General features: G+C 36.8%; 4 protein-coding genes and 1 long non-coding RNA gene across 5 annotated transcripts; all 5 read right to left on the bottom strand.

Moving 5' to 3' along the window:
- Positions 1-15,550: 15,550 nt before the first annotated feature.
- Positions 15,551-17,323, bottom strand: LOC113326645. Its single transcript, XR_003348440.1, has 2 exons — positions 17,056-17,323; positions 15,551-16,257 (listed from the first exon to the last, which is right to left on the bottom strand). It is a non-coding gene; the product is annotated as an uncharacterized LOC113326645 (long non-coding RNA).
- A 1,863-nt stretch (positions 17,324-19,186) lies between these two features.
- LOC113326958 (auxin-binding protein ABP19a-like) lies at positions 19,187-20,045 on the bottom strand. Its single transcript, XM_026574612.1, has one exon. It carries the CDS (start codon positions 19,985-19,987, stop codon positions 19,358-19,360), a length of 630 nt encoding a protein of 209 aa, XP_026430397.1. The 5' UTR covers positions 19,988-20,045; the 3' UTR covers positions 19,187-19,357.
- Positions 20,046-21,205: 1,160 nt separating this feature from the next.
- LOC113326898 (auxin-binding protein ABP19a-like) lies at positions 21,206-22,197 on the bottom strand. Its single transcript, XM_026574564.1, has one exon. The coding sequence runs from the start codon at positions 22,131-22,133 to the stop codon at positions 21,504-21,506; it is 630 nt and encodes a 209-aa protein (XP_026430349.1). The 5' UTR covers positions 22,134-22,197; the 3' UTR covers positions 21,206-21,503.
- Positions 22,198-24,635: 2,438 nt separating this feature from the next.
- On the bottom strand, positions 24,636-30,151 carry LOC113326546 (F-box/LRR-repeat protein 15-like). Its single transcript, XM_026574254.1, has 16 exons — positions 29,436-30,151; positions 29,057-29,279; positions 28,838-28,970; positions 28,433-28,532; positions 28,146-28,343; positions 27,777-28,047; positions 27,478-27,665; positions 27,297-27,396; positions 27,028-27,198; positions 26,788-26,940; positions 26,491-26,651; positions 26,205-26,403; positions 25,635-26,092; positions 25,454-25,517; positions 25,198-25,284; positions 24,636-25,078 (listed from the first exon to the last, which is right to left on the bottom strand). Exons 1-16 carry the CDS (start codon positions 29,882-29,884, stop codon positions 24,995-24,997), a joined length of 3,039 nt encoding a protein of 1,012 aa, XP_026430039.1. The 5' UTR covers positions 29,885-30,151; the 3' UTR covers positions 24,636-24,994.
- Positions 30,152-39,217: 9,066 nt separating this feature from the next.
- Positions 39,218-40,818, bottom strand: LOC113326615 (salutaridinol 7-O-acetyltransferase-like). The gene has a single exon (XM_026574311.1). It carries the CDS (start codon positions 40,756-40,758, stop codon positions 39,598-39,600), a length of 1,161 nt encoding a protein of 386 aa, XP_026430096.1. The 5' UTR covers positions 40,759-40,818; the 3' UTR covers positions 39,218-39,597.
- Positions 40,819-72,089: the final 31,271 nt, after the last annotated feature.

Below are 72,089 nucleotides of genomic sequence, written 5' to 3'. Positions count from 1 at the left end.
TTAAACTGGTATCTCTATAACAGCGTTTTATAGTGGACTTGATACCTATTCTTGTAAACTGGTACCTCATACCAACAACGTTAGTTTTATACGACATGTATGTACCTAAGTTAATAGTGGACACCAGAAATTTATGTGCCTATTAGATGTTTCCTAGATGATGGAGCACGTAGGTTAGCCAACTAAATGGGCACGCTCGATGTGGATACACAAATACTCCCTCCATACCACATATATAGGCGGAGGGATCAATTCTCTTATATTAAGAATTTTTTTTTTAATTTTATACGTTTATATGTTTTTTCCCGCTTTACCTTTAATTATATTCCCAATATTAGAGATATATACTCAATTGTGATGATTCCCAAGCAAATAAATAGAAGTAATATAAGTAAAAAATCGTTTTGAAATTTGGACTCCACCTATATACTATATAGTGGTACAAGGAAAAATGAAAAACCGGTCTATATAATAGATACGGTAGGAGTAGTATGCATTCATGTTTAATGGATATATACATATATAATAATATGTACGCATTTCCTAATGTATGAAAACCATGTATAATTTTTTTAACATACACACATAAACACTGCATCTGTTGTTGCTAGTTGTTTTTTTTAAATACCTGGTCAAAATCATTGCATTGATAGTTTTGTGGTGGTTAGTATGATCCGAGAAGCATTTGAGTTATCAATCTGTCCGCAAGAAAACTAAAAATTAAACTAGAAAAATAACCATCAAAACTATGTTGCTTTGAAGTTTGAGACCAATGCAAAAGCTGTCTGATTTGCAGATTTGAAAATCTTATCGTCTCCCTTGATGGCACGATGACTCTACTGCCAGGTTCCTTTTTATGTGAGTGGCGTTGTTGGCAAGCTGATTTGACCATTTAATTCCTTCTTTGATGCTCATCACCTCCACGTCAGTGAGAGTCTGAGCTTTGCACACCTCCTTACCCTTGTGTCCCTGCGACATCAAATAGAGCATATGTGAATAAGAAGAGCAGTTATATATATCAGCCTTAGTGCTTGGGCCCCAAATAACTGCAAAGGTAATTTTACCGTCTCCAATGGCAAGAAAGGTCCAAACTTACTTACTTAATTAGATTACATAAGTAAGTATGTGGTATGAATAAATCGATTGTTGTGTTTTAACAAAAGAAAAACTCTACAAACTTACTTAATTAGATTAGATAAGTATGTGGTGAATCCACATTATAACTTTATTTGAATGCATGTCTAGTATTTTTAGACATAAAAACAAGCACGCAGGTTTAATTTAGTCTAGAAATAGCATCCCATTTAGTTTTAATTTAGTTATTCAATATGTTGTAAAGCTAGTCATCTTGATCAATTTCTTTTGAAGCTTCCTCTAGCAACTTAACCTCCAATTCTTTAAGAAATGCTTCCAAAAACTCCACTGCGTAAGTTGGCGTAGGAACATGTTCACTCTGTTTCTCATACTCGAAACACCATTTCACCGTGCTTTCATTACTCACTTCCCCTAGGACTGGAGTAATCTGAACAGTGGTAGCAAAACTTGGGTAACCTATTGTGAGATCTCCTTCAAGGGCTGTGTAAGTTACTGACCTATTTTTGTGGTCCACCGCTGTTATCTTCTCTTTCGTCGTGACAGTAGAGCTTTCCCCTCTATGACCATGAATAAAGATTGACCAAGAATTAGTGAAAATATTGAAAAATCAGTGTAACTACGACTGAGTTATATGTATTTGGAGTATATGCATGTATACTAGCTCAATCGGCCAAGACCATGCAACTTCTATTTCCCTGAGAGGGAATACTTATAATACTCCATGTTTTAAATGTCATTTCATACATACGATTCTTCGTTCAGTGAAGATTGAAAATCAACGAGCATAATGACTTAAAATTTGTATGTGCCCAACAATGGAGTTGGTCAACATTTGGTTTGGTAGCAGACCTCTTATTATATATGAAATATGTTTCTAGAACTAACAAATAAAAACCAAACTTCAAATTGATGATTTTCATTACGTACCTATCACATAGTCCCAGATAAAAATACTACCCACACGGATTTCACCATCTTCGGATAACACTTGGCACTTGTGGATGATTTGAGGAAGATATTTTGGGAGATTAGATGCACCACGAGTTATCGTGGTGTATAACTTATCAGCATGACACTTGACTTCAAGTTCACCTTGAAGCTTATGAATTTGAGCCATTAATTACTATCTATTGCAGAGATGGACTGATGATTTATATATATATATATAGCTAGATTTGGTGAAGAATGAAGATGCTACGTTAGTTTATATAGCCTAAGATGAACCCCTTTTTTGATGTTTCATTTTTTATTTTCGTAAAAAGGAACCTCAGGATATAAGTGGTCGAAGAATTTTCCACTTTAGTAAATGGACAATAGAATGGTGCTTGCACTAGCTCAGATTAGATGCTAAATTCGGATTTCCTTTCTCCTTTTTCTTTCTGAATTCGCAACCTATCACAATAAGCCCAAGGTGCCAAGATAGATAGCATTGAGGAAAGAATATTAATAAATCTTGCCTTAAAAAAATCTACATGCAATTACATGTACAGAAATGGAAGTGTTGAATGAAAGAAAATTTCAATAGTTGAAGGAAAGATGGAGGAACATTGGCACATTCAAGTGGGGTTATACCCGACAAATTTAGAATCCACATTTGGGAACCACCGTGTTTTAGTTTGCCAAAAATAGTAACTTGCCACTTGGTACATTGCTCATAGTGGACGTGGTTACGTGGAAGCACAGGGTCAACCTGTTAAAATCGGGAGTGATTGCTGTCTCACCCGTCACAATGACTATTGATTGTTGCTCTCATAGGACAAAAGAAAACATGGGTATAGAAAACACATGTTAATTGAATCCATGGGCCTAACTAACCTCGAAAACTGGCTTTCAAAGTTAAGTTGTCCATAGCTCATAAACCACAGGGTTTTAGACAACACATACAATGTAGGATTAATAATCTCAATAACGTTGTCATTGGTTTGTTTTGAGTTTTTATTTTTTGGCGACCACACCCGGAAACTCGTTCCTAGCTCGTTATGACGCACCCAGGAAATACTAGCACAAGCGCGCTAAGAAACCAATCGACTGATCAGCCCGCCAATCCCGACCGGGTAATGATAGAGGAGGAAAATGAAGATAGCGAAGAAGAAGCGTTAGCACAACGCACAGGTGGACAACGGGCAGCACATAAACCTCAGAATAAAGAAGTGGGAGTGATATAAGGAAAGTGCACATAACAAATAACTCAACCAATGCATCTCTCGCCTCTGAATCTACAAGACATACGAAAGGAGTTGAAAATACGCGCACAAAGGAAACAGGAGATGAAAAAGTGGATGGAACAGGCTACAATAACAAACCAGGATATCCCCGAAGGAATGACAGCGAGTGAAGGACACAAGGATGGCGAGACAATGTCACAAGAAGCCGTGGAGAAATACCTGGAGTCAAATTATCGCGTGGTAAGACAAGACAACTACAACGCTATGAGCAGTCCCTACCCTGCAATATCAGCGAGTAACAATACCCGAAAAATTATACATCACCAAAATTCAGAGCATATGATAGGCAAGGAAATGTACGAGAACACCTTAGTTGATTTCTGTCAGCAATGAATAATAGGGCCTCCAATGAAAGCTATGCTTAAGAGAATTCCCTAAATCACTCACAGGGACAGTGTTTACTTGTTACGACAACTTAAAAGCAGAAAGCATGGACTCATGGCAAACCGTGTCTTCCCTCTTCCTCAGGAAATTTTATTTAACCAAAAGAAAGATAACATTAATACGTTTAAGAAGGTCTAGCCAACGAGTAGGATAGGAAATATGGAAATACATCTTTCGATTTCGGCATCTCGCGCTGGACTGCCATGAGGACATCAGTGAATGAGCACTAGTCGAGATTTGCATACGCGTTATGTCGTCTTTATCTAAGAGGAGCATGATCAACTTCATATTCCAAACGTTCGTCGAGTTGGAAGAAGCAGCAGAGAGTATTGCCGACTGTGTCGAAGAAACACATACAGACCACCAATGGAAACACACAATCAACATCGTCTCTGAAGCACCATGTAATGTAAGGCTCAACATTGGCAAAGGATGGAAGGATTCGTTCCAGACCACCGAGGGAAACCCAGGGGGATACATAGGAACGAGGCGAGACAACCCTCCACCTCCTCTACCATGCATCCGGGAACAGATAATCGAACTCTTGGAACAATGGGTAAGGAACAAGGAAATTAATATACCTCCGACGATGCTAGATATCAACAAAATAGACAAAACTGCAGCTAGGTACTTCCATTATCATCAAAGGTTAGGTCACCCGACAATATATTGCTTCGCCATTAAGAGCATTTTCGATCTCAAACGCGCAGCTGGAGAAATTGAAATAGCACACGATCTTCTCCCTCGCCACTAAACCAAAACTGGGCATGGAATACACAAAGAAAGCGTACTAGTGAAGAACCGCGGCCCTTGAAAACCCAGCAACGAACAGCGGCATTCAGTAACTAAGGCAAGCTGTATTCCATTTTTATCCCTATGAATGAAAATTTATAATAATAAGTAGAGGCGTTAGCAAAAACAGAAATAAAAAGAAAAAGGCTACGGGATGCATAGCACCCGGATAGCTGATGAATTTACAAAAGTCCACGGGATGCGTAGACACCCGGTCGGCTGAAGAATTTACGAAAGGCTATGGGATGCATAGACACTCGGTCGGCAAATGAATTTGTTAAAGGCTATGGGATCCATAGACACCGGATAGCTTACGAGTTTACAAAAGGTCACGGGATGAATAGACACCCGGTCAGCTAACGAATCTACGAAAGACTACGGGATTCATAGATACACGGTCGGCCTATGAATCTACAAAGGCTACGGGATGCATCGACAACCGGATAGCTGAAGAATTTACAAAAGGACACGGGATGCATAGACACCCGGTCGTCTAACGAATTTACGAAAGGCTACAGGATGCACAGACACACGGTCGGCTGTCTAATTTACAAAGACTACCAGACACATAGACCTCCAACTGGACAACAAGATTATAGAATTTATGGGACTCCTAAGGGTACCAAACGAGCCATGAATTTATGAAAAAATAAGAGACATTGGAAATACCTGACCAACCGAAACAAACCGCGTCACTATCTAAAAGAAAGAATGAGAATATGCACGTCTTACGTCCCATCCAAACCCACCAAGGCAAAGCATAATGGCGGCTCCTTCCTAAGGATTGGCGTGTTTAAGTATACACCGTGCACTAATCACACTCCGTTCATAAGAAAAGGGGATAGGTGCCTTCAAACATACGTTCTACCCGAACCCGCTAAGACGAAAAAACGACGACATTTAAAGAAGGGGGATTAGGCACATCTTTCATACGCCCTTCCCACCCAAACGCCGCTCTCCATTTAAAGGGAGAGTAGGCGCGTTTCACGCGCCATGCTCCGTATAAAGAAAAAATAAAGGAGAGTACACGCGTTTGTCATACGCCCTGCCAACCAAACACCGCTCTCCATTTAGAGAAAAAATGAGGGAATTGGCGCGTTTCATGTGACATGATCCGTTTAAAAGCAAAAAGAAGGGGGAGAGTAGGCGCGCTTCTCAAACGCCATGCCCACCCAAACGCCGGTCTCCATTTAAAGAAAAACAATTTGGCAGGCGTGTTTCACACGACATACTCCCTTCACAGAAAAAGAAAATTTGGGTGAGGGGAGGGGAGTGGGCGCGTTTAAACCCAACTCACCCTATACTAGCCGCGTTTCACGCGACATGCTCCGTTTAAATCAAAAAGAACGGGGAGTAATCGCGAAAAACACAATGCCATGGTCCAAATATAAACACAGCCTAAATTTCTACGGACGCTAAATTAGCAAATTCTACACGGAGGGCTCCATATATAACGTAAAAAAACATAGGATTAATCAAGAAAGCATGAAATGCAAATTCCAAACTTAGAATAAAAACTTAAAATAACATAACATCCCACATAGTTAAATCATCTGCAAACAACCAAACATAAAAATTGTTCAAAGGGAAATGGTGCACAAAGTAAATAAAAGGGAGGATGCAGAAATGGAAACAGAGGTGTATTAGGAGGACTGGAACAGGGACAACTCATGTCTTTTCTTTTCGAGATCCGCGCCAACTTTCTCCTCCGCAACCTCCGCCTGATAAGCCGTAACGGACGCTGCCCCCACATTAGAGGTGAGCTGGTTCAGCGTTACTTTCTTATCAGAAGTAACCTTGGAAAGACGGACTAGATCCTCCTCTAGTTAAGCAATATGACCAGGAAGATGCATGCACGGGTCATAGAGATCTTTCACCTTCGCCAACAACTCGTCCAGCCATTTTACTTGGAAGCCGAGATTGACTGCGGCACGAATAGCGGTCTCCCAACCATGCAACACATTAGTATCAATAGGGTCATCCGCCCAAGCTGGTCGGCTACCTCGAGGAGATTTTTGTTCATATAACATAGCATCCTCATATCGAGGAGACCCTCCTTGACCATATGACCATTACCGCGCCCTACAATATCTGTGTAGGTGGCAAGAAGCGCAGACGGCACCCAAAAACCATGAACTAGCTTATAAACGGTAGGATCGACGTCAACCTCAGCGGAATCTACCACTCTCGAAAATCGAAACAGCGTATCCTCAAGAACTGATAACGGATCAGAAGCGTTGGGACGCCTCTCCGGACAATCAATCAATGCAGAATAATTATCTATTCGAGCGCGTTTTCCAGACCCATCACCAGGGATCACGCGCCTCCCACCTTCGATGCTAGAGCCCTCATAATTGCCAGTTTCTTTACGCTTGTGACCCATATCCTAAAATGCGGCATACGAACAAACGAACGAAATAACAATAATGGTAAGTAAGCACTAATAAACGTACATGAGTACAATGGATAAAGAAAACACTAATAATAAAGAGGTTGTGCAAAGAAGAGACCAACCTCAAGAGTGAGCGGGGGATTATTTGGCTTCTGGTGAGACGTGGAGGAGGCTGAAGAAGACTTGGAGTCACTCATAGAACCTACAAACAAAGAATAAATAACATCACGGAGAGGAACTCATATATATATATATAATAGAGAGAGGGAAAACAAATTATGCCATTAAATAGAGGTACACATGTCAACGAGTAGTCACCTTTAGAACGATCTGATTGGGGTTCCACGTGAGCGGAGGACCCACCTGGAACCGACCGATTCGACCCGAAAGAACTCATCGAATATAGCACGTCAATAAGGGACTCCAAAGCTTGGCCCCTAACACGATGGATCTCCTTCCGCAAAGGATTGACAGATGATATGTGACGGCGTGGAGATACCTGACCAGCCCCTTTAGACAGTTTAACGCCAAGATTTTGCACAAGATCCTCGAACGAAGGGGTTGGGACACCACAAGTACCGCGCTGAGATCGTGATGGGTTGTTCGGACGAGCTTGTAGGGGGCGCATAGATAAGACATCAGCAGAAGGCATGGGCGGGGAATAGCCAACTTAGACGCTTCCCGTTTGGCCTTTTTAGCAAGACTCTTCTCTGATCAATCACTCATAGGCATGTTGAGGTGCTAATCCATTAAATAAGAAGGCACCTTCCATCCCATAGGATTGGACAAAGAAGGGCGCTAGTGAACTAGCAACGGGCTTAAGGATATGGAGTCTGGGAGCCTTCCGATTAGAAGACGGCTTCGCCACTTTTTTCTTCCTTATGGGATCGTGACCCTCAGGAGGGTCCCAGGAGGTCACCAACGGATCCATAGGACGACCCTTGGTACCCAAAGTGAGGCCGTTTTTCTCGACTATCCCCTCATCTAGCTTAATCCGACCAGACACATGCAAAATAAAGAGATCCGCAGAAGAAAAATCAGGAGGAGGATATGCGTCGCGCAAAAGAAAGTTCAAGGCTCGGTGAGTGAGAAGCTAAGAGCTTGTTTGGTATAGTTTTTGAAAACAGTTTTCTGTTTCTAAAAACAGAGAAAACAGAAAACAGGAGAAAACATGTTTGGTAGGGACATTTTCAGAAAATGTTTTCTACTTGTTTTCTATTTTTGAAAACAAAAAAAAATGAAAACAACAAATTATTGTTTTCTGTGTTTTCTCTTTTTTATTTTTATTCCTTCTTCTTCTTTTCAGAACAAAGTAAGAGATCAGGGGAATGCATGTCAGTGAATCATGGCCAATATCACTATCTCTTAGACGAGTCTTTACATTTGATCTGATTTAGTCGATTTTCCTTAATTTTCAAAAACTGTTTTTATCTTACCAAAAAAAATTTAGAAAATGAAAACAAAGAAAAAAGGGTATGTTTTCAAAATAGTAGAAAACTATTTTTGAAAACTGTTTTTAAAAATTGTACCAAACAGGCTCTAATATTCGTGAGCCAACTTGGTTAACGCCAGAGGACGCTCGGGAAAAGGTTGCCGGAAAGAGAAATTAATTCCTCGATCGCATGATTGTAACACTAAAACCAGCTAGTATGGATGAGGTACGTTCTAGTTGAGTCTATATTTTTCCAAAAAATAAAGAGATGGATAAGGTATGGCTTGAACGTGAGTTTACAGGGGAGGAGGTTTGGGAAGTAATTAAGAATATGGGAAGCAATAAGGTACTGGGTTCAGATGGCTTTACGGCTGAATTTTTTAAGAGTTGTTGGAGTGTTATAAAAGACGATTTTACGAAGCTTTTTAGGGACTTTCACATGTATGGTTCCATTGATTGGCATTTCAATGATTCTTTTATTACTCTAATTTTGAAGAAGAAGGACTGACAATGCGGGGGTCAAACAACCTCAAACAATATTTCGATTAGCAATCTGTATGGACTAACTCTAATATATTTTTAAGAGAATCAACTAGACAGTCATACTCAATGTTAATAAAAAGTATATCAAGGAGTTAATATCTCGATCTCTTGATTTAATCTATACTCAAGTAAATAGAAATCTGCGAGTCTTTATTAAATACAAGAGATATAAACTTCAATGGTACCAAAGACCAATATCCAAGGATCAACCAATTTCCAATAAACAACCAAAGGTTGGATTTCACAATTGATCGATACAACGCACAACCTGTGATATTTCAATTATATAACAAAATATAATGCGGAATAGAAATAACACGGACACCAGAAGTTTTGTTAACGAGGAAACCGCAAATGCAGAAAAACCCCAGGACCTAGTCCAGATTGAACACCACACTATATTAAGACGCTACAGTCACTAGCCTACTACAAACTAACTTCGGTCTTGACTGTAGTTGAACCCCAATCAATATCACACTGATTCAAGGTACAGTTGCGCTCCTTACGTCTCTGATCCCAGCAGGATGCTACGCACTTTATTCCCTTAACTGATCTCACCCACAACCAAGAGTTGCTACGACCTAAAGTCGAAGACTTGAATAAACAAATATGTACCCCACATAAAAGTCTATGGTAATAGATAAATCTGTCTCCCACAGATAAACCTACGAGTTTTGTTGCGTCTTTTGATAAAATCAAGGTGAACAGGAACCAATCGATAACCCGGACTTATATTCCCGAAGAACAACCTAGAATTATCAATCACCTCATAATAATATTAATCGTATGGTAGCGAAACAAGATATTGCGGAATCACAAACGATGAGACGAACATGTTTGTGATTTCTTTTTATCTTGCCCTATCGGAAATATAAACTCAAGCCAATCTTTCAATTGAAATTGTACGATTGAAATAGCAAGATCAGATCGCTCAACTACAATAGAAGTAGTTTCGTATGGCTTCACAATCCCAACGAAGTCTTTAAGTCGTTAACCCACAGGGTCTCGGGAAGAAACCTAAGGTTAAAAGAGAATCGACTCTAGAAAAACCAACTAGTATCACACAGGAGGTGTCGGATTAGTTTTTCCTGTTGCTAGAGTTCCCCTTTATGTAGTTTTCAAATCAGGGTTTGCAATCAATGTTAGCTTGGTAACAAAGCATTCAATATTCACCGTTAGATGAAAACCTGATTAGATACAAGCTAATATCTTTCAACCGTTAGATCGAAACTTAGCTTGTCATACACAAATGAAATGTATTTCATTTAGTTTTGAGTAACCGTACCTAAATGTGTACACTTAGTTGGTTCACAAATAGTTAACCAATGGTTAGCCATATGAGCATTTTCATATTAACCGTATTCATCTTCTTCGCAACTAGTTCAGATGACTTCAAAAGAACTAGTTGAAGAGTTTTTCAATTGCTTAGGTCTTTATACATAGACACAATTGAAACAAAATCGGTTTGATTCATTTGAATCAATTCATGAACAATATAACCACGGTTTACAAAGATTGCATTCCTTATAATTTATTGTTTAAGTTCATGAACTACCAGTTTGAGAAAGTAACCATCTTGGGTACGCGTACGGGTATGCGTACCTTAGAAACCGGATTGAGTAAGTTTTGGTTTCCAATCTCCGCAGAATTTTTCGGGTAGAAAAGTTCCGCCAGTACGCGTACCTAAGGTGACTGGTTTACTAGTTTGCAAACTTCAAACTTAGCAGAAATTTCTGGGAAGAAAAGTTCGGCCAGTACGCGTACGGGTACGTGTACCCAACCTGTCTCCTTTACCAATTTCGTATGCACACATATGCATACACTTGGTTTCCGCTACATGGATTTATACACTAATGTTCGAACACACTATATATGCTTATATCCATATATGGTTACATAATCTCAACTCTACATTCCAATCATTGAAACATTCTTCTATAATGTTATAATAGTCGTTATTCACAACTATCGTCATCAAAGTATTTTTCACGAGATTGAAACGTCATCATGACTTTCGTCACGGGTAAAGATGAAAATGGTTAAAGAGAAAGATTACAAACACATATTTCGAGAAATAGATAGGCGAGATAAACTCGGCTCGAAATAGCAAATGTGTATGTATGAAAACTATCATACTTATACGACTTTTTTCTCAAGAGTAGAAGATAGAGTAAATAGACTTTTGATTGATAGATCAGTTCAAGTCTCCACATACCTTTTAGTCAGATGAAGTTGCACTGGTTCCTTGAGTAGTTCTTCGTCTTCGTAAGATGATCGCCGTGGAGTCTGGAGCTCAACTACACTTAACTATCCTAGTCCGAGACTTAGCTATAAGTAGACTAGAAATCAAGACATATAGTTTTGATAACTAAATTTGACAAACAAGATTGAGATAGCAACGCTTGCGAGTTCGACCGAGCAATGCTCTAACAAGGACTCTTGCACACCGAAAGAATTTAGGCCTTTAAGTCTTATTGGTACTATATATATAAGATGTTTTCTAAATTTCTTGCGGAAAGTTTTAGGAAAGTGATGTCGGATCCCATTTCTGACTTTCAAGTTGCGTTTATTCACGACAAGCAAATTTTAAATGGAGTTCTTATTGATAATGAATGCGTCGACAACATGTTAAAGGATAGGAAGCCCGGTAACTCTGTAAGATTGATACGAAGAAAACCTTTGACAATGTCAACTGGCAATCTCTATTTACAATTTTGCAAAAGCATGATTTTGATTCTAAATGGATTCAATGGATCAGATAGTGTCTTACTACTTCTCATTTGTATGTTTTGGTTAATGGTAGTTCGACGGGGAAGTTTAGACCAAGAAAAGGATTACGACAAGGTGACCTTTTATCTTTTTCTTATGGTGGTAGAGGTTCTTTCTAAGTTGATAAATCATGCAGTGGAGAGGGGTCAACTTTCTGGGTTTCAAGTCATCAAAAAATGGTACTATTATTTCTCATCTTCAATTTTGTTGATGATACGCTTATATTTATTGACGCAAGCGTGGAGGAAGTGAGAATACTTTTGATCATTCTAACCTTTTTTGAAACCATTACTGGGTTGAAACTGAATTTAAACAAAAGTACAATGATAAGTGTTGGTGCTGACGCGGTGATTGATGTTTTATCTAGGGAGATCGGGTGCAAGATGAAAAAATTACCTTTTACTTATCTAGGAATGCCAATTGGTAAACATTAGCATAGTACAACGGTGTGGGAGTATGTCTTAACCAGGATGGAGCAGAATTTGGCGACTTGGAAGAAAATTAAATTGAACAAAGCAGGTAAGCTTATCCTTATCAAAAGTAGTCTTCCGAGTTACCAATTTACTACTTGTATTTATTTCATATTCCGGTAGTGTGGAGAAAAAAATGGTGCGGGTTATGCGTAACTTTTTGTGGGTTGTTGCGGAAAGGAGAAGGACCAAAATCTGCATGCCTAAAGAGAATGAAGGGTAAGGAGTTAAAGTTCTGAGAACTACCAATCGATCTTTACTGGTAAAGTGGATTTGGAGATACTCGAAGAATAAAAACATCCTTTGGAGGAAGATAGTTGATCAGAAATTCAAGAGGAATTCGGAGTTGTTAATGCCGAATGTCGATAGCAAGACGCGGTGTAGAAGTCTGTGGAAGAAAGTCGTGAATATGGTTCCCATCGTCCAAGATATGGCCCAGTTTAAAATGAAAAATGACAAAGGGATCAGGTTCAGGAAGGATAAATGGCGAGATAGAGGGAGATTGCAAGACCTATTTCTGGTCGTTTACAAAGCCGCTAAAATGAGAGATGCAACTATTGCTGATATGATAGTCAACAATAATTAGAGTTGTGAATTCAGGAGGACCTTGAATGCGAACGAGAAGTTGAAATGAGATTTGCTTATACGTGATGTCTCTCATATGTCGGCGTTGGTGGCAGAAGAGGACGAATTGGTTTTTATGGAGGATTTCAGTGCACAAAAGTTTTACGAAGTTTTTTCATGTAATTACGATACTTGTAGTTTCGACAAACACCTTTGGAAATGATATATCCCTAACAAAGTTAGTATCATTATTTGGTCTTGTTTTCATGATTCACTTCTGACTAGATACATGTTAGCTCATTGTGTCATAGGCATTGAAAGTGATTTGTGTGTTATTTTCAATGATGAAAAGGATATGCCTGATCATATGTTGATGCAGTGTTCCTTCTCTATTGAAATTTGGGGTTATTTTATTATGGCTTTCAAGATATCTTGGCTTATGCCGAGAACTTTGATCCATTTATTTGAAGCATGGTCGACGAATGTGCTGCTTGGAAGAGGTAAAGAGGTGTGAAAGATTATCCATTAAGCTATATGTTGGACTTTGTGAAAGGAAATAAATGAGACAGTGTTTGGGGTTGTCAGAAAAGTACAACGGAGACTATTGACTTGTAAACATGGTCATGCGACACCAATTCTTTTTTGGGTATATTAGTTAAATACCCTTAGTTTTGACACCCAATAATTATACTCTTGTACAACAATAAATATACCCATATCATTTAAAAACCTTATCCATTTAAAAATAGGTTACCTTAATACCCTCATCTATAATATTATTTTTCACTTAAAAACCTTGTTCATTAACAAATTTCTTTCTCTATTACTTGACAGCCACCGCCACCACCACCAGCACCGCCGCCACCATAACGACTTACTAACTACAACCACTAATATTTTACCACCGCCACTGATATTCCACCACCACCACCATCATTGACGATGATGTCACCGCTGCTGTCGCCACCACCGCCACCTCTGTCGCCATCAAAATTAGGTGTCAGCAACCGAAGTTAATCCAAAAAATAAAAGTTCAAAAATAACTTTACTAATACATATTCCAGTTTTTTTTTTGTGCGTCAACAATCGAAGTTGATCCCAGTGAATGGAGTCAAGAACCAAAGTTGATACAAAATGGTGGAACTCAGGAACAATGTTTCCAGATTATAGTGTTAACAACCAAAGTTGATCCATTTAAGTGGGATCAACAATGAAAGTTGATCGCATGAAGTTGGATCAACAATGGAAGTTGATCCACAAAAAATAGGATCAACAGTTAGAGATGACATTTAGGAATGAGCGAACTTGGCGTGAGTCGAACACGCATCATCTGACGTAGAGTTCTTCATGCTACCATTGCATCACAAATTCAACTTTTGAAGATTTTCACAAAGAAATTCAGCTAATTATTTTAACAAACATGATTTAAACTACAAACATGACTATGCTAATCCAAGAAAATGTTGTTAACAAATACTAATCCAACATCACCACCACTACCATTAGTCGAACAACGATACACAAACACAAACTAGCAGGAAATTAAGATAATTTTTTTTAACAAACATGATTTAAACTACATGCATGACTATACTAATCCAAGGAAATGCTTTCAACAACAAGAGTTGATTCCATAAATGGGATCAACAATAGTTGTTGATTCCATAAATGAAATCAACAACAATTGTTGATCCCATAAAAACTGAAGTCCAGATACCTTTCGACCATGGAATTTAATACCTAAAAACCGTACCTGTAAAAGAGATCTGGAATAGTATTGAATCCCACCACACAAAAAAGAATAACATTCACCAACAACCACCACAACCGCAACAACACCGCCACCACCACCCACCACCAGTCCAGGACCAAACACAAACCACCACCATTATTATCCATATTAATTCAATCAGAAGTTTTTAAAAATCTAAAATTAGTTTCAGAAATTTCAGATCTGAAAAAATCAATCAATTGAACTTTCGATTGACTTACTTGTTCAATCGTTTATGAAGAGGAATTTTTCAAATTATGAATCTCATAAATTTTTCTCTTTGATTTAAAGTAAATTAAATCTTCGATTTAGGTTTTTCATGTTATATCAATCTAAATCAAGTTAAACCTAATATATATTTTCTAATTGGTTTGTTGATGATTCTGTGGTTGCGGTGGTGGAGGTTGAATATCATTGGAATCGATTGTTGTTGATTGTGAGAAGATGATGATGGTGGTGATGGAGATGGTGGTGGTGGTTGTGGTACTGGTGTTGGTGATGATATTGTTGGTTATGACGTCGACCGAGATTTGGTGGTAGCGGTGGAGATGGTGGTGGAGCGTTTCATTTAGTTTTCTCTAGATGTTTGAAGAGACGGAATTGAAGGTTAAAAGAGGTAGGGTATATGTGGAAAGAAGAAAAAAGGTTAATGGATCCCTAATGGGCTTTAGATTGGGAGGGGTATATTTATTATATCATAAGGGTAATTGTGAAGCCCGTCAAAACAAGGGACATTTATAATTACCACTTTTTTTAATTCGACTAGGGACTATAACAGCTGTGGACTCTTTTATAATAGTAGGAAATACCTAATAGTCCTAGAAATAATATATTAGGATGAGTCTAGTCCAGTTGACTCAGTCAACTGTCTGTTTAGTCTTTTTTGGAAATATAAATTATAATTTGGTCCTAGAAATAATGGTTTGGTCCTATGGTGATTTCATGGATGATGTAATTGTCATCTTGTAGTGGCAGAAATACCCTTTTAGATTAGGACCATATATATAGGAAAAGTAAAGAAAAAAGAAATCATTTTCAGATTTACTTTCTCTCACCTTTTTTTTCTTTCCAGATCTAGTCTTTTCTCTTTTTTTTTTCTTTTCTGCTGCTGTATAGAATCAATGAAGATATGTATTTTTCTAGGGTTTTTAATTTACATAGATGATGTGAAACAAAAAACATTTGAAGATGATGTAAACAAGAAACATAGATCTTGTTGTTTTGCTATTGAAGATGAACTCGTTATGTTTTTTCTTTCTTTGTTTCTGCTGCTGTATGATGAAGATGATGATGGTGAATACTTACAAGATCTGTTGTTGTTGTTGTTGTTGCTGCTGGTTAAGATGATGAACACGATAACGATGATGAAAACGAACTCGGTTTTTGAAGACGACGATGATGGAAGATGATGTTGCTGTTGGTGTTTGAAGACGATGGAAGATGGTGTTGCTGGTGGTGTTTGAAGACGACGATGTTGCTTCTGCTTTTGAAGACGTCGAAGAAGAGGAAGATGATGATGATGATGTTGTTCATTTTTACAAATGAACTCTAGTTTATATAGGTTTTTATCAGGAGTTCATTTCTAGAATGAACTCTGGTTTATATAGTTTTTTATCAGGAGTTCATTCTCTTTCTCATACTTGATTGACCAGTTCACCTTGCTTTTATTACCCCCTACCCCTGGATCGGAGTAACATCGAGTGTGATATCAAAACTTGAGTAATCGACTGCAAGGTGTCCTTCAATGACTGTGTAAGTTATTGACATATTTTTATGGTTCACTGCAGTTATCCTGTCCTTCGTCCTGACAGAAGACGTGCCTTTGGCCATGCATAAAGATCGATTAACAATTAGTGAATATTCAAGAAGGATAAATCTTGGATCCCGGCGCCAAATACCGGAAGAGACAGAATTTTTGGTGGGGCCCAAGCCCACCTCTATTGTCTTCCTGGCCCCAAGGGATGTGTGTGTGGCGGGATTTCTCATGAGGGAATGCTTTGTCAGTGTAGCATTCCCCGATAAAATCTCTATTTCTAAGCAAAAGGTTTATCAGGGTCTTTTTCACTAAAAAAAAGAAATAAAATAAAAAAGTTCATACGTAAAAATAAATAAATATTGATAATATAAGATTAAATTCATGAATAGAAAACACCAAGGAACAAAAATATACATGTAGCACACGTACTCTTTACTAATTATCACAAGTCAGTCTGAGTTATTTGAGTATGTGCATGTATATTATAACCGAAAAAGTTAATGGTAGACCAAATTTCATAGTCCAATTATGGACCAATAATATTTAACCATCCAACAAAATTGTGTGGGTCCCACTAACACCTTAAAACCCCATCTTATTAGATCCTATGGTGGAGGAGAGGTAGACCAAATTGGTCAACCTCTAATGATTCATGCCTAGGAAGGTCGTATTATAACTTGGACAAGACAATATATACCCATGCATGTTCTGCTTCCATGGGAGAAACACATATTTTATTTTATTTTTGGGAGTAACACTTGTTGGAAAAGGCTATATAGCCTCCCAATATATGAATATCGCATAGACACCATATTGGGTCGATGATGTAATACGCAAACGAATTAAGATATTCACTACGTACCTAATACGTAGTCCCAAACAAAAATACTACCCAATCGAATTTCACCATCTTCCGGGAGAACCTGACACTTATCAGCATGACTCTGGAACGTATTTTGGAAGATTAGGTGCATCACGAGTCATCATGGTGTATAACTTATCAGCATGACTCTCAAGTATAAGTTCACCTTGAAGCTTATGAATTTGAGCCATTACTATTTGTTGCTTCTTGCGAAGGAAAAACCTAGAAATTAAGATATAGAGATGGTCTGATCTGATGGTTTACTTAATATCTGTAGGTTGGTGAAGAGAGAAGATGTTATGGTAGTTTATATAGCCCAAGAGAATTTGTTCTTGTTTCTTTGGTTTGCTCAAAAATGGAACCTCAGGATACAAGTGCTCAACGAATTTTCCCATTTAATAAATGGATGGACAATTATTAACAGAATGGTTCTTGCACTACCTGAGATTAGATGGTAAATTCGGATTCCCTTCTGCTTTTTCTTTTAAATATATTTTTAGGGTTTGGACTGTTGTCGCTAATGTTGAAGATTAGTCCACATTACTTATCTTCCAAGACTAGGCTCCTTATAAGCGTGAATGCCACTCTACTCATCACCAATTGGTATTAATTTGGAAGCCCAAGTGCTAGTAGTATGTGATCCTGATCCGCACCAATCGTTTTTTTTTTTTTTTTTATTCCTTATCAGTTAAATCTGGCGGCGTTTCTTGATGCATATAAACTATTATGGATCATATATGAACCATGTCAAGAAAACCATTTCTTCTTCATTTTTAATGCATACAGGCATTGTTCGATGAATGCATGACAACATGCAAGTATGCAACCATGTTTCTTCAGTAAGGTTTTCATATTTTTAAAAGTTATAGGCCCAGAATTAGTTTCTCCTCTACCAAGTTAAGTTCATTGTCAAAAGGCCCAGTTAGTGTGATGATTCTTGAACTGCATTTTTGAATTTTCACAGTTGATGTTGTGCTTGTATTCAATCAGATTAGTATATCTAGTAATCTGCATTATATTTATTATGAGCTAGAGATGTTAGTGTAAACTTGACCCACAGCCATGAAACTACATTACACCTCCAATCCATGTTACGTGTTACTTGTCTTCAAAGAATAAAGTGTCCGTGTCACACCTTATTTGCAAGTTGGTTGCCAATTCATGTGAACAAGCTTCATTCAATCCAGCCAGTCGTTCATCTTTTCTGTTGGCACTTCTTTGTTCTTGTTCTTACTTGTTGCAGCTATACATGACAATGACCACCATTTAATATCTCGTATTCAATTGGTTCATATCTAGCGCGAGATTTTTTCCTCCTGTAGTGGGGAAAGGTTAATTTGGACGGTACCATTTAATGAGTTCAACCAAAATCATCATTTCAACATTGTCAAAAGCAGGTACTTTATGGCGCAAGAACCCTTCACCATAGCAGTAAAAGATATCAGCCGAAATGAGGCTTTGCCCAATGCCCATATTTTTACCACTGTTCGTGGTATTTGAATGTTGCATGTAGACGTGTTTTGACCTCATATATCCATACTATGCACCATCCTTTGGAGTTATACCACCCTATATGCATGGAGATGCATCGATGGGTGTGTAATTCCATATTCTCAATAATTAAGGTATTGTATGCAACAAACCAACAACCTAGTAAAAGTGTTCTTACATGCCTTTTCATGAAATGAAAAGCAAAACTACAAAAGAGTGAAGTTGTTTTGGGTTGTAGTTGTAGATGTAGGGACAATGCCATGACATGACATGACATAACAAGCAGAACATGAAGACTTCAATTTGCAACATTCCATTCTACTTGCAACATTGCAACTTAACTCTTAACTTGAATGAATTTCAACCATATGGTAGGATACTGCAGGATAAGATCATGATCTGTTCATTTTTCATTCTACCCTTTCAATATCAATCTGTTTCTCTCCATCTCTCTATCCAATCATATATGCATTCTTAACTATAGTAGTAATTCTAAAATCCCGAAACCGAAATTAGACTAAAGAAACTTAATTAGAGACTTAATTTGGTTGATTTTTTGGTGTATGATTTGTGTTCATGAAGTTTATAGATTTGTTAACATAGAAAGGCGACCAAGAAGAACTTAATTAGCAGTGCCAAGTACCGAAAGAAACATGCATTCCATTGAGAGAAATTAAAAGACATAACAACTTGAGTTACATAAGTAGTTGACAATAAAGTTCATAACCATTACATAAATTGAATCATCGTTGATTAGCGAAGAACGAACCAACAATTAAGCAAACGAACAGATAAAACAAACAATCATTGATTAATTGGTACCACCAAGAACACCCTTGAGTGCCTTAATTGTTTTCGGATCAAGGAAAGTAGTTTTTGCGACCAAATCGGTAGGCAAGTCATTAGCAAAGAATGCGAAATCAGTAATTTGAAGACCTGGCTCTGGGTCACTGAAACTCACAAGAGCTATTGAGTTAATACCTCTAGCATTAATTTGGAAATGCAACAAACCCTTAGGGAAAATCATTGTATCTCCCTTCTTAAGTGTTTTCAGGTAAACTTTGCTAGCAGATGAAACAAAACCACCAACAATCGAACCTTGTACGACTACCAAAACCTCGTTTGCAGCAGGGTGAGTGTGCATTGGAATAACACCATTAGGGGCTAAGTCCAACCTAGCCATGGATATCCCTAACCCGTTTAAACCTGGGAATTGTTCAACAAATGCCGGTGTGACTGCAGCATTAATGATACTCGTCGTGTTTCCGGCAACACCAAGGCCAGAAAACACGAAATCATCGACAGTTACTTTAGCAGCAGGCTTGCAAGGGTATCCGGAAGGAGTTGGAGCCGATTTTATGTCACCGACGCAGAAATCTGCGGCCGAGCAGTAGGAGAAGAGAAGAGAGACTAGGAAGACAGAAGAAAGTGTTTTCATCATGATGATAATGAAATGGAATTGGAGTGCTGAATTAGCTGGGTGAATATTTGTAAGAGACTGTTAGGTCTATATATAGGAATTCCATGCATGAGGAAATGGACCAAATGGTTAGCTCAAGGCAATAATTCGCTGGATATTAAAACTAGGCTTTTAGTTTTGTTATTATGGCAGTAGATGACAAATCCCTCCTTTTAAAATTTACTTACATTTTGTTTAGGAGTGTACTAGACTATTAGGTCCAGAATTTGAGTGCATGTTTAGGATATTCTTATGTTTTAGGATTGAGATAAAATTCGTCTCTTTTAACCAGTGAGGAATTTTTATTACGCAACGGCGAAGCCAGGATTTTTGGCAGAGGGGTCAAAATTAAAATCTATTATGTGGAGGCAGATAAATGACAGTCACAAGTTTAAGGTAATTATGCTCTTAGATAAGCTTAGGCCTTGGAGAACATGTTAGCAAATAGAAGCAACTGACTCCACTTTTCATACGTAAACAAGATCCCAGTACAGGAAAATCAACTTTGTAGCTCTTAAATATACCAGTTACCTCAATTCGCAATGTCATTTCCATTATAGATTTTTACTCTTTTTCTTTCTTAGTATTTTTTCTTTTTTTTTTTTTTTGCCAAGTACAATAGTTTATTAAATCAAAAAACGTAATTTATTTATTTTTCTTAGTAAATTCTTTAGGAGCTTCATTCAATGGAATTGTCAAAACTTTGAGAATTCGCCTACTCATTTCAGTTGAGGTCTTTACCTTTACAATTTCAGTAACAAAATATCTGTAACCATTTTCTCTTCATGATAAACCTTTGATGCATTCTTGTCCTTAAAATAAAACTGCAAATGTTATACATTCTAGTTCCTTCACACAAATGAATTTTAGCCGCATAGACACACTGGATAAGATTTTCTCTCATTCTTTTGCATTCTAGCCTTCTGTTCATTCATCTCAACCATCTCTTATCAAAACCAAAACATAATTAAGCACAATCATTTGTGATTAGAAACTACTTGTATGTATCAACTATCAAGGCCGCTTGCTAATATCGTCAAGTAGCCGTAAGTTCACTAGTAGTAGTGCTTGCAGTTTGGAGTTTGGTATGTTGAAAGAAATAATGGCTTTAAGAATCAAACTCAACTTCGTTAACTTATAAGGTAACCGATGTGCAGCGCGGAAAAAATCATATTGATATACAACACATTGGCTAAAGAAGAAAATGAATGAGCAATGTCGAATACAGATAACAACCACATTAATCAAAAGAAATCAAAATGGAACAAACCACTTGACAACTTGAGTTACATCAGAAGCAAATGACAATACAATCAACACATAAATTAAACCACCACTTTGATGGAGTACAAGGATAAAACTTAGCTCACACTACTAATAGATAATTACCCTCAACGCAACATATTAGGTAAGAAGCAAGCCTAAAGGATACAAAAAAGAAAGAACAAACAATCTCCTAAAACCATTCACCGAGCCGTAACTCTAGATCCTTCATTGATTAATTGGTACCACCAAGAACACCCTTGAGTGTCTTAATTGTCTTTGCATCAAGGAAAGTAGTTTTGGCGACCAAATCGGTAGGCAAGTCATTAGCAAACAATGCAAAATCAGTAATCTGAAGACCTGGCTCGGGGTCACTGAAACTCACAAGAGCTACGGCGGAGCTTTTAGCAGCGTTCAGTTGGAAATGCAATAAACCCTGTGGGAAAATCATAGACTGTCCCTTTGTAAGTGTTTTTAGGTAAACCTTGTTTGCCCCAGATGAAACAAAACCAGCACAGATTGTGCCTGACAAAACTACCAAAACTTCATTTGCACCAGGGTGAGTGTGCATTGGAATGACACCACCAGCGGCAATGTCTAATCTAGCCAAGGATATCCCCAATCCGTTTAAGCCAGGGAATTGCTCAACGAATCCTGGAGTGACTGCAGCACTGATGATGTTAGAGGTGTTACCAGCAACACCAAGGCCAGAGAACACGAAATCATCGACAGTTACTTTAGCAGCAGGCTTGCAAGGGTATCCAGAAGGAGTTAAAGCTGATTTGATGTCACCGACGCAGAAATCTGCAGCCGAGCAGTAGGAGAAAAGGAGAGAAGATAGGAAAAGGAAATAAAACATCTTCATTATGCTAAGATTGTGAGAATGACTAGAATATTAGACTTGGTGAGTGTTTGTTATGGTTTTCTAAGGGTGCATATATATAGAAAAACCGTGCATGAGGATTGGTAAACCAGAGCCAATAATTTGTCTAGCCAGGATAGATAGAAAGCCCCATGCAGGATGAAGTTCACGTGAATGGTTATCTCTGAGAGTCCGTTAGATATTTCAGAAGAGACAATATGGGTGTCTTGTTTGTTTCTGTTGCAATATCTAGAGTTTATCAACAAGAAAATGATTTTTAATTAAGGTTTTGGATTTCATAATCTCCTGATTGATTCCAAAAGGCTTCTTTCAAATAAAGACTATGTACAAGTCTGCCAAATTGAGTCATATGTTGATATGAAACTGTGAATTATAATGTAATTATGATGCAGGGAGCAGGAGGCAAAGACAGTCAAAAAGAAAAGAAAAAAAAACACACCAGAATGGCCGATGTCACTGTAGTACAATTGTAAGGTTATCTGGTGACGAAACACCAAAGATTTCGGTTCGAAGCTCGTTGGCACCAAATTCTTTATCGATTAAAAAAAAACGCAGAACAGTTGCAGCTCTTATAAGAACAATTTGTTACAACCTATGTGCACCATTCTACTAACAACTTCATTTTTTTTTTGTCTCTAAGACGTCGTGCTCGTAATTAGACAGATAACGTTGTAATATTGATAGTACCGTCTTAGATGCTATAGTTTGTCACACTGTGTCTCAAGTTAACTATGTTAGAAACTGGATCCAATTAGGCTAAAAAATCTTGTTGAAAGTCATTATCATAAGATTTGGGCAATAAAAAGATATCAAGATATCAGCATACAGTGGTCCATAGGAGCACATGGGGATGAAGGAAAGACAGAGATGGTGAGAGATCTAAAAAGAGAGAGGGCATAAGAAGACATCTGACAGCTAAAAGGTGTCTCTGCAAGTCTTAGCTAACTATTAGAGATGGTAGTAACCATGTAAATTTGTGTGGTGCTGTAGAGATACCCTTTCTTCCAGGTTTCATAGATTGTATACGACCCATTAATATGAACCAAAACTGCATTGCTGTTGGATTAAATACCAAAAGCATGAAAAGGTATCCAGTGACTCGTGATCCAAATCTAACTCGCCATCTGACTCGTTCGTAGTCAGGTTCAGCTTGTTTGTTTTTTCCTTATTCGAGTGTCTGATTTGAGATCTGATTGGGCTCTTACATTTGACTCGGGGCTATTTAAGGCAAGTATCATTTTATACCTGACCCGTTGGGCATTTATCTGACTCAATTCAAAAAATGAAAGATTATAACTATACTAATTGCTAATAGTTTTTTGAGGCAGACGTAATGAGTCAGATACAGATGTACAACTTATGTGTAATGAGTTGAAGTTAGATCCAGATAAGTCGAGAGTCGAGAGTCAAAAAAAAAAAAAAAATCATGTTAGTTTTGCAAATGCATAGAAAACCCTAGACCACACTGGAGTAACATTACGCTCGACCGGTAAATTAAACATGTTTTCCCCCTCTTTTTCTGCTCAAAGCCACTGGAAAGTTTTCTATACAGACACTATCTAACCCATTAACTAATAGGGTACTCCTGAGACCAAGATTATCAGTAACATTGCTTAGCCAAAACGAAGAAGATAATCCTAAAGAAAGTTGATAATGGTGGTGTTTGTAGTTTCTGTTGTCTTGACAGTAAGGTGGGATAGCTCAGGATAAGGTGGAAGTGCCTAGTAGCCAATTACAGCCCTAGTTTGTGTGTCACAACACTCAAAACCAAGAACCTTATCTCAATTGTAATATCCCTTGAATATACTCCAAGGCAACCCATTGCGAAAAGTGGAATACAAACCAGATATGAATTTAATTAGCCCCACATCTTTTAATATGCACACCACTTGAGCTCCTTCCACATTACTCAAAGATTCATCCGCTACAACCCAAACCTCAGGTCAGTGTCACGGTTAACATGATTATTTCGACTCCATTACTGCCTGAAAAACAGGAAACCAAGGTAACAATCATAGTCGGACACTCAAGGCTCCAGCACAAACAGAGTTGAGGAGTCTAGAATGTCCGACTTAAAGAAAACTTTACTTCACTGTAACGTCAAGACCTTGTAAGATCCACGAGGACTAGATAGACCTTCTAAACCAGAATGTTAAAGGTCCTGCTTTCATCCTCTAAGCTTTACCCTACAAACCAGTAGACCACTACTACGCTAGAAAGAGGTCAGCTCGGGGTTAGGACTCGACAAAAATTCATGTCATACCATGGCTTTCATCCTCTAAATTTTATGTTACAGACCGTAACTACAGTTTAACCACTGCATTTCTACCTATTGAGACAAAAAGGCACAATCAATGAGAAATTTCTTACCAGTACTTCGTGTCAGATTTCCAAGAAACCGCTAGTAGTCTGCAGCACAAAGAAAATGCGTTTTTATAGAGACATTGTCTAGACAGCAAAAAGAACCAGTACAACTACCAAAAATTCACTCTGAAATCAAAATTGACATTTAAAATAAAACTCCCACGTTTATAACAAACAACATAATAAGATTCACAGAAACAATAACTAGGGTTTTATTGTCGTCATATCAAAGGAGGGGAGCTGATTTACTACACCAATTCACTCCTCAATATCTCTGGATTTAACGAGCACAACAACTGAGAGGTAAAACAACAGAACATATAAAGTCATGTATGTACATTGCAATTGCATCAAACAACAATGGGATTGGTAAAGTTGAATTCATGGCGGAGGAGAGAGAATGTTGACAGGAACACGCCTCCATACAGACAGGGGAAAGACCGGGGAAGGCAGAATTAATTGGGTGTGCTGCCATTATTTCATGGAGGAGCTGGGAGACTACTAAAGATACGCTTCAGACTTGGACATACCAATCGGATCTGCGTCATGCGCTCTGGGTGAATCTATACAGATATGCAAAAAAATTAAAATTTGACCAAGATCGGGTTTAACTGTACTTAATATTACGATCGAAGCAAAAATGATTAAGGTAAACCCACAAAGATTTCAGTCTCACTTTTACCTTCGGACAGAAGCGGACATCCAAAGTTTCCAGCACGTTGCAGTGTGAAACTGCAGCTTCAACTGCTTCTTCAGAAATGCTGCAAGACTATGTATCCACCCAGAGATGGCAAAAGAAAGAGAGAGATTAGAAATTTACAACCAAGCAGAAAAGAATAACACACCGCTATACATTACCCCCAACATCAAATGACACATCACCTACAAACTAGATAATCTAATACTTCATAAGCATCTACAAAGAAAGAGATGCATACCTGAAGGAATAGGCTTGTCAATCTGGGACATTGGAGCTTAAGGATTTCTAGGGATAAACAATTGCTGAAAAAGGAACAAGCAAAGTGGAATACAGCTTAGAACACACCCAGGTGATAATGATGGCAGATTAGAACAGATATTAGCTACAACTGATACAGTGCGAGCAAATAAGGCTAGTACCTTAAATTGAGAAAGCTCAGGTTGAAACAAGCAACATCAACTTCCTTGAGATTTGAAGACAGAGAAAGATTTAGAGATGACAAATGAAAACATCGTGCAATTTCAGGAATAACTACTTTCTTGATATTGGAGCAACCAACACAGTTGAGATTCTGTAATAAACGGTCAGGCTCTTCAGTAGGTCGCTCATTCTCCGCAAATGATGGGAAATTGGCTCTTGATAATTCAGAAAGAGGGCCACCACATGAAGAGCCCCAATTAAGGTCATGCATATTGTTGCAACCGTTCACGCTAATATGAGTGAGATGTGTACAGCAAGAAAGAAGCTCCTCTATGGCAGACTGGCAGATACTACCATATGAGAGGTCCAACTCTCTGAGGGATGGAAGAGCACCATCTTTATAAAGAGCCTCTAAAGAGGAGTCTTCTAAATACTTGCAAGCCTGCAACTTCAATACCTATAGACGAAGAAAAAACGGGATCACTGTTACAACTGCTTTAATATATGACGTGATATTCTATAGAACAACAACTAAAGACACGGGGGAAGGGATCAAAGCTGAAAGCTACCTTCAATTGCAAGCAGGAATCGAAAACAGGTTGCAAGTTCAACAAGAAAGTATAGGATAAATCAAGGAACGTCAAATGTGATAGCCAACGCAAAGAAGAGAGGCCATCAGGACCAATTGTTTGGCAGGACATCAAAATCATTGTCTGGATAAGAGGGCATGCAGCAGTTGTGGCAGACAAGCAATCATCTTTAAGTTGGCTGCGTTATATAATAACAGATATTAGATTGAGCACAGCACCATAATGAAAGAACAAAAGGAAATAAAGAGAAACGAAAGAGCATTACCCACAAAAAGAAGCATCTAAAGTTATCAGACGGGGACAATGAATGGATGCTTCGGATAAAACACCACATCCCTTCAATTCTAACAACACCATAAGAGGTGCTGCAATGTCAAGTGCCTCTAATTTAGGGCATATGCCTAAATTAAGAGACCGGAGACCAACCTACAACAACAAACAAACAAAAAAAATCTGGTCCATTAGTAGATTCTAGATGGGCGGTGAGAATAGCATAAAGAGATATCGGATACGTAATACACATTGTTGAAAGAAGACAAATCAGGAAATCAATTTCACTTACAGGGCAAAATGATGCTCGCTCAAGATGATCACAGCCATCTAAATGAACTTGTTCAAGGTAAGGGCATTTGAGTTCAAGAGAGGTCATGCCTCGGCAACCAACAAGAGAAAGGGAAACTAGAGAAGTACTGCTCAATTTTACTGCAGTTAGACTCTGTAAAAAAATTAAAGCTATGTTCAGCAAGTACCAAAAAACGACCAGTAAACATGTTAAGATCATTATCTAGTAGTTTACACAAACCTCGCAGTTGTCGAGGATCAGTGACTTGAGCACCGGGCAACCACCCTCATCACTAAAAACTTCACAAACAGAATTCGTCAAAGCTTCGCAATCAGTAAGGTCCACTTCTTGCAAACAATTGCATTTCAACACCAGAGTTTTCAGGCTTTCCTGCTTTTGCAGCACCAACTTCTGCACAACCAGAAAACCACAACCTGTGAGTCCTAACTTTCTAGGGGTTAGTAAGAGGAGAACATAATAAATATATGATAGCTTTCACTCAGCCAAACCTGAAGTGAGTTTGACGTAATGTTTATGCGATGAAGAGCGGCGCAATTAGAAATGGTAATAGATGAAAGCAGAGGTGTTTGTAAACTCAAATCAGCAAATCTGCAGGGGAAAATGGATGATCAGGAAGAGAACAGAAAAGAACCTAGATGACGATGGAGGAGACGGAAATAAGAATCTTACTTCCGGCAATGCACTAGTCTGATAGTATGCAAGTGAGGTAGGTATAATGACACTGCTGTCAATAATCCACAATTATCAAGTTCCAACACCTCCAGCAGAGAACTAAAAGCTATGGCAGTCATCGAAGCCGAAGTTATCCCCTCACAATTGACAAGCTTAAGTACGGTCAACATTGGCATTCTTACAGACTTCACACACAAGACAACAAAAGTAAAAAAAAAAAAATTAGACATTACACTCAGCGGAGAGAGAAAAAATCTAAATGGACATAATAACAGCACAAGAAAGGGAATACTAACCTCGAGAGAGATGTTTGGGCAGTAGGATGCATTGAGAACATGAAGATTGGCACAAGCTTGCGCAATTTCACGAAGAGTTTCGTCACTAACACATGAACAGTTTGACATATCCAAGGATGTCAGCAGAGGACATGATGTAACTGCTGCACGTATTCCAGCATCAGAAAGCTTGTGGCAAGAGCCTATATCTAGTTCTTGTAACTGAGGGCAATTAAGCATCCCATGTGCCATGTTTGTACGTTTCAGCGACAAGGTCTCGAGGTGGGGGCACCTGAAAGGTATAGATTTTCAATGCCAAAGTTAGATCCTACTGCTTCACATAATGAGTTCTATTTAAAAAAAACTCAAAACGTGAAATCAATACTTCACCTAACAGAAATACGAAGCACGCGACACTTTATAATTTGAAGATGTCGCAATTTCTCATTGTTCACAGGTATCTCTTGGACACCATTGCCAAGAGCAGCGTCATTAATACTCAAGGTTCTCAAAGAAATACAGTTATCCAAGGATTGGAAAAAAGCATCGCCCAGCTGTCCTTTACCCAATATCAACGTCTCGAGTTTTCTAAAGAAGATCAAGCAGATACTAATTCAATATGATGATCCAAATAATAAGCGAGTATAAAGAACCAAGAAAAGAAACACAACTTTCACCTGAGAGAAGCCATCGCTGTCAAGGCAAGAGAGTTAATTGAAGGAGTACCATAGAGATTCACTTCAATGGCTTTTGGATAACGGCGACACATATCCGCAACTGCCAATTAAAAAATAACCTAGTAAGCCATAAGTATTTTACCACCTAAGTGATTGCCCCTAATAACTCTCTTCAGATAATCATGAAAAGTACAGTATGTACAAGCATATATGCGAGGGTTTCCATAGTCTTACGAGATTTCTAAGTTTTATACGTAATAACTAAAACTAAATCAAAAAATAAAAATATGAAATTGCAGAAAATTTCTATTTCAGTATTAAGCATAGTAATGGTATGTCTTACGTCTTATGTTAACGCAGATGCAATAGTGTAATTTGCTTAATCAAAATAAACTGAAGACTCACACTGCGGCTCAGTTATACTCCTGTCTTCAAAATTCAAATGCTTCCAGAAATCCTCATGTCCACTAGCCGACCGCCATTGTCGACACACTCCAGCAGCTCGACAGAGATTAGTATGATCCAAGAAAGAGAACACCTACACATCAAACAAACACAACATGAGCTCAAAACTCAACAAAATCAATATAAACATAAAAACTGCACAATCCCTGCACATCATACCATGTGCAACAAGTCATCCGTAAGGTCCATCCTAACAAGAAATTCCTCTGCTATTGGTTCCTCACCGTCATTCTCCCCATTTACAGAATCAACAAGGTTCCGAGCACCAACATTTTCCGATATCACATTCATATAGAAATAATTGCTTTGAGATGGATACGCAAGAGACCCATGAGCTCCACCAGCCGATGTTGAAGCATCCCCAATAGCATACCGACACTCCCTACAAAACCAAACACAACAATCCAATAAACCCCCAAACACCAAAATATCAAACTCCACAAAATACATCCACAATCCTATAAACCCCCAAAAATCAATCTCTACAAAATAAAACAACTCAAAGCATGCAATTTGAAGCACATTGTAAACAACTTACAGAGAACTAGTATTCACTTTAGCCCTTTTGAAATGAGAATCCCGTTCGATATCAACTCGTTCTCTCTCGGCACCTCCTGTAGAATTATCCGCATCAATCGAACCTCTATTAACACCAGCACCACCACCACCACCACTAGAAGAAGACGCTGATGACGACGCCGCAAAGCGATCGTAACTCCTCGGACCACCAGAAATTCTGTATCTCATTGATTCTAAAGCCCCTGCAGAAACCAAATCTCGTTCTCTTCTAGCTCTATCCTCCAAATCCCTAATCCATTGTCTCTCAACAGAACGTTCTCTCGCTAATTGCTGTTCATAATCAGACTCCTCCTCCTCCTCTTCCTCCTCACTCTCTGAATCAGAATTATTATCTGAATCTCTCTCGGAATTACTCATCTTTTCTCCTACACTCTTCGAATTAAAACCAAAACAACAACAAAATCTCATACAACAAGTACAAACCCAAATTTTAACATCACCAGATCAAGATCCCCTTAAAAACCCTAGTTTTTTCAACACATTTCCCGACAAGAACATTCAAGGAATCAAAACCCTAACTTTTGAACATGAAATTTGGGGATTTTTGTGTGGAAATGATTAGGAAGATGAGACTTACATGGATCTGATGAGAAATTAGGGCTTTATTTTCTTCTTCCTGGAGAGAAATCTCGCATCGGCGGACTGATTTTTTGGAAAGATGATAATAACAGTGATGAAGAGACGAAAAATGAAATGAAAATTTCGGTTTTATATTTATTATTAAGGGGGGTGGAAAAAAAAAAAGAAAACAAACCACTGCAAATATTTTACACTGTTTTATTTACTTTACTTTTGAGACTTTAATGTGATATTTTGCAATTCTATTTTTATTTTTTTGGTTGCTTTTCAAATGTTTGTGTTATTTTGGAAAGAAATTCTAGATATTGGTGATAATTTGTTACTATTTATGCACTGGCATGGGTGATACCATTTGAACCATTATTAGTGAGGGTGATACGGTCTGAACGATAGAATAGTCATGATATGTTAATATTTGTTTGTCTTACATGTAGTGGTATTAGTCTCCGATAATAATGATATTTTCTTGATGAAACATGTGGATATATTTGTATAAAGATGAAAATTTTATTCTTTTCGTTTCAAAATAATAGGCTGGTTTCATATGTAATTTGTAAATAAAACCAAACTTTTTTTTTTGAAGACAGAGATAGTATTATATATGATGTGGATTATTATATTTTAAGGAGTTGATCGATGCATAACTTTCTTTTTATTTTTGATAATCTTGACATACGAAGGGAACAACTAGAGCTTAACAATTCTGGAGTAAGATTTTCCCATAACATGATCTCTTAAACAGTCAACAATGGTGGAGCTTAACAACAGTTTACAGTTTTCTCGCATGGGAATACATGTATAGTGTGTTGTAGTAGTATTTTTTTATCTAACCGCGTTATTAACCACATTTGAGTAATATGATTAGCATTTAATCAATTCACATAATTTAGGAATTTGTGTTGCCACAAGATCAAAAATGCTGGAACAACGTGCGAGCAAACAATTTCCTTATAAGTTGGGAAAGCTTATTACTGCCTGTCACATAGTTATGTATTCACTAACGCTAATTTATACTACCTCTGCTCCTAAATGGGATGTACTATCATTTTTTATTTTAGCATAAAAATAGTTCAAATTGGAAAAAAACAAAAATAATTATTTTTCAAGAACGTAGGGAATATGTTAAATTCAGACTAGTATTTGCCTAATCAAAAATCTTAAACATTATTCTCAATATACATAGTAAATTAGTGGAAAAGAAAATTACTTTCCAAATGAATAAGGAAAATGTTTACACTAATGTTACTACCTTCAGGGCACAATTTTCATGTGTTCAGATCACTTGCAAACATTTACATTGTAACGGCAAGGCACATTTGTCCGAATTCAAACATTTGCATTGTAACGGCCACCCGACATTTGTCAGAATGCAAGCATTTGCATTACAATTTTAATTTCTCTGGTTTCATCGAAAGTGTAACTGAAAATCAGGTGATAAAATTACTGAAATACCCTTAGTGTGGTATGTTTTGGATATTCTATATCTGGTATATACTTATGTCGATGTTAACCTTTATCTTTTAGCATTGGAATATCTTGGAAGAACATATGTCTATTTACTGATCAGGCTATATTGAGATCAACGGTGATGATCTTTCTAACAGGTTTTACACTAGAATTGGTTTCTAGGTCGAGCATTTGGCAATTAAGATTAGTCATAAATGAGAAAATCTTAAGCATTTAATTTGATGATAAACAGGGCTGCATGACATGATCCAGAAGTTAAAACCAAATTAGATATGAGGCTGTTTGGTAACCATTATTTTAATGGATTATCAGCCCATAATCCATTATATAGATTATAATGGATTTTATATTATAATAATTGCTTATTTTAATCATAATTGAAAAAATCAATTATTTCCATAAAAAGAAAAAAGTTGTTTTCAAAATTTATTATAATCAATTATTTTTTCTAAGAAACTCAAATTGAATTTTTCCTTCGTATTTTCTCTAAACTATCAAGAGAAAGACAAGAAAACAACATAGGACTAAAAAAAAACATAGATCATTGTTCTTTCCTCTCCTTTTTGAAATCATTATTATAAGATAATCAATTATTTGAAAAAAGTGATTGGAAAAATTTATTTGAAAATGATTATATCAAAATCATTTATTATAGATAATCATAAATTTTACCAAACAAGGCCTATATCAAACTGCATTCTATTATCTTAAAACTTACTAAAATGACAGCCTAATCTGAAATTGTAACGGACCTGTGAAATTGAGGGGGGGAATTGCATGTTCGGCTCGGACCTGTGAAATTGAGGGGGGGAATTGCATGTTCGGCTCAAGGAAAAAAACTGACTATAATCAATTACGGGGAATTGAATTACCCCTCATGCACCAAACTGAACAAAATTGTACAATTATAATTTACTAAGAAATCCAATATCGGCTATTTATGCAAATAAATTCCGTTTTGTAATTCATATATTAAGAATTGGATTTAACAACTTAAATCAAATATATAATGAGGCTGATATGAACTGAGACGTACCTGTTATCTCCTCGGAAATTATAACAAAAGGAGAATTAAAAAAAAAAACTACCTTGTCACGCCAATTTTTCACTTATGAGACGAGTCTCAAATCCAAAAATTGTGCAATAGAGTGAATTTTGTAGTATTTTGAAAAGCTTGTTACTTGCCTGTAAAATCGTAACTCAGAGGTTAAATATACAATTAGCAATCTCGATTTATGATCCGAGTAAAACCGATTACACGAAGAAATTATTACTGAATGAACTTAATAAGATTTGGAATAATGTTTTATCATAATAATACTTGAATCAAAAGAAATATTTATATAACTCACCGGGTGATTTCATATTTGTTAATATTGCATGTCAGGATTTAAGATGCAATGCTCACTGCTTCTTCGAATAATAATAGAAGAAGAAGAAGAATTAGAAGAAGATATCTTGAATAGATTTCCTTGTTCAAATATAATTTCTAGAAATTTTAAACTAATGGATATTTCGTTTCTTCGATATGATTAATGTGCATTCCTGAAACGACAATAAGATGTGTACTCGTGGCGGTGATAATAAATATGATTTTCGTGATGCCCTTCGTTTTGGTTATTTGTAGGTTGTTCTCTTGGCGGTTGTTATGTATGTTTTATTTATATATTTATCGTGTGAACCAAAGCTTAATACAACTTAAACAACCGTGTCTTTATAAAATAAAATAAAATAAAAAACCAAGAATTGAGGTCCTTTAACTTGGTCATCTCAATCTTAGTATTAGTATAGTATCTATGCACTAACAAATAACAGGTTCTTAAATGTGTGTACCTAAAAATGGATAGAAGTGAGTTTTTACGGTTTTGAGATGAAGTCTGTGTGAGTTGCGGAAGGTGGATCATGAATAGTCTTCGTCTAGACCAAGCTTATGGTCGTTGAAAGACTACTTCAGCTGTAGAGAAGAGTTGTGTTCGTCTCATGATTCTCGTAACCTCCTCAACTGACTTTTCTCTTTAGCGATGAGAAATAATACAATTGGATATTTCTCACATGTATGTATGTGTAACTTAGTCAGCAATCATGTATGATGAGTTGTCGGGGTAACAATATTCTCAGTACTAATATATTATCCAAATGGACGTTGTGACTAGTCCGTGTCATGTGGGGAGCACGAGATAATATGAAGTTGAGACACAAGACTCCGTCATGGATCACAAGATGAGGTTAGGGAGAGCATCAATTTGGTATTGATATACTCGAAATTTTTACACCAGATCGGAGGTGTGAGAGAGTTCGCTGAGGCTCTAAAAGTAGGATCAGAGTCAATGAGAATCAGAAAGCTTTATTTTGGATTCAATTATTATACGAAGATGCGGAAAATGACCATGTTCTCTTCTAACTATTCGTTTACATTTTCTTCGCAAATTTGGCCCCATATTATCTTATTTTGCAAACCATTCTCAAAATAATTGTAAAATTACTAGGTCGATATTAGTTAGTTCATGGAGAATCACAAATAACAAGTGCAAAACTCACCCAATTTTATTTTATCGGTAACTTTATCTTCATCTCCTACCACGTCTTCCTTCAGACCTGCTTAAAAAAAAAAAAACCTTCTTTCAATCAATTTCTCTCTCGAATTTAATTCAAAAGTAATCCACTACTAACCTCTGTAATTGATGCCATTACCGCCACGACATCTTATACATTACCATCACTACTATTATGTTTGTATTGCTCTAATTTATCATTCTAGGGATCTAAATATAGTTTCGCTGATCCAACTTTCACTAATCTAATAGTGGTACCCCAAACGAGAGGAGTGAGAACCATAACCAATCCTAAAATCGGTGTTTAACTATTTCTTTCTTCATTAGACTTCCCAAATTGATTCACGGAACATGTTTACGGAACTAAAAATAGAGATGTTAAGGGAACACATGATTAGGATCTTACTGTATTTAGTTAGATTTACACTGTAATCAAGTATCCCAAATTTCGTAATCTTAAATTAATTAAAAAAAGTCGCATTATGTAGCTAATGATTATTTTAATGGACGATGTAAAAAAAAATCGCGTTCTGTATTGTTCTACTGGATTATTTCTGTCCAAGCTATTGTATTATGTAACAAATTAAAAAAGAGATCGCCTCAATCTTCAAACATAATAAAGATAGTGATATATAACGATTAATTTCCAACCTGATTTATTTGGTGGTTTATTATGACGAGTGAGTATTGTTTACCCAGTTTAAAAGAAGTTATATAAAATTTGGTTTGTATAGATGGGATGGGAATTAGGGAAAGAGGGGATGGGAAATAGGTAAAACCTATTAATATTGATAAACATTGTAAAGTAAAAACTTGTCCGATTACGTGGAAAAGCTTACTATCTTGTCTGTTGGATCATTACACTGGTATGCCTCCTAGTTAGCAATTCAGGGTACAGAAAACGTTCGAGATGGAATGTACGCGTATTATTCGGTTTTTTAAAATTCCAATTCGGTAAAAAATCCGGTCCGACTCATGCGGCAGTAGTTCAGAATGGAATACGTACATGTCTAATTCGTTTTACAAATGTGGGCTCGGCACCGAAAATACAATACATATTAAATTACTTTTAAACACAATTTTGTGGGGTTTGGATTATTTTTCGTTTAAGTGAACTATATATAAAATATTTTGTGGAGATGGATGCTCGGACCGTTCGTTAATGGGTTAAACGCAGATGGAATTTTTGATATCCAACGGATTACAGATTGGGTCCGGATACAAACTTGAAATACTGTTGGATATCCAGATCCGTTAAACTAAGGGCATTTATATAGTTTTAGAAAATACTATATATAAATTAAGAATTTTTAATGTGTTTGTTTGGGATGTTGTTTATTCACTTATATATTTATTACGTATATAGTATATGTAGGTTTTATAAGAAGTCACTTATGTTGGCTTTATTTTTTTATTATAAATTTTAAGTAAAATAAATCCGTTGGATTATCCGAATCCAATATGTCCATCCTTGTATTCATTGGATATTGGATTGGATGCAGCTGCTAAATTTAAATTCGTAGTGCATTGGATTGGATGCGGATGAAGTGAAAATCGGTCTATACCGGCCCATGCTCACCCCTAAATTTACGGAACGGAAAATACGACGCTTGTTCGGGAAGCTGAGTGTTGGGCTAAGGGAAATAGATTCAGTAGCTAATGGGCCGAATAGAGATTAAATATTAATGGGCCGACGTAAACGGACGAATTACAATACGGAAAATACGCGGATTGTTCAGAAGCTGCGAAAGTTGATCCTTTGCTGGGTTTGACCTTACAGGTAAAGCTTCTCCCTCTGTCGCTGATTAAGCCATTAACCTGTAACAAATCCAGATAGTGGGTAGTGGATGTGTGTGTGTGCAGGACCTTAATTATAGGATCCATATGTAAATGTAATTGTTGCATGAATCCACCAAAGCCGGTAACCAATCCAGATAGTGGATGTGCGCGTGAAGGACCTTAATTATAGAATCTTCATGGAAATGTCAATTATAATTGTGTGATAACCGTTTGCTAGCTCCGGTTACTGCATGTTTGTTTAGGGGGTGGGGGTGGTGGGTTTAGGGTTCCTGGAATTGGGTTGCTAATTCTTAACTGAGATCTGCATGAGAATGACAAAGGAAGCAGACAACTGAACCTTCTGATCATAGAAGGGAAATCTACATATATGTATATATATATATATGTAATGTTCCCATTACTTTCACCACATTTAAATGATCCAGAGGCTTCCTCAAGTGATTTGATCAAGAACTTAACGTACACTTTTCTTGTAGTTTTCTTGTGTACTCGCTATTGATCTTACGTATATTTGATGCTTCGACAAACCCGGCCTGGCAGGATAAGATCAACAACGATTACATAAGGAAATTACAAGAATAATATCGCTATTCCACCACAATCAAAACTTACTGATCATCACTTGAACAGTTGAACTGCTAATTGCCCCTTTTTAGTTTCTAACACAATATATATATATATATATATATATATATATATATATATATATATGATGGATGAAGTTGATGCAGCAGCCTTTAACTGTTGTTCAACGTACGGTATATATGTCACGTTTAATGTGCAAGAAACAGCAATGAGCATATAATATGTCTAGAAACACGTTGTTGGTGCCTGGTAGGTTAATTTGTTGACTTCCAAATCCAAGACAGATTATAGTATAATAAAGCAAGGCTGCTAAATGGGATTACCAGCGTCATTCCCAGCCACTCTTTTCAAACATAAAACTTCGGTAATCTCACGTGGAACTTGGTAATCTCATGCAACAACTTAACAAGAGAATAACATAGGATTAAGACAAAGGTGAGACAAAATTAACAAAGAGGATTAACATTGACAATTTTACATAGGACACACAGATACAAAGAGTTAAGTGAATAACAAAGGTGAGACAAAATTTAATTGTTTTTTCCATGTTCCAGCGGAAAATAGTTGGTAGATCTTTACCTTTTTTACTTAACTTCACTGTTTGCCCTTCTTTAGCTTCTAACATAATATGTATGTCATGAGTGAAATTGATGCTTACCCATTGCCTTTAATAATTCTGATGACTCCCACTGAAATTTGGTAACACCGTGCAGTAGTCTTGAAATTGTTAGCTCATCCTCAAATATGGCTATGTCTTCCTCTCCTGGGTCTAGGTAATAAAAATGTACCACATTTTATATCTACCAGAAAAAGAGAAGTTCAGAAGAAAACAAAACAAAAAGTTAAACATTATGAGTAGTACGCACTCTAGGATCACAGAGAATGAAAGATCAAATACGCTGACTTAGTAAGTTAGCAGTAAGGTGATTTTCTTACATATAGGAGAAGATCTTTATCATCCTCTATGGCCGCCATGTCTACCTCTTCTAAACTAACCCATGCATGCTTCTATCCAACAAATTAATATGAGCCTCTTTCTCATTTTATTAGGTTTACCGTTTATGAAAACAACTAGGCAACTCATCTAGTGATTTTAAGAATTCAATGTATCGTACGCCACCCATTCCTGTAATTTCCTTGTGTAATCACCATTGATCTTATTACTTATCCCTGATTTCAGAAACCATATAATGTTCCGCAAACCCATCCCGGGATGAGCAAGATCAGCAGCAATTACATAAGAAAATTACAAGAATCATAACGCAATTAATATTCCACCATAATCAAAACTTACTGTACTGACTTTAAACTTGTCTAACTGCTCTTCTTTAATTAGCTTTCTAGCAAAATGTACGATGGTTGAAGTTGATGCGCAGCTCAGATTATATAGTACTACTAGCAGTCTTAACTGTTGTTCAACCATTGTTAGCTACATATAACTCGATCTGAAGACACAGGGTCAGTGGGTGATAGCTCATTAGTAATTTAATTAGTCTGTTCACTTCCAAAAACAAGTTCCGAAAAGATAAATTGGATTAAAATAAAGTATGATCAAGTTCCAAAACTATAATTAGCAGGGAATCCAACTACACTTAAAACACCAGATTAAGAGAACCAAGATGTAAAAAAAATGTACGCATCCAACATATATATGTGAATGTCATGCAGTAGATGTTATATGTCTCGGGAATATAAACATTATGTATGATGTGTCAATGATGTGGTTCCTAAATAATTTGTTAATGCAACGGGATTTTTCATCAAATGTGCAAAAGTTATTCTTTAGAAATGGATCCTTTTTTTTTTATAAGCAACGGTCTCCAAGAAGGCTAATGATCCCCTCAACTGTTGGTAAGAGTCAAACAGGAGGAACATACAAGTACATGGTAGAGTTGTTTTTCTTAGCCTAAAGAGCTAACTCATGAGCCACAGAATTACAAATACGAGGTTGGAAAGTAAAGATACAAGCAATTTACTTAGAAGCGAAAAACTGAATATCCTTAAAAATAGCATATGTACGTGAATCTCCATCGAACTTGCCAGCTGAAAATTGGTCAATCAGGAATTTCGCATCACTTTCAATGATGATATGTGTTAATTGTTGCTACAAGGCTTTCAATGGGTCCTTTTATTTATAACATCGTAGACCGCTAGATATACATACATTTTGCCAAGGCGGCTATACAATGTAGTTGGATAGGTCAGCGGTGCTCGGTCTTCTGCAAACAACCGTAGGTCATGGTATCATGTACAAATGTAGGTACAAAATATGTACTACAAAAAATAACATAATCATAGGCATAGATTTATGCAAAAACCGACTTTTAGAAATTTCGATTTTCTGTGGATCCCATTATCAAATACTCTCTCCATCCCACTATTAACTGACCCACTTACTTTCAGATTTTGTCACACTATTAAGTGATCTATATCAATAAATAAGGAGATATTTCTGAAATTATCCTTTTAATTGATTATAAGAAACATAAGAAATATGCATAATTTGATAGGCATGTTTATATTTGTTATATAGTGTTTTAAAATGTTTTTCAATGGTACGAAGTTTGCGAACATCCTGGTGTATTTTGAGAGATAAATCATTTCAAAATTTCACTAATTATTAATCCATAAGGATATAATTGTAAAATATGCTTTAAAATATACTTTTCTCTTGTTTACCTTAAAAATTGTACAAACCTAAACTAGGTCACTTAATAGTTGGACGGAAGGAGTATATAAACATTTTCAAATGCCAAAATTAGACAAGCAAGCAAGAAGTTCTGTTTATTCCCAAACTTGCATAGAGTATAAGACAGTTACCTCAAACAAAAGAACCCCAAAAAACCAAAAAAAGAAAAAGCTAGAAAAAGAGGAAAAAAGCATAATCAGTACAAAGTGTTGGACACCAATCTAGGCAATAGTTTTAGCATAATGGAGAAGATCTTGATCCTCCTCAAATATGGCCATGTCTTCCTCTTCTAAACTCACCCATTCAATACCTGTACCACATTTTGTATCCATCAGAAAAAGAGAGTTCTTGTATTCTGAAAAAGAATTCAGAGCTACCCATGATGGTTTTCCCCACCCAAAATCAATCTCATAAAATGGAAGCCTACATAAACTACTTATCCAACAAATCTAAACCCTCTCCCCATTTCCATCACCTTCTCCATTTGAAGGATGAGAGGCTTCATCAAGTGATTTTAAGAACTCAACATCATCTTCTCGTAGTTTACGTACGTATTCATCGTCCATCTTAGTTACCCCCAATCTCAGCTGGCTTATCAGACCATCTAGTGTTTCGACAAATCCCAGAGTATTCTCGCCGTTGTCAATTATCAACGACTCAGCTGTTGCATCCATGATAATGTTGCCGAATGATACATTAGGCAACGGTGGATTTAATCTTGTCCGCAAATTTACAACAAAGTTGGCTATAGATCTTACGATGGGTTTTGTTGATGCTTCTGCTGAGAAGGTGTGTTCACGGGTTACTTTCACTCTACTTGTCTCCATGAACGACTTCCATACCAAAGCCGATACCGCTTCAGAACGACTTGGATATTTTGACAAAATGTTACTACTTCTTGACTCAGCAATCCGTGCACGAAGGGCAGTGATCTTAGAAGCACTAAATAGAAACCTTTTAGTAACGACGTTTTCTCCTTGGAGGCGATCATCCGACTCAAGCGTTGATACTTGGACTCCTGAAGGTTGAGCCGGGAAGATAGCGGCTGCATCAAAAGTTGGATACACAATTTCTGGGTTGGATGGTGCACGAGCAGTGGCTGCCCAGCTGTTTAAAAATGTTGTCGATGTACATCCATCAATTATCTTGTGCGATGAACATATACTAAGAGCTATTCCACCACAATCAAACATAGTGACTTGAACTGCTAATTGTGCTTCTTCAGCTAAATCATCTAACGTAATGTATGACGGGTGAAGTTGATGAATTACGTCCAGACTCATAAAATCAGACATTACAGCATTAACTTTTGCTTCGATATAGTGTACGCCTTCGTCATTACACTCAACTAAGATCTTATCTCTTATTCTACCCGCAATTGGGTAGAATCGTGTTAGGGTTTCGGATAAAGATTTCTTGAGTATATTTGCTTTAATACATTGATCATTATTATTCGATTCATGATCATCATTAGCTGGGTAGAATATAATAATGGGGACGTAGAATGGTGGAAGAAGTTGATCAAGAAGTGAAAGCTTGAAATTTCTAAGACGTGGCGGTGTTGGTGTTGAAGGTTTAATGAGCTCTTTTGATATTACTTGGACCTTCATTTTCGAAATTTGTTGATGAATTCTTTCAAATGAACAAAAATGATGGATGAAGTAATTATAAGATGTTGGCTACATATATATATATATGGTGGTTTGATCTTCTATATATAGTACAATTGGATCTTTCATTCATTGGATAAAATCCTACGATTAAGAGTCCACAAACCTACCATTCCTTAACAACCTTTCTTAACTTCAAGTTTTTTGAGTATATATACAAGAGTACAGGCAAGCACCAAGAACCACTTTAGTACGCAATGATAACACGAGCATAGGCCATTTGAGGGGCAATAACTTAGTGGGGGAAGTTGCTAACATTAATAACTTAGGGGGAAACTCGATCACTAGTTCGCTCAAGGGTAAACTCAAAAACCCCTAAAAAAAACAATCGCGAAGTCATTAGGTGCTGATAATACTGATGATGACTTGAGATCCAAACTCATCATTGCATCACCAAATCCGCCACCCTAATTAGTCGTACTTTTTGCTGCCTATTCTTATCCATTCCCAATTGTACATGCCCTCATCCTTGTTTCCCCTCAGCTACATTATGATAATTCAAAAAAGGAAAGCTAACTAACATTCAGGGGAAACTAGGTTACTTGTTAATTTTAAAGAAGTCGAAACGAGGCTTTGGGATGGAGATAGGGCTGCACAAGACCCGCCCACGATACCCAAACCCACCCGTACCCGCTAAATCCGTGGGTTTTTAATCCATACCCGCCCGTTGTGGGTGCGGGGTTGGTTATGAAAAAAAAAAACCCGCTGTCTGTGGGTGCGAGGTTGGTTTAAGCTAATACCCGCCCATACCCGCCCAAAAAACCCGCAGATTATATATCATTAGATAAAACTAATCCTAGTCGTCCATTATGAAACCCTAATACTAGTAGATAGGATAACTGATAACCCTCATTCACTTTCTACACTCTTCTCTCTGTTCGGCCTTTCCTCTTCTTCCTCCTCAGTTCTTCTTCTTCACCTACGAACGACAATTACCAGAAATCTTCACCAGAAATCGACAACAACAACTTCGAATCTTCACCAGAAATCGACAACAATCGAAAAATCAACAGATTCAACACTTAATCTTCATCTGTGAACTTCCTAGATATGAATATTTTGGGGGTTTTGGATTTTTTTCCTCACTTAATCAAGGAGAATAGAAGTTACTCTAAATACTTGAATATAAAGCGGGTTTAAACCCGTTTAAACCCATACCCGCCCAACCCGTAGCGGGCGGGTAACAAAACCCGCCCGCTGTTTGTGGGTGCGGGGTTGGTTATGAAAAAAAAAACCCGCAGTCTGTGGGTGCGAGGTTGGTTTTAGCTTATACCCACCCATACCCGCCCATGTGCAGCCCTAGATGGAGACATCATATTAAAGATTCTACCCACACCGCAATTTGTCCCGCAATTTGTCCCCCAATTTGGGACTACGGAAAAATTGATGGGTCCCAAATTTGTGTACTGCAGGATTAGTTTCTGCATTTCTTATTGATCAACCCATCATTTTCGATTAAAGAATCGTGAAACCAACTGATCCACCTAGCAAATTCACAGAGACCAAAGAGAACGAAATGTGCAGGTCACAAACACCAAAGAGAACGAATTGTGTAGAAAACTGAACTCTCCACGTACCAGTAGTGTTAATTTGCGTTTAGGACCTACTGAAGTGACCATTTTCCAATTTAGGATTCAGAAAAAAAAATTCAACACTACTTTTTTTTATTATACCTTTGCATTGTGCACGTATATAACATAGGGTTTTTCCTATTTCCCATCCCATTTATCCTATTTCCCATTCCATTAACAATTTCTAAAATAAATTTATTTTTTACTTATGAATTTTCTTATGTACCACCTAAAAAAGTCAAATCAACTTTGACTATAACTAGTACAACCGTTGCCACGGTGGAAGGACCGATCGAAGAAGAATATGAAGATGTGGTTTGTCTGTGACTACTTTCGCTCCGTTTCAAAAAAAGTGATACTTTCGTTTTGTTTCAGAAAAAATGATACTTTCGTTTAGTTTCAGAAAAAGTGATACTTTCGCTCCATTTAATAAAAAATGATACTTTCACCTCGTTTTAGGAAAAGTGATACTTTCTTAAACGGAGCGAAAGTATCACTTTTCCTGAAATGGAGTGAAAATAACACTTTTCCTGAAACGGAATGTGAAAGTATCAGTTTTCCTGAAACAGTTAGAGAAAGTATCACTTTTTCAAAAACGGAAAATTAGTCGATCCATAAACCAAAATATGGCTGCATGATGTATTATGCATCCTCTGTGGTGGTTTGCATAATGGCTATGAATTTAATTTTCGAGAATTATGCCTAAACTGAAAGTATTACTTTTCTTGAAACGGAGAGAGTACATCGTTTTATTATTTGATGCATAAACCAAAATATGGCTACATAAAGTATTGTGTATCCTTTGTGGTGGTTTGTATAATGGATATACATTTAATTTTCTAAAATTGTGACAAAAATGATAAATACCTCCGAATTTTTCGTAAAAACTGTAAATTTGATATTGTTTTTTGTACTCATTGCGTAGATTTTTTATAACCTTTCCGGCGAGATAAAATTTGTAAAATTTCAAGGCACGTAATTTTAGATGTGTTATATTAAAGTTTGCTTTCCAATTTTACCCCAAGAAAAATAAGATACACAAGGAGTTATAGTAATTGGACTAAAAGGGAGGGGCATTTTCGAATTTTCAGGTGCACACGACCAAAAAGAAGTGACTATCAAAAAAAAAATCCAATCTTTTGTGTCAATTGATCACGTAAATTTTACAAAAAGTGATCATATAAATATAAGGTCCTTCCTCGCATCGTTCGGTCCGCCCAATTATTATCTCATTTATTGTCTTCTTCCTCATTAATCTTTCATTTTCACTAACCATTATTGAAAATCAATCTGGACGACTTAGTTCCTCATTAATCTTTCATTTTCACTAATCATTACTGAAAATCAATCTGGACGACTTAGTTCAGACATTCTACTAGTTCTTCATGTTACCGAAATTTATTATTTTCTATGAACGACTAGTTTATCTTATAATACAACTAGTACAACCGTTGTTACGGTGGGAGGGCCGATCGAAGAAGAATCCGAAGAAGAATATGAAGATGAGGTTTGTCTGCGACTACTTTCATTCCGTTTCATAAAAAATGATACTTTCGCCTTGTTTCAAAAAAAATGATACTTTCGCTCTGTTTCAGAAAAAGTGACACTTTCGCTCCGTTTCAGGAAAAGTAATATTTTCATTCCGTCTCAGAAAAAGTGATACTTTCTCTTTGTTTCAGAAAAATTGATACTTTTTCTGAAATGGAGCGAAAATATCACTTTTCCTGAAACGGAATGTGAAAGTATCACTTTTCCAGAAACGGAAAATTAGCGACCCATAAACCAAAATATTATTGCATGATGTGTTTCCTTTATGGTGGTTTGGATGATGACTATGCATTCAATTTCCGAGAATTGTGCCTAAAGTGAAAGTATCACTTTTCTTGAAAAGGTGGGAAGTACATCGTTTTATTAGCTGCAACGGAAAATTAGTTGATGCATAAACCAAAATATGGCTACATAAAGTATTATGTATATTTTGTGGTGGTTTGCATAATGGATATACATTTAATTTTCTAAAATTGTGACTAAAAAAATACCTGCGATTTTTTCGTAAAATTCTAAATTTGATATTGTTGTTTATACTCATTGTATAAATTATTTTATAACCTTTCCAACAAGATAACATTTGTAAAAATCCAAAGCACCGATTTTAGATATGTTATATTAAAGTTTGTTTTCCAATTCTACCCCTAAAAAATAGGATTCATAAGGAGTTTTCTTATCTAACGGCTGAGATTTAAAGCGCTGAACCAAATAGCGTTGGACAGTGGTCCCCGATGACGTGGACTGCTAATCTAGCTGCTAGATTAACACTCTCATAAGACTTGAGAGGTTGCCCTAGCTGACGTGGATTGCTAATCTAGCTGCTAGATTAGCACTCGTAGGACTTAGCCTAATTGGACTAAAAGGGAGGGGCATTTTCGAATTTTCAAGTGCACAAGACCAAGAAAGAAGTGACTACCAAAAAAATCCATTTTTGTGTCAGTTGATCACTTAGATTATACAAAAAAGTGGCTGTATAAGGTCCGGCATCGCTTCGCTCGGTCCGCCCAATAAAAGCATCTGAACAAAAAAAAATGCATTGTACATCACTGTCCATCAATCCAAACGAGTGTTACCTATAGCATATACCACTATCTTGTATGTAAAACTCAATCGTCATGGAAATGGATGATTGAAAACACATGATTTGGTTTACTTATTCGTAGTAAAAACAAAAACATTAGATAAATAAACGAGTACAATTTATATAGTATATCGCAATTTTTGGGTGCCTAAACAAACATTAATGGTAATCGTTATCAAAACGAATAAAAAATCAAATTGAATATCAACCCACAGAATTATTTCTTTTTGAATTTTAGTCGACCTAATGTGAACGACTAGCTCTTCGACACAGTAAAAAACATTAAATCAAATTTGAACCAGCAGTTTCATTATACAATCACATATTTACCAAATACAATTATTAGCAGATTTGAGTTTTACCTTTTACTTCTATCCGATTTTGCTTGTAGATTAGTAAGGGCAAGTTTTGTGGTGGAAGAGTTCCATCTTCCATGTCACCTCAGCATTTGAAATTGTGGATGGAAGTGCAAGTGTAGTGGCGGAACAACAAAAACGCTAATCAAAATAGCATTTTATGCTAATCAGAATAGCGTTACAAAAACGCTATTCAGAATCGCGCTTTACTCTATTAAGATTAGCGGGTTTTTTTCCAGCCATTAGATTTTTAAGGGATCGTTTTAAATCTACGGATAAAAAAAGGCGTTATTCAGATTAGCGCTTTCCGTCTTCTAGTGTTCTATTCTGATTAGCGCTTTCCGTCTTCTAGTGCGCTATTTTGAATAGCTTTTTACGCTAATCTGATTAGTGTTCATATGGATTCCACGGGACCTCCCACGAAACCATGGAACACTGCTTGGATTTTTCATGGAAAATATCAATTTGGACACTGCTAGACTTGACATTCCACAATTTTTCCGCACTTGAAATATGATGGATTCCACCACAAGACTTGCTCTAGTTAGATGAAAAAAAAAAGGATTTGACTGGTGTGTGTTAAAAAAGAAGAAGTGGCTCTGTTAGGGAAAAAGATGGGGGGTGGGGGGAGGGAGGGGTGAATGGTGGTTACGGCCGTGGTGGAAAGAAAAAAGAGTTGAATTTAGAGTTACCATAGGGTGGATAAAAACTATGTAGGTGTAAAAGATAAAGTCAAAGACTCAAAATACAAAAAGGTACGATTTAGAATCTTTTAAAATTTATTTGGATGGTATTTAGGATAATTAGGAATGAAAATTAAGATGGACGGAAAATAGGAAAAATATGGATGGGAAATAGGGAAAACCAATAAAAAATTTATTTTTTAAATATAACTTTACTATCCACTGATTTATTTATTTTTTGCCATAAATTTGTTCAATTACCCCTTAAAATTTAATTTTTAGATTTGCCTCTCTTTTCACTGTGAATTGGTCATCCTTTCATAACTCACTAAAATTTTCTCAGATCTACTCTTAGTTTTCGTCATTCTATTCAAAAATCTTTCTTATTATTCTGATGGTTTTTAGATCTACTACATTCTGACCTCCTAGGAATCATATTTTCTTAGTTTTAATCCTTCGTTTTTGAAGAAAATTTAATTTATTTTGAGTATGGCTAACTATTTATTCCCCTTTCTTAATTTCCTATGTGTTTACAGATTATTTATTTCCTAATGGCGTTTGTCATATTATCTGAAGTGATAAATGCTTGTAGAAGTTGAAGCTGAGGTGTTTCAGATGCTCATCATTGTAGTGAAGTTTCCCGTGGTTTCTCTTCAATATTACCAGTTCAACTTTTCCCAGAATCTAGAATAACCGTAACCCCCACTTTCAAATTTCGAAATCTCTATTACCTTTTTGTTACATATCCCTGCTGTCACTTACTTGGCCAAGCGTTAATTTAGTTATTTCCATCCCTAAAGGAAATTTCCATATCCACAAATCTCTATCTTTTAAGAATTATTCTCACAAATGTCTTTAAACCCTAAACTAGAAAAGAAATCACTATATATACTTGTATAACTTCAAGAACAATACCACGGCTGAAAGTCATTGTCTCTATCCCAAAAGAATAGGGAAGATGGCTACACAAAATGTTCAGAATGTTCCAGATGTGGTTCAAAATTTCAAGAATGCCACATTGTAGTTAGGTGACTCTTCTGAGTTAGTGGTTCATCGTCAAGAACATGAAGTAGATGAGGAAGACACACAATGGGAATTTTTACTTGTGGGAAAAATCATCATAGAAATGAAATATGGGTCTTAAAATAGTCGAGAAAAACATAGGTTTCACTTGGCCTTTTATAGCCGAAGATGAGGTTCAAATTGTTGAGATTGATCCTAACATTATGGTTTTTAATTTTGAGGAATGGGACTCTGAAACAAGACCTTGGAATATTAATTTATGTCTTAATATTTTGCATCACTATAGTGCTGATGTGATATATAAAGACTTGATTGGACACATCAATGTTTCTGGATCTAGATGAACAAACTTCTTCCAGAACATATGAACGTGGAGTCAGTTAGGAAGATGGGTTCACTAATGGGTGAAGTGATCGCTATTGATCCCCCAAATGCTATTCTTAATGCACGTGATCCGGTTAAAGTACGTGTCATTATAGACATTAACAATCCAATGAGAAGAGGATCTTTGGCTATCACTAAAGATTGATGTTCGAGATGGATACGGTAATTCTATGAGACACAACCATACAAACTATGTCCTAAATGTTTCATTATTAATCATATCAAAGGTGTATGCAAAGCTGCTGCTAAATACCTTGAAGCTTCTCATAAGAAAGCATACTATTTTGGTGTAAGGAATTTCAAAGGAAAAAACAAAATATCTCAACCTAAGATTGAAGGGCAAGTTCCAATTAGAGCTCAGAGAACGAATACCAAAAATCCAGTTTTTCTTCCTCCACAAAATAATATTGTAATTAATGTAGAAAGAATTTGTGTTGGTGATGAGGATGATTACTATGATACTGCTAGATTAGGTAAGAGATAGAGAAACAACCAAACTCTCGCTTCCAATGTAATCCTAAATACTCATAACCTAGAAAGTACTCCTCTCAATGATAAGCATAAGGATCCACATGCAACCTCAAAGGACAATCAACGGGAAAAACAAATCAATGACACCATTGGGAAGAAAGAGGTAATTTCTAGACTCTAATTCGCGCTTTATTTAAAGTTTTTAAAAGTTTACTATTTCTTCAACATAAAAATCCTATCACGGATTGTGCAAGGCATCAACAATAATTTTACAAAACAACAACTGCAAAATGTAGTCAAAACTGAAAGCCCTGACTTTGTTTTCCTCTATGAAACTAAAATGGATATTCCTAGAATGGTATCAATTGCTCAATACGTTCATTATAATAACCATACCTACATTGATAGAATTGGTTATGGAGGTGCTCTTATTCTTATGTGGAAGGATGGAATAACTTGTGATATTGTTTGCACTGCTGATAATATTATTAATGTTCTCTTATCAAACTTGACCCTAGTAAAGCAGAGGTTTTAGTCTCTTTTATTTATGGTTCCACTTACAATGACCCTAAAAATAAGCAACAAAGTTTCTTACATGAACTAAGTGAAGAGGTTTTCCAACCTTGGCTAGTTAATTATAGAAGACTTTAATTTTCTCTGATCTAGAAATAACAATAGCTCAGACTCATAGGTTCAAAACATGGTTAAAGACTCTGGTCTTATGGATTCAGGTTAAGAAGGGAAAGATTTCACTTGGGCTAGCAACAGTTATGGTATAGTCTCTGTTAGAGCATTGCTCGGTCGAATTCGCATGCGTTGCTATCTCAAACATGTTTGTCAATGTTAGTGATCAAAAATATAAGTCTTGATTTCTAGTCTATTATAACTAAGTCTCGGACTAGGATAGAAAGTGTAGTTGAGCTCAAGGACTTCATGGCGATTCATCATACAAGTAGAAGAACTACTCAAGGAACCGGTGGAATTTCTCGACAAAAAGGTATGTGAAGACTTGAACTTATCTATCACTCAAAAGCCTATCTACTCTATCTCCTACTCTTTGAGACAAGAAGTCGTATGCTATATATATAGACTTTGATTATACACATTTGGTATTTCGAGCCGAGTATACCTCGCCTATCTATATCTCGAAATATGAGTTGGTAAGCTTTTTCCTTTAACCAAGTTTATCTTTACCATGTGACGTAAGTCATGATATATTTCAATCATCTTGAAAATTGCTTTGACGAGAAATGGTGTAACAAATATATAACATCCTCTAAGAATGTTTCAATGATTGAAATGAGAGCTTAGATTACATAACCAATGGTGGACATAAGCATTGTTGTGGAAACACATTTATGTATAAGTCCTATTCCTTAAACCAAAGTTTGCGAACTTTGTTGATCAAGAGAACCGGAAGAATGACGCGAGCCAAGTCCGCGAACACAGTCCGCGAACCGGTGAAGTTCTCATACCCGAGAATTTTTGCTGGACTTTGTAAACTCTGCCCGACAACTTAAGTCCGCGAACCTAGTCTGCGAACTTGAGAAGGTTATATATCTGAAGATGATTTATGAACTTAAACTTAGAAAGACTAAGGAATGTAGTTTGCAATCCGTGGCTATAAAAGTTCATGAACCGATTCGAGTGAATCAAATCATCTTTGCTTCAATTGTGTCTTCTGTAGTACATGAGATTTCCTTGCAATTGAAAAACTCTCTAACTAGTTCATTTGAAATCATTTGAACTAGTTATGGTGAAGAAGGACGTGGTTGATATGAAATGCTCATATGGCTAACCATTTGGTTAACTATTGTTGAACCAATAGTGCATACGTTTGGGTACGGTTAACAAACCTAGAAGCGTGCATTGTCAAGTGTGTGTAACAAGCTAAGTTTTCGATCTAACGGTTGAGAAATATTAGCTTGAATCTAAATCAGGTTTTCATCTAACGATGGATATTGATTGCTTTGTTACCAAGGTAACTTAATTGCAAACCCTGATTTGAAAGACTATATAAAGGGAACTCTAGTATCTGTGCAAAACTAATCCCCACAACTCACATGTGATACTAGTTTGCATACTAGAGTCGGTTCTCCTTTAACCTTTGGTTTTCTTCTTCTGAAACCAGGTTAACGACTTAAAGACTTCATTGGGATTGTGAAGCCAGACCGATACTACTTTTATAGTAGTTGTGTGATATGATCCTGCATCTTCTATCATACGAGTACAATCAGCTTGATTTGCTTGAGATTGATATCTCCGATAGGAAAGATATAAAAAGTAATCACAAACATATTCGTCTCATTGTTTGTGATTCTGAAACATCTTGTTTCGCTACCATACGATTAAGATTGTTGTGAGGTGATTGATAACTCTAGTCTGTTTTTCGGGAATATAAGACCGGATTATCAATTGGTTCCTGTTCATCTTGATTATTATCAAAAGATGGAACAAAACCTTTTAGGGTTTATTTGTGGGATACAGATTGATCCTTTGATAGACTTGTCTGTGTGAGACAAATTTGTTTATTGTTAAGTCTTCGACTTTGGGTCGTAGCAACTCTTAGTTGTGGGTGAGATCAGCTAAGGGAATCAAGTGCGCGGTATCCTGCTGGGATCAGAGGCGTAGGGAGTAAAACTGTACCTTGGATCAGTGGGAGACTGATTGGGGTTCAAATACAGTCCACTCTGAAGTTAGCTTGGAGTAGTCTAGTGTATGTAGCGGCTTAATACAGTGTGTGTTCAATCTGAACTAGGTCCTGGGGGTTTTTCTGCATTTGCGGTTTCCTCGTTATCAAAATTTCTGGTGTCTGTGTTATTTCTATTTCCGCATTATATTTGTTTATATAATTGAAACAATATAGGTTGTGGGTTTGAATCAATTAATTGGAAATACGACCTTTGGTTGTTGATTGATATTCATTGATCCTTGGATATTGGTCTTTGGTACCATCCAAGTTATTCCTTGTATTTGATTAGAACTCACAGTTCTTGCTTGAGTACATCAAATCAAGAAGAGAGATATAAACTCGTTGATATAATTTTAATTGACTGACTCTTGTTGATTCTCTTAAAAGTATATTCGAGTTTTTCCATACAGATTGCTAAGAGAAATATTGGGTGGCGTTGTTAGACCCCCGCTTTTTCATACATGACCAAGGAAAAAGAAGGATGGTCCATACCAGCGAGATTCCCGAGAAGGAGGAGGACCCCTTGTAGCAACTAAAGGAACCATCTCCACTTAATGAACCAGTCATGAACTTCGTAGCTGTAGAACCCACGAAGGAAATAAATTTGGGAAGCGAAGAAGAACCAAAGATGGTAAAAATTGGAACGAAGATGGATGTGGACGAAAAGAAAAAAATTAGTCAAATTGTTATATGAGTACCAGGATGTATTTGCATGGAGTATGGACGAAATGACAGGGATTGATCCACTTGTTTCCTGTCACAAATTAGACTTGAACCCAACAATAAAACCAATAAGGAAAAGGATAAGAAAAATAGCTACTACATATCTTGAGCAAATCGAAGCAAAACTCCAAAAGATGATGGATTCGGGAATTATAAGACCAGCGAAGTATCCGGAATGGATCGCGAACATGGTAATAGTGCCAAAAAAGAATAAGGAGATATGAATTTGCATTGATTTTAGTGATCTAAACACGGCCTGTCCAAAAGACAGCTTCCCTTTACCTAATATACCACAAATGGTGGAATCCGCTTCGGGATACCATCGGCTTTCATTGATGGACAGGTATTCAGGCTACAATCAAATACCACTCGCAGAACAAGATCAAGAACATACAACTTTCTTCTCTCCAAGAGGACTTTATTGTCATACAAGAATGCCGTTCGGACTTAAAAATGCAGGAGCCACATACCAACTAATGGTGGAAAAGATCTTCGCCAAATGGGTACACACAATGTTGGAGGTTTACGTTGATGATATGCTCGTAAAGACCAAGGAATTTGGAGACCACGTGGAGGATCTGAAGGAAATTTTTGAACAAATGAGGGCGTATAAGATGAAGATAAATCCAGTGAAATGCATCTTTGGTGTTGAGTCAGCAAAACTCTTGGGTCATATAGTCTCGAAGAAAGGATTTGAGGTGGATCCAACTAAGTTTCAAGCGATACTAGATATGCCATCCCCAACCACTATAAAAGATGTGCAAAAATTGAACGTACAATCACTACGGGAAAAATATACATCTACAACTAGAGATTTACAATACTTCGCTATACATCGTAGAAAGTCCTATGTTTTACAACTGGTTTCAAAGGAAGAGTTGTCGTATATCATCACTACCAACCCTTAGGAACAAGTGGTTGCGCTAAGAAAACAAACGACAACTCCTTTAGAAAAAATGTGTTGACGACATTTAAGTATAACAATAAGTGTAGTGACTTAGCCTATCACAATTCTCACAAGTGTTGTTGAAGAACACAAAAATATGATAATGTAAAATACGTTAGAGGGGAGATTCGAACATGAACCTAATGCATGGATGTCTAGCTCATCAACCATCCTTAAAGTTCACAAGTTTAGTTTTTTTTTTTAATAGAAACATATAACAACACTTATAAGTGTTGTTGAAGTTAAAATATAGAATGTGGGAAAAAATGAGGTTTGGGGGATTCTCATTTCTGCTAAATTTTTCTCACTTCTACTAAAAATTATTTTGGTCTCCGGTTCTACTAAATTTTTCTCACTTATGCTAAAAACTATTTTCTCTAACACCCCCCCACTAAATTCTAGAAATTTAGGCTTTTTGAGATTGGGTAGAAATATCCAAAAGAGGGTTTGTTTAAGGTTTCAGAGAATATTCTGATGGAATCTTACATGTAAAGGGTTCATCTTTACAAATTTTTAAGGTTTCGTAGAATATTCTGAATGAATCTTATCTGTAAATGGATGGATTCGTCGTTCTTACCAAATTTTTGACTTATAGTAGTCCACTCATGGCCAGGATCGATCTGGGAGCCTGTTATGCATACAATATGCAGAAATAGGGTTTGTTTAAGGTTTCGTAGAATATTCTGAAGGAATGTTACCTGTAAATGGATGGGTTCGTCGTTCTTACCAAGTTTTTGACTTAAACTAGTCCACTCACGGCCATGTTTCGATCTCGAAGCCTGGTATGCATACAATATGCAGAAATAGGGTTTGTTTAAGGTTTCGTAGAATATTACAAAGGAATCTTACCTGTAAATGGAAGGATTCATCGTTCTTACCAAGTTTCTGATTTAGAGTAGTCAACTCGCTGCCAGGTTTCGATCTCGGAGCCTGGTATGCATACAATATGCAGAAGTAGGGTTTGTTTAAGGTTTCTTAGAATATTCCAAAGGAATTTTACCTGTAAATGGATGGATTCATCGTTCTTACCAAGTTTTTGACTTGTAGTAGTCAACTCCCGGCCAAGTTTCGATCTCGGAACCTGGTATGCATACAATATGCAGAAATAGGGTTTGTTTAAGGTTTCGTAGAATATTCTGAAGGAATCTTACCTGTAAATGGATGTATTCGTCGTTCTTACCAAGTTTTTGACTTAGAGTAGTCAACTCGCGGCCAGGTTTCGATCTCGGATCCTGGTTTGCATACAATATGCAGAAATAGGGTTTGTTTAAGGTTTCGTAGAATATTCCGAAGGAATCTTACCTGTAAATGGATGGATTCGTCGTTCTTACCAAGTTTCTGACTTAGAGTAGTCAATTCGCGGCCAGGTTTTGATCTCGGAGCCTGGTATGCATATAATATGCAGAAATAGGGTTTGTTTAATGTTTCGTAGAATATTCCGAAGGAATCTTACCTGTAAATGGATGGATTCGTCGTTCTTACCAAGTTTCTGACTTATAGTAGTCCACTCCCGGACAGGTTTCGATCTCAGAGCCTGGTATGCATACAATATGCAAAACTATATTTTGTTTAAGGTTTCATAGAATATTCCGAAGGAATCTTACCTGTAAATGGATGGATTCAGTGTTCTTACCAAGTTTTGTGTGTGTTTAAGGTTTCGTAGAATATTTCCATGGAATCTTACAAGTAAATGGTTGGATTCATCGTTTTTGTGCACTTTGAAACTTCTTGGTTCATAGTTTGTAAGTCGTTATACCGAACTTGAAGTTTGAATCGACACTGAGCTTCATTTTCATCAATTTCGATGATGTATCATGCTAATTTTGAAGTCAGAACCCTCTCAGAGCTTCGTGGTTCATAGATTATATGCCATTATACAAAGTTTGAAGTTCGAATCGACATTGAGATTCATATTTATCGATTTTGATGATGTATCATGCTAAGTTTAAAGTCAGAACCCTCTCAGAACTTCTTGGTTCATAGTTTGTATGTCGTTATACCACATTTGAAGTTTGAATCGACACTGAGCTTCATATTTATCGATTTCAATGATGTATCATGCTACTAATCTGAACTAAAGCTACTTCATGACCTGTATGATAGTCGAAATTACTTCATGACCTATGTAACTAGTCGAAATTATAACCGGAAGCACAAAGATAAAACACAAAAGCACAAAGAAACACACCAATTATCAAATTCGTTTCTTATTTTTCAGCTTCATTCTTATACATTTTTTGAATTTTTTTATATCAGAATGTCGATAACAATATGCTAAATTTATTCATATTTTTTTTTGGATTTTTTTCGTGTCGAAGGTTGATAATAAAACCGAATACATGAGTGCGTATTAGCACAAAGAAAAACACACATGCTTCTTAATCCGTATGAGCATCCCAAAATAAAATCTCAACCGTGAAATCATTTTCCCAATCCGTATGAGTGGATCAAACAAAATCTGGTCCGTCCAAAATTTTCATTCACCCACCAAACCCTCCCTCAACCACTCGAACTCTATCTCTTTCTCTCTTTCTTCCTCTCCTCTTCCTCTCCGAAGAACACCTCTCTTCTTCTCTCAATCCCTCTTCTTCATCTTCATTTCTTGATTGAATCGACCCATATTAGTTCTCATCTGCAATTTCCGGTGAAAAACATCACAACCTCAGTCACAGAAACTCATCAATCGAATACCTCAGATCCACCTTCTACAAACCCTAAATCAAACGAAACCCAACTTTAATCGTAATATGTTACCGATTTCTTCTTTCACTGATTCAATCTCAGAACCCCTTTCAATTCGTAATATGCGATTTAGGGATCAAATCTGGATGAATTTGCATATTTTTTTTTTTAAGATGATACTGTGGATTTGATGGAGATTGCTTAAGGGTCTGTTAATGACTAGATTTCGAAGTTTATAAGGAAACTGAAGATTGGGTTCAAGTTAGTTCTGAAATCAGTAAAAAGGTGAGCTCAAGATTAAAGATGGTGAAGAATCATAGGAGAAGAATTTAAGATTCTCAGGAGTGAGGGTTTGAGAGTAAAGTTGGGGGTTTTTCTCGATTTGATTGTTGTTGTAGCCGAGAACAAAATATCCAGGGTTTGATTGAGATATGGGTTATGGCTTGAATGAATTTGAGCTGATGAATTGAACCGAGATGGAATAGATGGTAGTGGATTTTATTGCAGAAGGTGGTGCTGTGTTTTATACCAATTGTTTTTATGGGAAAGAGGACTAGCTTGGAGTTGAGATCGATGGGGGTTTCATATTTGTTTAGTCAAGAACAAAACATGAAGAAGATACATCTACTGAGAAGGTAGACTTGTCATGAGCTCAAGAACAAGAGTAGGATTAAGTTTATGAAACCGAAATAGAGTGAATTTGATGTATGGTTAGGACAGGTGAAGCTCCAGAATGTGATGCTGTGTGAGTTGTAAGCAATATTGCAGAGCCGAAGAACAATGTGTTGGTGGTGTTAATTCACAACAAAGATGAAGTCCAGATGGTAGTGGTGACTTATTATGATTAGCTTCTGGTGGTGCTGTGTTGTTGTATGCAGTGAAAGAAGGATGGGTTTGGTTTGTTTCTGCTGTTACCTGTGATGGCAAGCTGGTGTTGCAGGTGATGTTGCAATGGAATTGGAATGGGTATTTGCAGTGAGGTTGTATCTGCAGTTGAAGATGTGTATGTTGCTTATGAACACAAGTTGCAATGATGGTTAATGGTTGTATCTGCAGTTGAAGAGATGGGAATGTTTGATTTGAAAAATTAGAGGTCGTGGTGGTGGTAGAGGCAGAGGAGGCAGCAAAGGAGGAGGTCGTGGTAGTGGTGGAATGCAAGGTGGTAGTAAAGTGATTGGGTACAAAGTATGGAATCTTTTTAGATCAAAGCTTGCTGCTGTTGTACTTGGTGGTGTATAATGTTTGGGATTTTTCACTTTGTGTTTTTACTTTATTTTTCTTTGTGATTGTTTTAACATAATGGTGTTTGATTTGCAATTTCAGGTACCGCCTGAGTTAGAGCTAGAGGTGGTGCTAGTGGAGGAGGAGGAGGTATATGGAGTGCTAGTGGTGGTGGTAGTAGTGGTGGTGGTGGGAGAAGGACTTATGAGCCAAACCCATTTGATGTTGCTGACAAATTTGCTGAATTAAGTGCTACTGAAATTGAAGGAGGAGAGGAGGGTATCTAGAGAGTTGTCTTGCCAGGTGAAAATTGCTAAGTTCTTTGTTTGAGTTTCTGTTTAATGATTGTTATTAGTGATGTAGATACACTTTTCTAATTTCTAATTACTCATTTTTGATTTTGTGGTCCTGTAGATACATGATGAAGCGAAAAAGTTCTCTTATCAGACTGGTGTTAAAGTCGCTGTTGCATATGGTGGAGCACCGATGCACAAGCAGGTTTGTTGCTCGCCCACATACTTATTTTGTTTGTATTCACTGGATATGTTAGTTGGTATAATTCTTTGAGTAGATTTTGGAAGTGCAGTTGATTTTTTTCAGCATTTTAAAATGTCGTATATCACATCATTTGTAGTTGTACTATGTTCTTCGTTCACACACATACAGGAGTTCCATGTTTTATTTTTTTGTAGGTGCATTTGATCTTAAGTAGTGAATGTGGCTTTTTATTGATTGTCCATGGATTGAGTCTAATAATCCATAATTATAGCCTATGGTATTGACATCTGCTAACTATTGAGAGAGGCACTTCCTGTTTTTTAATTGAGGCGCAGTTGCTCTTTTCTACCCTGTCGTTTGTTAAATACTATGAACATCTGTGTGTCATCTATAAAGCAAATAAATTTGTTTGTTTCAGAAGAAGATTTAAGTCTGAATATTTTAGAGTAGCTAAAGATTATAAAAATTAACCTTGCAGTATTGCACAGAATTGTTACATTTTCAGCTCTAGTGAACTTATTAGCTTAAGATCGAGTTTGTTTCAACTTCAGCTCTCGCTTATGGCTTGTGTGAGACAATGACATTACAAAGTTTTAGTGGAATATTTTTTCTTTCCTTCACTTTTTTATTATTGCATGCCTTAACCCTGTTGCAGTTTCTTTGTTAATGGTTGGTCAAGTGCAAATATGGGTTTTAAAACTGTGATATGTTTGTTTGAGCGTGACCTTTTCTGGTTGTGCAGGGATGCCATTCATGCTAGAGATTTAGAACACCAGCAGGCATGGTCTCGATTTCAAAGTCCATAGTCTTAACTGGATGAACATGGCTTGGAGATCTGGTTTACAATCTCCTATGCGTTCAAGAGATGCAGCTCCAATACAGACACCGCCTGTCGTTGAGCCTTGGTGCCGAGATATTCTTAGTTTGTCTACGGAATGTCAACTGATAGTGCATGACTTTTCACAAAATCTCAAGGATGTGGTACAGCAGTAACAAGTAACAACTTCTGTAACGGAAAGATTATTGGTGCACAACATTTTGCAGCAGCTGTTGTTGCTTAAATGGTTTTTTCCGTAAACTAAGCATCTCCTCTTGATGGTGATGGGCACGAAAGGTTTGTGTTTGCCTGGGATTCTCATCACTGATACCAGCAAGTCAATGGTGAGCAGTTACACGATTCCAAATTCGAATCAACACAGTTGCATACTAGGGTGAATGTTCTCATATACATCTTAATCTTTTTAGAGTGTGTTTTGGAAACTCCACTTTTGTAACAAACATCTATATCACTGCCATTTTTTGAATATGTGTTTAAGACTAGCAGGTTAACTTGAATGAATGTAAATGTGTTACACTGGTACGTTAATGCGAATGTGAATTATTTTCGGCAATTCAGTTTCGGCCCTAAATTTTTTTTTCAAAATAGTATTATGCACACAACTCCAAACAAAAGTTGTATTTTCGTATTCATCTACTGAAAACAGAAGTTGTTACTTTAAATATTACAATCCTTAAGGGTGTTGTGTTAGACATTATGACTATACTGGTAATTGTTGTTGCATATGTTTCTACGATATGCTACTTATGTTGTGCACGATTGTTCTACAATACAAGCAAGAGTTGTGTTAGGTTATCAAAAAAAATCGAAAAAAAATCACAACATTGAAAAACTATTGTCGAACCATGAATCACATCACCCTTTACAACACTTGTAAACCATTGTAGAAAAACTTGGACTTTCTACAATACCCCCGTTCCACAATGCATGAAATGGAGTTTTCGTAGGGGTACTGCAACTCTTATCTTGTGTCGTCAATGATGATTTTTCCCGTAGTGAATTAACAGCCTTGGGAAGATTCATTTCAAGATCCTCGGACAAATGTAAACACTTTTTTGATATCTTGAAGAAAGGTGCGAAGTTCACGTGGACACATGAATGCGAACAGGCATTGAAAAACATCAAAGAGCATCTCATCAAGTTGTTCATCTTATAGAAACCATAACCTCGAGAAGAATTATTACTTTGTCTCGCAGCTACATCGAATGCTCTCAGTGTAGTCTTACTTTGTACCGATGAAAGAGTAGAAAAACCAATCTTTTATATCAGTAAAACTTTTAACTCTGCTGAAATAAATTATCCGAATATCGAGAAGTTGATACTAGCCTTGGTATACGCATCACAGGAGCTACGAACTTATTTTCAAACCCATAAAATCAAGGTGCTGACTAGGGTCCCAATCGAATCCGTTATGAAGAACACGAAGAGAGTGAGAAGGATCGAAATACGGAACACTCAAATTGATCAATCCGGGTTAAGATACGAAGTTCAAACTTCTAATAAGTCACATATAATTGCAGAATTTCTAGCTGAATTTCCCTCAGAAGAAGATGAAGGAGTAAAGGAAATGATGGACATGGAAGAAGATCGATTGGACCAACAAGAATTGCTCGTTAGAACTCGCATGCTTTGCTATCTCAAGCATGTTTGTCAATGTTTGTGATCAAAACTATAAGTCTTGATTTCTAGTCTATTATAGCTAAGTCTCGGACTAGGATAGAAAGTGTAGTTCAGCTCAAGGACTTCATGGCGATTCATCATACAAGTAGAAGAACTACTCAAGGAACCGGTGGAACTTCTCGACAAAAAGGTATGTGAAGACTTGAACTTATCTATCACTCAAAAGTCTATCTACTCTATCTCCTACTCTTTGAGACAAGAAGTCGTATGCTATATATATAGACTTTGATTATACACATTTGGTATTTCGAGACGAGTATACCTCGCCTATCTATATCTCGAAATATGTGTTGGTAAGCTTTTCGCTTCGATCAAGTTTATCTTTACCTAGTGATGAAAGTCATGATATGTTTCAATCATCTTGAAAATTTCTTTGATGAGAAATGGTGTAGCAACTATAAAACGTTCTCTAAGAATGTTTCAATGATTGAAATGAGAGTTTAGATTACATAACCAATGGTGGACATAAGCATTGTTGTGGAAACACATTTATGTATAAGTCATATTCCTTGAACCAAAGTTTGAGAACTTTATTGATCAAGAGAACCAGATGGCGTGAGCCAAGTTAGGGAACTCAGCCCGCGAACTGCCGAAGTTCTCAAACCCGAGAATTTCTGCTGGTGTTGACAAACTACTTGAGTGAATATAAGTCCGCCAATTCAGTCCGCAAACCCATTCCGCGAACCGGCGAAGTTCTCATTCCCGAGAATTTCTGCTGGAGTTTGTAAACTCTGCCCAGTAACTTAAGTCCGCGAACCTAGTCTGCGAACTTGAGAAGGTTATATATCTAAAGATGATTTCTGAACTTAAACTTAAAAAGACTAAGGAATGCAGTTTGCAAACCGTGGCTATAAAAGTTCATGAACTGATTCAAGTGAAGCAAAGATGTGTCTTGTATAGTACATGGGATTTCCTTGCAATTGAACAACTCTCTAACTAGTTCATGTTGAAGTCATTTGAACTAGTTATAGTAAAGAAGAACATGGTTGATATGAAATGCTCATATGGCTAACCATTTTGTTAACTATTGTTGAACCAACAAGTGCATACGTTTAGGTACAGTTACCAAACCTAGAAACGTGCATTGTCAAGTGTGTGTAACAAGCTAAGTTTTCGATCTAACAGTTGAGAAATATTAGCTTGAATCTAAATCAGGTTTTCATCTAACGGTGGATATGGATTGCTTTGTTACCAAGGTACCTTAATTGCAAACCCTGATTTGAAAGACTATATAAAGGAGACATCTAGTATTGTGCAAAACTAATCCCCACACCTTACGTGTGATACTATTTTGCGTGCTAGAGTCGTTTCTCCTTTAACCTTTGGTTTTCTTCTTCTAAAACCAGGTTAACGACTTAAAGACTTCATTGGGATTGTGAATCCAGACCGATACTACTTTTATCGTAGTTGTGTGATCTGATCTTGCATCTTCTATCGTACGAGTACAATCAGATTGATTGGATTGAGATTGATATCTCCGATAGGCAAGATATAAAAAGTAGACACAATCATCTTCAACTCATTGTTTGTGATTCCGCAACATCTTGTTTTGCTACCATACAATTAAGATTGTTGTGAGGTAATTGATAACTCTAGGATGTTCTTCTGGAATATAAGACCGGATTATCAATTGGTTCCTGTTCACCTTGATTATTATCAAAAGACGGAACAAAACCTTTAGGGTTTATCTGTGGAAGACAGATTGATCCTTTGATAGACTTGTCTGTGTGAGACAGATTTTGTTTATTGTCAAAGCCTGCGATTTTGGGTCGTAGCAACTCTTAGTTGTGGGTGAGATAAGCTAAGGTAATCAAGTGCGCAATATCTTGCTGGGATCAGAGGCATAGGGAGTACAAATGTACCTTGGATCGGTGGGAGACTGATTGGGGTTCAACTACAGTCCAGTCCGAAGTTAGCTTGGAGTAGCGGCTTAATACAATGTGTGTTCAATCTGGACTAGGTCCCGGGGTTTTTCTGTATTTGCGGTTTCCTCGTTAACAAAATTTCTGGTGTCTGTGTTATTTCTATTTCCACATTATATTGTTTTATCTTTATAATTGAAATAATACAGGTTGTGCGTTTGATCATCAATTAGAGTAATCCAACCTTTGGTTGTTGATTGATCCTTGGATATTGGTCTTTGGTACCATCCAAGTTATTCCTTGTATTTGATTAAAGACTCGCTGATTTCTATTATCTTGAGTAAATCAATACAAGAGAGAGATATTAATTCCTTGAGATACTTTTACCTAGATTGAGTCTGACCTAGATTGAGTCTAGTTGATTCTCTAGAAAGTTTTTCGGAGTTAGTCCATACAGATTGCTAAGAGAAATATTGGGTGGTGTTGTTAGACCCCCGCTTTTTCAGTCTCTAAGAAGGCCAACTAGATATGGTCTTAGGAAATAATAATTGTCTTTCACATTTTGCTCAGGCCAAAGTTCTTCATATGATGTTTCTTATGACCACTGTCGTATTTTGTTAATTTCTGATCCTTTTGTAAGAAATCTTTGGAGATATTTTTATTTTTTTTGGCACTTTGATGCAAGATGACTTTTTTAGTCAACAAATAAAAATTTCTTGGAATGTTAATAGTAGTCCTGATCATAAATTTAACCATAAATTACTATGCACTAGAATGGCTCTCTCTCAATGGAACATACTTGAGTTTGGGGATATTCAAAAAAACTATCGTTAATCTTCAAAATCAGTTAGACATTGTCTAGAAACATGTTTTTTCTTGTCAGCCAATTTATGAGAGTAAAAGCTATCACTAAAGACTTAGAAAACTGGTATAATATCTAGACAAGTTCCTATAAAGAAAAGTCTAGAAATAAACATGTAGTTGATATGAATAATAATACTAGCTAGGTATTTACATTCCCTGGTGAACAAGAGACTTCATAGGAATAACACTACTACTCTTAGTGATGCTAATAGGTACTGGTATAAAGATATAGATCATGTTTCAAATCATATTATTTACAACTCATTTTAGTTCTATTGTTTTTACTAGTAATCCCGTGTTCTCTAAAGTTGATTTTGATATCATTCCTTTTGTTACATCTGATATTGATAATATTGGTCTAGTTTCTATACCATTTGCTAGCTTATGAATTGTCAATGTGGTTAAATAAATGCCAGCTTGGATTTGACCTGGTCCTGATGGATTCCAAGTTAGGTTTTATCAATCACAATGTCACATTGTAGGTAAAGATGTGAAAAAGCGGTGATCTAACAACCACAACCAATTATTCGTTTGGAAATCTGTATGGACTAACTCCAATGTACTTTCAAGAGAATCAACTAGACAGTCAGACTCAATCTTAAGAAAAGTATATCAAAGAGTTATATCTCAATTTCTTAATTCAATCCGCAATCAAACAAATAGGAATTTGCGATCCTAATTGAGTATAATAAATAACTTGGACGGTATCAAAAACCAATATCCAAGTGTCAATCAATTAAATCAACAACCAAAGGTTGGATTCCCAATTGATTGAACTTACGCACAACCTGTGATATTTCAATTAAAAATATAAACAATATAATGTGGAAAAGAAATAACACAGACAACGGAAATTTTGTTAATGAGGAAACCGCAAATGAAGAAAAACCCCGGGACCTAGTCCAGAATAAACACACACTGATTATAAGTTGTTACCAATTTCCTAATACCTATTCGGACTAGATGTAATACCTACTTCAGCACTTGTAGAACTCCTACCAGAATACCGATTCTCTTTAGAAATTCTTCACGCAAATCTTTTAGCAGAACCCACGACTCTCTTTAGAAGATACAACAACACGACTGATCTGATTTGATTTTTTTTGTTTGCACAAAACACCGGTTTGATTTCCCTTTAGATGTGAAGCAAGGTTTTGGAAATCTTGTGTTTGTTTTGATAAAAAACAATTACTAGGTAAAAGTAATATCAAAAACAAACTTGTAGATTAGGGATTATTATACTCTTCAATAATAGGAAGAAAAACCTAATAACTCTACAACAAGAACAATTAGAATAAATCTAAAGATATCTTGTTTAAAACTTCAAAAGAATTTTCACGAGATACCTTAATCGAAGTTTTCTTTCTAGCTTCCGATTTCGACTAACAAGTGTTGGTATACGATCGAAAACTGAAATCTATCAAAACCTAGGGTTCATGATCAACAACTCTTGAATGGTTTTGTATCAGAAGAGAAAACCTTAGAATAGACAAGAGGTGAAAACCTAGATTACAAGTTGTATAATCAATCACGAAGATTAAATCCAACTCGGCTTTGTGATACCCAATACAAAGACTTTTATCTCACCAAATTTTATGTTCACGAAGAACAAAAGACATGGAAAACAACCTTATGAAGCTTACACCAAATTTTCCAAAGGGGATAAAAACCGTATAAACTCATGAACCCTTTATTTATAATGAATAAGTTATCTTAAAAGCTAAGCTACGTTTTTGACTATTTTCCTTTTTCAAGAGTCTCTTAAATATGGGAGTCTTTCCTAAGTTACTACTCTTGCAAAAATAATTAAATAAATAATTAATTAGAAAATATTGTATTTATGTGAATAAATCACATTTTAACTTAGGCAGGAATTAAAAGTTATCACAAATACTTTAATATAGTAATCAAATATGTTTGGATTAATAGCCATCTTTACTAGATAAGGAAACATCACCAACTTGACCAAAAATGCCTTTTAGTCACGTAATTGGGCCCAAGTCCGTGAACCGTTACAAACACTCCATGGATTGTTTCCTACAAACGAACTGTAACAATTTCAGCAACACTTATAATTGTTACTTTAATAAATCACTCATAACTTCATCGTTATAACTCGGAATTGAGTGATTCTTGGCTCGTTGAATTCGTAAGATCATTCACCATAACATGGGATCCTCAATAGGGATAAAGGTTATTGTCACCAAAGTCATGAATCAACGAACCTCAAGTATATATATACATAAATGTACATTTACCGTCATAGGAATTGTTCCATAAAGTGAGCATTTATCTCGATAGATTAGAAAGGTAGATTTTTTTTAAGAATCCAAATGAAATCAATTACATACCTTTTTTGATGAAGTACTTGTTGATGTCTTCTTGTAGTCTTCAATCTTCATCCTTTAAGGATAGCTTCGATTCAACTTCTTAGACCTAATCTAGTCCGAAACTATATTTAGTATGCTAAATCAAGAATGCATTTTGGAAACTAAAATTGACAACTAACTTGATATACCAACGCTAGTGGGTTCAACCGAGCAATGCTCTAACAAGATGTTATTCATCTTTTTCAGAAATTCTTTGAGATTGGACATATGCCAAAAAGCTTGAATAAAACTTACATTTGTCTAATCCCAAAGGTTAAAGATCTTAAAAAGCCAGTTGATTTTAGGAATATAGGATTGCGTAATGCTTCTTAGAAAAATAGTTTCAAAAATTCTAGCAAATAGAATTAGGTCTTTCCTTACGAAACTTAGATCCCCATATCAGGCTGCTTTTGTACCTGGTAGAGCTATACATGATAATATCATAATTTCCCATTAAATTTTCCACACTATGAAGCAAAAGGAAGGCTTTGGTGGTAATATGGCCTTGAAATTAGACTTATCGAAAGCTTTTGACAAGCCTGAACAGAGTGTTTTGTTGAAAATTCTATCTCAATTTGGTTTCAGTGAAACTTTCTTTAACTTAATATATTAGCATATCTCTACTACTAGCATCAGTGTTTTTCTCAATGGATCACCTTGTCAAGAATATGTACCTTAGTAAACTTAATTAGGAATTCTAGAAATGTTGAGACATACAAGTATTAGTCTGAAGACCTGAAGATTCTGAAAACTTATCGACATCAACAAAGACATCATCCTTCTACTTTAGGTTAGTAATACAAGACTTAACTTGTTTCTACATCGTTACTTTCAAGTAGTTTAGATTGAAAACATAACATGCGAATTTATATACATGAGGATTCAAGTTTTAGATTTATTTTTATTTTTTGACAAAAAGATATCAACAGGAGAATTAAAGTTGATAACAAGGTGACGAAAAGACACACTAATACAAAGAGTTAAGAGAAGAAAAAAAAATGCATGAACTTGTATTGTTATTTATGTTCTTGGAAACAAAAGGTAATTGTTTTACTCATGTTCTAGCGGAAAATAGTTTTTAGATTTTTACCTTCCTAACTTTACTTCACTGTGGCCGATGCCAATGTAGTACGGTGCTAAAATCATTGGATGACGATATCAGTGACCTGATTTCGAAACTCGTCAGCATCAAATTTTTTACCGATAAAAAAAAACACTTTACTTCACTGTGATCCCATGTTGACCTTGATATGTGATGAGTGAAGTCGATGCACCAGATGAAACCTAAGTACGCACTAGCCTTTAACTATTGTTCGATGACCCGGTTCTTAGTTTAACATCAATGGTGACTCCGCATGGAATTTGGCAACACCATAAAATTGTTGGACCCAAATCTAGGCAATAGTTTTAGCATATTGGAGAAGACCCTTGATCATAAATTCACAAATATGGCCAAATACCTGTTCTTACATATACAGAAGATCTTGTTCCTCCTCTATAGCCGCCATGTCTTCCTCTTCTGAACTCATCCATGCTTCTGTCCAACAACTATGAACCTTGTCGTCATTTTAATCTCCTTTCACCACTTAAATGGAAACAACTATGCAAATCATCAAGCGATTTTAAGAACTCAACGTATCGTGCATCACCTGTTCCTGTAATTTGCTTGTGTAATCGCCAGTGATCATACTACTTATCCTTAATTAATTTCAGCTGGCGTATGGCCGAACCGGATGAGTTAGATCAGCAACAATTACATAAAAAAGTTACAAGAATGATATCGCAATTTCCAACACAACCAAAACTTATTATTGACTAGTTGTTCTTCTTTAGCTTCTAACAAAGTGTATGATGGTTGAAGTTGATGCAGCTGAGCCTGAGATTATATATATATATATATAGTACTACTAGCAGTTTAATTGTTGTTCTTCAACCATTGTTAGCTACATATAACTCGATCTAGAGACACATGGTCAATGGGTGACTCATTGGTAATTCAATTAATCTGTTCATTTCCAAAACCAAGTTCCAAAAAGATAAATCATATTACAATAAAAATATCATCAAGTTCCAACATTATAATTAATAAGGAATCCAACTATAGATCAAGTTCCAAAGAGAACCGAAAATTGGACTTTAATAGTAAGTTTCCTATCTTTCTTGTTTTGTTATTGGTCGAATCTACCTAAGTATTTGGTAAAGAGTTAGTTATCCATCGTTAGCGGTGAGTGAGTAGAGAAAAAGGGCATTGTTATCCAAGTACTATATGCATCTTGAAGTTATGTGAAACCCTAGTTTGGGAGAAGGCGTTGTAACCCATTATTTGTCACAGTGGAAGTTTTCCCGTGGTTGTTTACTCTTCGCATTGAAAAGGTTTTTCCACGTTAATCTTTGGTGTTGTGTGATTGGTATTATTTTCTCCATATTTTGATATTGCGTATTATTTTTCGTGTAGGTTCCATATTATGCATAGCGTCCCAGATCGGTAATTCCCCCAACAAATGGTATCAGAACTACGTTGGTCGGGATAACCGTGTGCAATATGGAAAAACGGGTATGTCATGGATTGCAACGGTAAAGCTAAAAAGAAGCTGCAACCAATTGGGTGAGAACTGCACCTCAACTGCTCGTGAATATTACAAGAGAGGAGATACCATCCTTAGTGTATAACGAAGTGTTACAGAAGAACAATCACAATTGCCGGAAAACTGTTACAGAAGAACAATCACAGTTGTTGAAAAACTGTTACATATGAAGAGAAGCGTGACTGAAGGATGTCATAGTTGTGTCAGTGAACAGTTACAGTTTGTGATAGAAGCGTGACCGAAGGCTTGTAACGGAAATTTGTGTCACTTTTAAGTGTAACAGTCTTAGTAAGGCGTGGCTGAAAACAGTTTACTGTGAAGAAGATAAGCTTCTCTTGGTTGTTATAACAAGGGAAAAGAGTGTCGCCTCCTTTGGGAGAGTAGTGAACCACCATTAAAGTTTCTTTAGTGAAGACAGCGTAACCTCCACTAAGAGAGGTGAAGATTTTTTCTTTTCGTATACTTGTAAGAGAAAACAAGAAAGAAAGGAAGAGTGAGATAAGCCAGGTGGAGCTGATGAAGTTTGATAAGCAGGGGAACCTAGTTGAGAAGATCCATACAGATGACGACGATCCTGATATGATGATAAAGTCAGTATCGAAGTACAAGCATGTATGTTTCAGCAGGAGCGCAAATTCGATAGTGACAGGTACCTCGCCATAAGTCGCGAGGGGGAGATTGTTAGGCCTGGTCCCTCCTTATGGTCCAATAAGGAGGACATTCCTTAATCACATTAAGGAAGTTATAACACAACAGGTGTGTCCCTTATGGGGGGCTAAATAAAGGAGGCGGTTAAGTTAGGAAATAGTTTTGATATATGATATCTTGTCCGTGAGAACAAGAAGTTGCGGTCGAGCAAAAATAGGGAAGGGTTTTTGCTGCCATGAGTGTTTACGATTTGTGATGTTTATGATTTGTGAGCTTGAAGAAGAAGGGTGCTCTAGAGAAGAACCGGAGTGAGTAGAGAAAGAGGAAAATCCAAGTGCTATATGTATCTTGAAGTTGTGTGAAATCCCGGTTTGGGAGAAGTCGTGTAACCCATTATTTGTTACAGTGGAAGTTCACCCGTGGTTGTTTACTCTTCGCATTGAAGAGGTTTTTTCATGTTAATATTTGGTGTTGTGTGATTGGTATTATTCTCTCCATATTTTGGTATTGCATATTATTGCTTGTTTAGATTCCATATTGTGCATAGCATCATGGATCGATAATTTCCCCAGCAGAATGTTCATCCATCGACAATAGTAAGGGATGCCATTTTAATTCAATGGTCTTACTAGCTTTCCTTACTTTACTTTTCAACCTTAAAAATCTAAGAAAATTGATTTTGTAACGCGTCTGCTGCCTCCTATTTTTTTAAAAAAAATTGGCACATTTCTATGCCATCATTAGGCTTCCCAGACATAATGTTACTGATATGTCCAACGCAGAGACGCACACTTCTAACCACTGGATGCAGACAAGGCCGAGAAAATAAAGTGTCCCCACGTATCAAGCTCTACTAGAGTCTAATCCACTCTTTGTCTTCTAGTTTTTATTATCATTGGTGTATTATCTCCCCCTTTTTAATGGCAACAAGGATGACAAAATTCAAGTAGATATAACCGTTGAATCTCCAAACATTAAAATTCCGCCATTAGATATCCTAAATAGAATTCCGTTCGAACTACTGGTATTAGTCGTAATATCATTAGACTTCGTCTTTCTTATCAGCCGTTAGATTTTAAAGAAGTGGTATAAAGAATTTGTAAACGGACATAAGAATAAATAAACTTTTTATATATTTAAAAACCTTATATCTTTTAAGAAACCCACAATTGGGAGATACTTCCACATATTGGGGGATATTCACAGTTAAATCGAGCTGGGTTTTATTATGGGTGTGGGGGGGGGGGGAATTTTAATATATGGAGCAGAGTGCCGACTTAACGGATGTTGTGCCGACTGAAATAGTCGGCACTGTTGAGACTATGAATACTACAAGGACTGAACAAATTCATTGAAGTATATTTAGTAGGTTTATTTTGCAGATCGAGAAACATTTCTCCTGTAAGTACACGAATTAGGTTCACCACGTGTCGGAAATAAAGAGATGAAATAGGAATAGAAAATCTCACTAAAAGATCCCAGTCAGAAACTTGTCAATTCAAATGTCAGAGTTATCTCGTCATCTACTGCCTTTGCGAAATACAAAGAGAGTGAGTGCGGAAGCGAAGAAACTTGCACCAAGTTGAAGTATCCAACAAGATATCAAGGACGAAGTCTTAAGGGACGAAGTAAGATTACTTGGCCGAAAACATAATCTACGAGATAGATAAATTATGGAGAAAGAAAGAGACAGGTGTCCCGACAAGCCCATGTGAAGTAAGCGAATGAAGGGGAAAATCTTTATGGAAAACGGTCTGGGCGAAGTGTAAAGCGTTACTTCGAGAACGCGACGATATAAAATTGAGTTGTGTTCCATTAGGGTTTTCTGGTACTCAATAACTTGTATCTTTGTTATTTTGAATGATTCATCAATAAGAATTCTCGGTGTTTACTTTACTTAATATGTCTTAGATCTTGGTTACTATCACTTTGGGTGTACTATTGGATTTTCAGTAGTTACATTTTGGCGTCCAGAAACAGGGACTTAGATTGGGGATTCATCCTCATCTAAAGAGTGGAGAGAATCTAAAGTTGTAGGAGTAAGAGATTTTGGCTAACATCCTTTTTCAGATTAAGTTTTAGAGAAAAACCAATATTGAAATTAGGATAAGCGATGACAAGAACACCAGATTGGGCGGCACACATGATAGCGACAAGGAGAAGCAAACGATTAAAGGCCAAAAAGGGAGGAAGAATGGAAAAAGGAGGAACTTCAGCTGCAGGGGAAAGGCAACGACAGACTGAGGAGGCCGAAGAAGATCGTTTTTGAGAAGGTTATGTACACACTTCTGACACGGACAACATTGCAGAAAAGAAACGACTCGTGAGGAATTGGAGGAGAATATCAGTGAATAAGACATGACGTTGGACTAGATGAGGGAAACGCTCCGTCTTGAAAGGGAACGAGATAGAGATTTGGCGGAACAACATGCCCGATTGACGAGGCAAAATACTAGGTTAATGTTGCAAAATCGTCAACTGAACGAAGAAACAACAACTGACGTCACGGATTCGGAGAGGAACGTGATATCATCATATGAAGAAGAGTTACGACGAATGACATACACCCGTGAGGACGACAAAGGAGATCAAAGAAAGAAGCGACGAAGAGAAAACAGTGAAGAGAGAAGATTAAGAAGATCATTGGAGATATCAAGATGGGAAGATCTAAGGCGAAGATATGAAGAATAACAGAAGCGTGAGGAAAATGAGAGGAGAAGAGAAGATGAAAGACAGCTTGAATTTAGCCGGAAGGATTAGGAAGAAACGAGACATGGTTAAGGAACGCTTAGTGTGATGAGAGGAGATCGAGGGGAGAGAAACGGAGGGAACCTGAACCAGGAAGTCTTGGACGAGCTGCGAGATATGAGAACACTGATAAATAGTTCACGAAGAGGTAGTAGAGTGTAGCTGGCGGAGGCAATAGAAGAGGCCGATAAATCTCCATTTACCTATGAAATAATGAACACGGAGATCCCAGAGAAATGCGTTTTACCAACACTACCAAGCATATTCAGTGGGTGTGAAAGTGTTGTGCAGCACTTGAAGCAATACACCCTCTCGTTGATGCAATGTGACAAAATGATGTGGTGCTTTGTAGATACTTCCCCGCGAGCTTGGCCAGGGAAGCGTTGGCCTGGTTTTATGGGCTACCAGAAAGATCAATTTCGTCGTCTAAATAGTTACAGAGGATGTTCTTGACCACTTATATAACTAACAACATGCTGAGACCGGGGATTGAGACTCTATTCAATTTGAGAAGGAGACCCACAGAAAGTATGCGAGGATTGGTGACAAGGTGGAGAACGGTATGCAACGAGCTTGCAGGGAGAGTTGACGAGAAAAATATTCATTATTCGAAACTCGTTGACGATGAATGAATTCAGAGAATACCAAGAGGAATACATAGCCTTGGAAGAAAAGCAGAGGCAAGTTAGCTAAGTGGCACAAATTCCAGCAAAAGAAGGAAATTCAAGGCTATTACCAAGGACAGTGCATGTCGTGGAGAATAATTCGAAACATGAGAAAGAGGAGCCTTCAACTTCATTCCCAGCGAAACTTGTAGCTTTATCAAGTGGAGATCAAGAATGGATTAATCAACAAAGATATGAGGAGTCAAGACGAAGGAATTACGATCCACAAAATTACAATACGGGGTATCAACAAAGGAATAATCAAGGACCTAGATTTGGAGAGCGGCGACCAAATGTGCCAGATTTCGAAGATCTGAAGCTCCCAAAGCTTAACACGACTGTGGAAAAGGTATGGGAGGCAATAGTATTAACATAGGAGATCTCACCACCACCCAATTTGGGAAGAGAGCCACCCCCAGGGACCAGGAGTCACGATTTCTGTAGATATCATCGTTTCCACGGGCATCACACAAGGGACTGTCGAAATATTCGACGAATTATACTTCGGTTGATAGAACAGGGAAAACTCACACATTTTTTGAAAGGCTATGTGCCACCACCACCGCCACCACTTCGTGACAATCAACAGATATACCAAATTGAAATTGATCGAGGAGAACAAAAGACAAATTGTAATATAATAATACATGCAGCGAAGAGCATCCAAAATTTCCATGACAACATACTTAAAAGAGTACATAAGACGAACTTCGAAAGGAATGAGATATTCAGCGTTACAACAAGAGAACCATTAGAGGAATGACAGAAAATAGAAATAACGTTCTCAGCAAAGGATGCGCCCGAAGGAGGAAGTTCTCACACAAACCCCTTGGTTGTAACCCTGAATTTTTGGAAATACTCAAAGTGGGAAGAAGATCAAGCTAAAAATAAGAAAATATAGGCAATTGAAAGGATCTTGGTGGATACGGGGAGCTCGGTCGATATACTCTTTTATCACACCTTTAAAACAATGGGGTACAAAGACTCGGAACTCGTGCCATCAACGTATAACATATATGGGTTTAATGGAGTTGCATCTAAGCCGAAAGGAGAACTAGTTGTAAATTTTTTTGCTGGCGAGCTGGAAAAGAAAGTCACAGTCTGCGTGATAGACATAGACTCACCATACAATT

This window comes from Papaver somniferum, unplaced genomic scaffold (genome assembly GCF_003573695.1).
Source record: "Papaver somniferum cultivar HN1 unplaced genomic scaffold, ASM357369v1 unplaced-scaffold_10, whole genome shotgun sequence".
Classification (NCBI taxonomy): domain Eukaryota; kingdom Viridiplantae; phylum Streptophyta; class Magnoliopsida; order Ranunculales; family Papaveraceae; genus Papaver; species Papaver somniferum.
The sequence above is the reverse complement of the archived record's forward strand: the minus strand, read 5'-3'. Positions and strand labels throughout refer to the sequence as shown.

Coding starts and splice junctions, on each gene's coding strand:
- LOC113326898 (XM_026574564.1), bottom strand. CDS start 22,133: ATGAAGATGTTTTATTTCCTTTTCCTATCTTCTCTCCTTTTCTCCTAC.
- LOC113326615 (XM_026574311.1), bottom strand. CDS start 40,758: ATGAAGGTCCAAGTAATATCAAAAGAGCTCATTAAACCTTCAACACCA.
- LOC113326546 (XM_026574254.1), bottom strand. CDS start 29,884: ATGAGATTTTGTTGTTGTTTTGGTTTTAATTCGAAGAGTGTAGGAGAA. Junction 28,971..29,056: donor CGGATGACTTGTTGCACATG/GTATGATGTGCA, acceptor TTTGATGTGTAG/GTGTTCTCTTTCTTGGATCA. Junction 25,518..25,634: donor CTGAGCTTTCTCAATTTAAG/GTACTAGCCTTA, acceptor TTCCTTTTTCAG/CAATTGTTTATCCCTAGAAA.
- LOC113326958 (XM_026574612.1), bottom strand. CDS start 19,987: ATGATGAAAACACTTTCTTCTGTCTTCCTAGTCTCTCTTCTCTTCTCC.